Below are 72089 nucleotides of genomic sequence, written 5' to 3'. Positions count from 1 at the left end.
TATTTACAGTTTTGTCAGAAGAGTATGAACTTAAGTGCATTATTTTTTGTAAAGATTATTTTATTTAAAGAAATTACATTGTATTGTATTTGTTTCATGAAATCTTTTTCAGAACTTATCTATTTAAGAAATTTTTAAAGGGGCATGTAATAAAAGTAACAAAATATATTTAAATTTCATATAGGATAGTTCTTTTGTAGCATTAATAGTATTTATAATTTACTGAGAAAGCTATGTGCAAGATATTATGTAAAATAATATCATGAAAATCAGACCACAAGGTCCCTTCCCAAAGTGTATAGTGCACCAACTCAAACTTGTGAAAAGGTTTAAAATTCAAGATATAACAAACCTATTGGGGAAATTTTAGTGTAATTTTATTATATATAGCTATTTTTGGAAAATAACAAATTAAATTTCTGTTTCCAGTGATTCTGTGACTGAGACTAATAATAATTAACCTGAATCTGCTTTTAAATCCCATCCCAGCCTCACACCAATCCTATATAAAAAAAAGAAATACAGAGTAAACTCGAGGTAGTGGTACTTGTAACCCCTAGCACCAGGCAGGCAAAAGCAGAGAGGTTATGAGTTCCAAGCCATCTTAAACTATATAGTAAGACCATGTTCTAAAACTGCAAAAAGATTACAAGTAAGACTTTAACTGACTGAATAGCAGCTTTACTGAGAATAGGAAAATGTCATGGCTCTCAATTCTTCATCTGATATCTAATGCCACACTGCACCATAAGCCTGACATGACTGTGAGCCAGCAGGTGCACAGGAAGCCTAAGGAGTATGGGGGAAAGCTGGGATGTGCGCACAAGTCACAGACTCCAGTGACAGAGAGCAAAGGTTTTAGTCTGATATTTGATATTTTTTAACACTGGCAATCAGTTCAGTTGCTAGAGTGCTTGCCTGGCATGCATTAAATTCTTGGTTTGATCCTAACACCCTATAGATTGGACAGAATCAGGTATGTCTAAAATTATAGCATTTACAATTTGGCCACAGGAGGAATAAAAATTTCAGTCATCCTTGAATACACAGTAATGCTTAGGCTACATAAGGCTTATCAAACAAAATGAGGGAGGCGATGAAGACCAGGAAAAGAGATGGAAATGTTACTGTTGAAGTGGTAGAAATGAGCAGCAAAGTAAAAATGAAAAAGTGAGCGATCTTCCAGAAATGGAAAAGAAACAAGGTGTACTATTCTTTGCCCATCCCATGCAGCAGTAGTCCCAATAAAGACTGGCCTCATATGCCTTCTACTGCTGTACTAGGGACTTGACTCTTCCAATGAATAAAAAAATTAACCAACAGCACTTTACAAAGCTAACAAAATAAAAAAATGAAAATACATTAAGTGATATCTTATTTACAAAAAAAGAACAGATGAAGAATGTCTAAAACAGCATCACAAACATCATCATAATACTCATTTAAAATGTCTCTAAAAATTTTGATGATTAGATATACACATTCTAAGAAGGTAGCTAAGTCGATAGATGAATGTAGATATAAACCAGAATAAATTGTAAACAAAAGAATAAAAGTGGAGGGCTGGAGAGATGGCTCAGCAGTGAAGAGTACTGAGGAGTGCTCTTCTAGAGGTCCTGAGTTCAACTCCCAACAACCACATGGTGGCTCATAGCCATCTGTAATGGGATCTGATGCCCTCTTTTGGCATGTCTGAAGAAAGCAACAGTGTACTCATATACATAATATAAATAAATAAATCTCTAAAAAAAAAGAAAGAAAAAAGTGGAATAAAGGCATAATATAGTAAACATATACAAAACTGAAAAAAATAGATAGCCAAGTCCATCTCAAAAGAAAGTTAAAACATGTCCAAGGTATAATGAATTCCAGTGAAAAATCAAGGAAGAATATGGAATAATCAAGATAATAAAAGTGAGGTATAACATCACTGTTTTGTGTTAGTCTGCTTTGTGTTGCAGTAATGAAACACTATCCAACAACAACTAGGGAGGCAAGGGCTCATTTGGTTTGCATGTTCTGATCACAGCCCATCACTGAGGGAAGACTGATGTTAGCCAGGGCAGGAACTCATCGAACCTTGTTAAATAGTCAACAAATGGAGAAACATAACATGGCACAAATGCCAATGGACTTCTAACATGAACAACATGAAGAACTGAAGCTAACCATTTCCAAGTCCCAGCCATTTTCAAAGTGTAAGTGGCTTTAATTTGTGTATTTCAGGAGAAAAAAATCACGTTAGGTCAAATGGTAAATCTCAAGACCATGTTTTATATTAAGGACTCATCTGATACAGAGTGATTTTTAAAGGCTGGTCTCTGGACATTTTGGAGAAAAGATACTTAAATAGAGAAGAGATAAGAGAAATAGAAAAATAGATGATTATAGATATAGATAAAACATAGAGAGTAAATGGACAGTCAGACAGATAGGTGATAGATAGATATAAATAGATTCCACATCAATAGACAGACAGAAAGACAGATAGACAGATGATAGAGACAGACTGCAAATGGATTATATAGATGACACATAGATAGACCATGCCTCCTTTAAACTTTTACGTGATGATGTAATAGAATGAGTCAGTACTGTTACAAAGATGACTACATCTCATACCTGTCAGGACAGCTAAGATCATTAACACAAATGACAGCTCATGATGTCAAGGATGTATTGCAAGGGAAACACTCCTCCATTGCTGGTGGGAATGAAAATTTGTACAGTCATTATGGAAATGAGTATCATGGTTTCTCAGAAAATCTATGCCAAAATCTAGCTACACTACTTCTGGGCACATATGACAAAAGTCAGCACATCTTACCACAAGGATACTTGCTCAATTATGTTTATAGTGGCTTTATTCACAATAGTCACATTAGCCATAATATATGAAAAACCTAGATGTTCCTCAACAGAAGAATGGATAAAGAAAATGTGACACATTTCACAATGGAGTATTACTCAGCTGTTAGAAGAAGTGACATCATGACACTCACGGGCAAATGGTTTGTAACTGGAAAAAAAATCATCTTTTGTGAGGCAACCCAGAACCAGAAAGACAAACATGATATATACTCACTTATAAGTGGACATTAGCTGTTAAATAAAGGATTATCATAATATGAACCACAGACCCAGATAAATTAGATAAAAAGGAGGCGTCTAGTGGGGGGGGGGAGCTCATGGATTTCCCTGGGAAGAAGAAAGGGAATATATTATGTGGGTGGACTAGGGGTTGGTTAGGATGGGAACAGGAGGGATCAGGTATAGGAGGGAGAAATGGAGGGAGAGAGTACTGTGAAAGGAGACTGGAATAGGTAAGCTTTAGGAAGAGATGTGAAAGCCTTGTGTAGTAGAAACTTTCTGGAACCTGTGGGCATGACCCTAGTGAGGACTCCTAGTAATAGAGGACAGGAAGCACAAACCAGCTTTCTTCTGTAACCAAGCTAGGCTCTCAGTGGTGGGCCTGGAACACCAACCCAGCCATAAAACCTTTGACCTACAACCTGTCCTGCCTGCCACATACTCTGGCACAATGGTGGCTCAGAGCTTTGGGGAGTGGCCAACCAATGACTGCTCTAACTTGAGGTCCAAGCCACAAAGGGGGACCCATGCCTGACACTGCCTGGATGGCCAGGATTCAGAAGCTGGATGCCTCAGAGACCTAGGGTAGAACAAATCATGACTGACCAGGGGTCAGAAATAGTCAGTGAAAAAATTCCTAAGGATATTCTGCTATACTCATAGATCAGTGCCTGGTCCTGTTGTCATCAGAGAGGACTCATCTAGCAGATACAGAGACCCATACCCAAACATTAGGCAGAACCATGGGGAGGAGGGGGGTAGGGATGAAGGATTGAAGGAGTCAAAGGGAACAAGGGCAACGCAAGAAAACCCATAGAATCAATTTGGTTCACATGGCCTTAAATAGAGACTGAAGCAGCAACCACGGAGCCTCCAGGGGTCTACGGAAGGCCCTCTGCATACATGCTGTTGTTGTTTAGCTTGGGGGTTTGTTGGGCTCCTACCAGTGGAGGAGGGTGTATCTCTGATTCTTTTGTCTGCTCATGGAACCCTTTTCCTTCTACCAACTTGCCCTGTTTAACCTTAATATGAGAGTTTGTGCCTGGTCCTATTGGATCCTCTTGTGTTGTGTTCAGTTGATATCACTGGCAATCCTGCTTTTTCCTAAAGGGAAACAAAGGAGCAGTGGAAGCAAGCAATGGAAAATGGGAGGGAATGAGAGAAAGGGGGAGGGAGGCTATGGTTGGGATGTATCCTATGAGAGAAGAATTAAGAAAAAGGAAGGATAACCAGTATTACTATTACTCTTTCACATTATGCTGATTTCATTCTTAATGCCCTTTAATAAACAGGGTTGTGCACTTACAAATCTTTACAGAATTAACCATAAAACCAAATAAAACCAGAAAAATATTTTGTAATCCAACATAAATATCAATAATTTTAGTCACCTATTTGTTCAAAACAGTTTAGGTATCAATCCATGTTTCATGGTAGTGACTGGTAGATATATAAAAGGCTAGCAGAAGTAAAACATGACTATTTTACATAACAATAACTGTTTGTTATTAGTAAATAAATATTTAAAGATAACATATAAATAATAATTTATAATAATTATTATATAATTTAATTATTTAATATATGATTATTAGATATTAATTATTTATATAAACAAATAAATAATTAAATAATAATTTATAATACATAAATATAACAAATAAAATTTGTTACAGGAAAACCAGCCTAAAGAAGAAAAGTACGTAAGAAGCCCCCAAATAAATAGGATGTCCAATGTTAAGTGGGCTTAACTTCATAAGACAATACTGATATAAAGGCTTGCAGGCTCTTCCATAAACAAGCCTGAAAGACCCAAGTTAAAGTTTATACTGCAAAGTTCTGAAGGAACTAACTCAGTGTAAGATGATAAGGAAAGATAAAAAGTACTAAAGCTGGAAACAGACAACATTAGCCTCTATTTTAACTCAATGTCATATGGCTATTCTGAGTCTTTATAATGCTTCTTAGAATATTAGAATTAATACATTGTTTAATACTGCTTACTATGCCAATGTGACTGATATGCGAATACTCTTTGTCTTTCTACACAGTAGTAAAAATAATTTTAAAATGGTTACATGTAAATAGATGGGGACTTGGTGGGAGGAGAGGAGATTATCTGAGCGGCTGTGTGGGATGGGGACAAAGGTGGGTGGATGAGTGTGACCAGAATGCATTAGACACATGTGAAATTGACAATGAATAGATTCATTTGAAATGGCCAGGACACTAGAAATACTAAAACATATCTAAGATGTTTCTGACAAAAACACTCACAAAGAATTTAGGTAGAAACTTATGTAACTGCTTTAATGAAATGGTCAAAATAAATAAAAAATAGCATGGGCTAGTTTCATAAAAGTTCCATGGGCTAGATGTGGATTGTATCAAGGGAAACTTTTCTCCTGTTGACTTTAGAATCACATTAACAATTATTAGATCTCATCAGAGAAAGAGGACAATCATTGGATGGTCATTGAAAAGCAGACAGGTCACATGGTCTTCTACTCTCCATGGAATTACATGGAGATCTTTCAGGTATGGGCCTCAAAATAGGCAGATGCCCGACATGCCAAACTGCAGTTCTGATCTTACATCGTTCAGGGTGGTTCACAGAGGTACCACAAGCTACTGGGACAGTAAGCAGACATCTGCTCAGTAATAACACTGGGACAATATATACAAGGCTGTCCCTGGGGTGCTAGTGAGAAGATCAACGCTGGGAAGGGAGGCATTTGATATTAAATAAAAAAATAAAATCAAACATAGTTTATTAGTGATTAAGAGTTCACACAGGGAGTTCCAGAGGGCTGGCTAAGAATCAAACACATGTTTTTTAAATCTTATCAATTGGCTACAGTCTAAGCTGCTTGTCTCACACCTGTAAGAAAAAACCTGACAAAACCATTGTTATTTTGACTTAAATCATCCTGGGGGACATAGTCTATCTATCATAGCAAGGAAGATACTATCATAGCAGGGAAGGGCTGGCGTCAGGAGAAGGCAGGTTCCACTGTATCTAGAGTCAGGAAGCAAACTGTGATCAATGCCTATGCTCAGCTGATTCACACCTTTCAAGGGCTCACACCTTTCAGTGAGGAGTGTCTTCCCTCCACCTTTAACCTAATCTGAGAACCCATTATTGTCAGGCTTAGAGGCTCCTTCCCCTGGTGATTCTAAGTGTCACCATGTCACCAAGTTGATACTCAAGACTCACCTTTAAAGCTATCGATGCATAAAAATTATAGTGAATAATATTTTAATAAAACTCCAAATTCCATAATGTAAAGCCATTCAAAGAAAATGTTAAGAGATTAAAATCTTACAGTCTAAAATTTCTTGAATAAAATTAGTTGATTTCATTGACAAAATAAATATTTCAAAGCCCCCATTCCCCTCCTCTGTGAATAAAACAACACAAGGTAAGGTTATAATGTCATTGGGTCTTTGGAGAGCAATGTTCTATACATGATATCCTCAGTGTCTCAATACTCACAGGTGTCATCTTTAGTTCAACAACTAATGTAAATATAGAAATACATATACTTAAACAAAATGCCTCTCATGAAAGAAAGTCACTGGAAAGGGTCATCTTGTGCTTTCTCATTTCCACTTGAGAGTCATTGGGATGATGGTTATTATTATTTCTAGTGCTTTGCTTCTGAAAAGTACATAATGACCTATGCTGACTCAGCACACACAGAGCAGACATCTGCACAAAGACTGTCCTGCCCCTCCCCTCCTCTGCAGTAGACATGCCACTATTGAGGGCCCATTCTCAGGAATGGAGTGTAAGAAGTGTAACACTTGGTCAAAGATAGGCCAGTACCAACACTGAAAACTGTAGAGCCAGCAATAAAATCCAGTGAGGTTTTTTTCCCCTTAGATTTGAATAAGAAAATCAGTTACAATACAGATAACTAGTGTGGAATATATGATATGAAAGATTTCGGTTGGAGTTGCCTCACTTGGCTTTGGGTGAGAGTGAGTAAGCCCAGGGAATACTGGGAACCGATTCATTTGAAATGATGTGCATATATGGGTTTCTTAGATTAGAGATAATCGTTTTCAGGCATAGAAAGGAGAGTAGTGAGCACAACAGGACATTAACAGCCTTCCAGGGCCTCAGCACCATTCATAGAGTTTATTCGAGATAGCAGATGGAATGGACCAGGCACCAGATACCTTATTACTCCTTTGTTGACTTTTCCCACCCAGTCTCACAGCATCTTACTCGTTTGTTCATTTTTCCTTTTTCCTGTTTGACAAGAGCATCAGCTTCTATCAATAGTACTCTCATGAGATAAGAGCATCTTTTCTTCATTTAATATTTGAATAGTCTTGGCTTTTGGAGATTCAGCTGCATCATCTGAGGATGTTCTGGATACCGACTTGTGAGAGGATGTTTCTGCTGAAGCAGACACATGGAGGATGTCTTGATAAGAACAGACACGTTTTTCTGGAAGCTGCTTGGAAAAGGGGCATGTGATATGTTGACAAAGAGGATGCTTGGGAGAACACATGATGTTTGGAAAGGGTGTAAGTATAGCCCATCAGACATTAGGCAATGGTGTGTGGTATTGGTTCACCTTGCCACTCTTTTCTGATCGTCGTTTGTTTTGACTTCATAGAGAGAAATGCACAAAAGAACTTCTGGTGGTGTCCAGTGGCTTCTTGCTGCTTCTGCTGACTCTGGGTGAGTGGCAGAGCCTTGTGGTTTCTTCTGGATCGAACTATCGCTGCTGATTTATTAACATGTTTGTTGCTGCTGATTTATTAACATGTTTGTAAATGGATCTAAACAGGTCTACATCCTCCTTTGACTTATTAACCTTTCCTTTCCACTACCTGTGGTACGATAGAAGTGAGGCTGAAGTATTTAAGTACAAGTACTGAACTAGGTTTTTGAAAAATATATACCTACAAGTATTGGCCATTTTTTTCTTGTAAGCACAAAGCACAGTGAGTGGAATTCAGAACAACAGTTTGTATGTAAATAATAAAAGACTTTGTCACTGTGAAAATAGTAAAACTATTTCAGCCCTGGTACTTATCCTGAGGAAAGGTGAAGGCTGACAAGACATATTTAATACCTAATAGATACTTAATGACAGTTAAGTGACTGAGAAAGAAAGACAATGAAAAACATGGAAACATGCCCGTTAGCTGTTTGAACCTTTAAGTAACTCAAGGAGCCATTTCCCTCTTAGCACTTTCTGGAGACTGGAGATGAAGAATTCAGTTTACTACAATAATGTAATTCAAGATTAACTTGTACACAGACATCAACTGCCCTTTCTGAATGCCTTCTCTATGCCTTTAAAATACATATATACAGAGACACACATATTTAAAGAAAACAATACCATGCCACGTAATTTTATGAGGAACTTTCCATTCTCTGATTATTCAGTTAAATACTTATCTCTTTAATGACTATACCACGCTTCCTTTATTGGCAGACATGGCTTACTTGTTCTCTTGTGCTAGGCACTTACGTCACTCTTGGTCCTTTGGGTTTTGTGAAAGTTGCTTTGGCTAACATTCACAGATCCTCTTTGTATACTACTGGCATCATCTTGCAATGAATATATAAACTATGTACAGCATTTGAAGCTTTAAGTGTCAAGGTATACTATAAAGGAGCCTTTCAGAAAACATGCTCCATAATCACTCTCAGGGAGTGTGTGAACGACACTGTTTCTTCAGATCCTTAATTAAGGTCAGTGCTGCAATGATAGATTGAATCTAATGTCTGGCTAAGAGTATTACACTATGATGTTTAACTCATAAGTCAATGTCTAGAAATAATTTCCTACTACCAGATTCTAAAGATGTGTGTGTGATTTCTCCTCATAACTTATATGATTTCATTTTTTATAGAGACTGACAAGTTAATCAGAAATTAATTTAGTTATAAGTCATGTTATTTTGGCATATTTATATTTGTAAAGGATACTAAACTTTAAAAATAATTTAATAACCTATCTCTTCATGATTATTATATACTGTTTATTAAATAACTAATGTTTATATCTCTTACTACATAAAGGATCTTTTTTTACTGCTCTGTTTTTCCTAAGACTACATACTAAATTTTACTATAATGTTATACTATGTTAATAGCTTACCTATTATTCTTTATCCTCAAAATATATAAGAGCTCATATATTAAAATTGTCTGTACTCAAAAGAATATTTGTTAGTACAAGTGAATCATACATTCATAATGAATGATAATTTCATTTGTATTAAAGTTTCCTTATGTTCTTATGTAGTTTGTATTTTTTAATGAAAATTTAGCATATTGACTAAGTTATCTATGTGTACCATAATTTAAATTGACATTAGAAAAAATACATTTGAGATTATATATACTAACTTGTGAATTATTTTCATGTACATGCAAATCAAAGAAACAATTTATGTTCTAAAGGAGTATGTTATATAAATCTCATCCAACATTTTGGTATATTAAATATCTTAAATTGAACATGATGATTCATCCTGTAATCCATGTACTCTGGAGGTGAAGGCAGTAGGATCAGAAAGTTAAGGTCATCCTAGGCCTGTCTGGGCTACATGAGCCCATCTCAAACAAACCAATTCACTGTACACATATGTACATGCATACTGACTTACACAAATATATACACATGGACATACATTCACACATACATAAATACTGGTTTACATGTGTACATACACATATATGTATATATAACATGCATATCTATATATGTACATAAAATCTTATTGTACTGGTTCTCTCTTTCAGAAAATGTGAAGTAATGTAGAGGAACATAATTCATTATTTTAATGAAAAAAAGTGTGTCAATCATGATAAAATTTTCATTTCAGTAATAAAAAGGCAATTGCAATAGACAAAATCAGATATATAAAACTCTGTAACTTACAATAACAATAACAAATGATAGCAACAGCAATAGTAATTCTCCCTGGATCACAAATGATGGGGCTACCACGACAGCTAGCTATCCAGCCAACTGAGGATTCCATTTTGGTGTTCCAAGTGAATCACCATGGGACGGTAAGTGTTATAGCCTCCTTTATTTTAGTCTTTACAGCACAAATTATAGATACCAGTTTCTGTCACTTAACCATAAACCCACTTGGTGCAACTTCAGACGTAAAATGTGTGTCATGTTTTATAAATATGAGAAAAGGAAGTAAGGAAGGGAAGAAAGGAGGGAGGCAGGGAGGGAAGGAAGAAAGATGGAAGGAAGGGAGGAAGGAAGGAAGGGAGGAAGGGAGGAAGGGAGGGAGAAAGGAAGGGAGGAGGAAAGGAAGGAAGCTACTTTTGAGATTCTTGTTATTATCAAGCACATCCCACAGGAAAGGCAACAATGAACCTGCCCTCCCCCTTCAGCAAGGCAAGTGCAGACGCAAGTTGTTAGCTACAGAGAGACAGCTGTACACCGAAGAGGTTGACAAACTAGGATGAAATTAGATCTTTATATCCACTTCTTTTAGCTTTACCATGAAAGTTTAGCTCCACACAAACAATTTTATTTGATGAAGTTACAAACATAAGACATACTAAGATGGTTGCCCGTGACAACAAAACTTTACACATGCTATAGCCTTTATACTCACCATGTACTTGATTGGTCCAAATATTTATAGTTCATTGTTATGACTGCCAAAACTGGCAACCACGAGGATTGTTGTCTCAATTAGGACAGTAAACAGATTGTCTCTTTTTTTAATGAAAAAATCTAAAATGTAATACTTCACAGTTTCACATGTTTATTCATCCAAACGAGCTAAAAAATAATGGTGCGACATCTGTTCGAGAAACACTGGTACCTCAAATTTGGCTGCCTCCCCACCAATTTGGTTGTTGTTTTAAAAAATGGAAAATAGGAGGGGGCACTGTCATCAAAAATCTTCTGGCGTGCAAAGTAACTTATTTTTCTTGAACTAAGCATCCCATATCTGTTGCTAAGGATACAAAAATTGTGTAACAAGGCGTTACTATGCAGGATGGGGCTGCAGTTCAATTGTTTCAAGTGATGCTCTGATCTACTATGACTGGTCCACAGTGGTGCACTTCTGCATACAACTCTCCAGCTTTCCCTTGTACACACCTATGCAGTCACAGCTGAGGGAAACGCTGAGACTGTTTCTGTAGGTGCCGGATTCATCTGCTACAACCTCATGTTTATGGAAGGTTGTAATGATCTGATTGTACATACGGTGTCAGGGGGACCACATCTAGCTACCTACCATCTTGCCATCCAGGTTACACTGACTGGTACAGTGCTAAGAAGACAAGGCAGCTCTGCTAGGAGAGAAGTAGGAAGCTCCCCCCGCCCCCGCCCCCAGAGAAGCCCCAGGTAAGTGTAAAGAAGTGTAAGAAGTGTTGCTAGAGAGTGAATAAAAAAATCAGCTTCGGTAGTCTTTAGCTCTGAGGTTTGTTAGAGATGTAGTAGATTCAAATACAAACGTGTTTAATTTCTAAGCATTTATTTATGAAGCTTATCTAATGTACAATTCACTTTGATAAATTATTATTGACTATATACTTTTAGAGCTTAGAAAACCGAGTGCTTCAATATTCATGTAAACATTATAATAAAAGTTTAATTTCATTTTCATTTGAAGTGGATACCTATGGTAAGTTGAAGTGAAATGCTAAGAATGTTTTTAAGTAAATATTCATGGATCTCCTAAAGGAGACCACTGTTCCTATTCCATATCTACTTTGTACCAGTCCTTTAGATTTGCAAGAAATATTATACATACAGTTTATGCATTTATTATCTTCCAATACACCAGACACCCAAAAAACACTAAATTCTGGGTGGACTAATACTGCGTTTAGATTTATTTATTAAATTTAAACTTTTTAAGTGTTTAATGAAAAATCACTATGAGTAAACTAAAATGAATTAAACCAAATTCTTGCATGCACTTCATGAGCAGAGGACCACAAACTGGGATTACAGAAATAAAAAAAAAAAACCCATAAACTCAGGATCTATTTCACTGTCACTGATTAGGGTTAGAGGACGCCATTTATCTTTATGAAGAAATTGAAAGATATATGATATATATTTCAATATGATATATTTCAATGTACGATATATATTTCTTGATATATTTTGCACCTGCAAAACAACCACTTTATATTTGCACTATGATAGGCTTTTTTGTTTGTTTAGAAAAATATTTGACGATGTTATATTTTTACAATATTTCTTCTCAAATAAATTTAAATGATTTTATCTAAACTGGCATGTGAAACCATAACCTTTGCATGTCATTTACAACCCTCCACAGCTTTGTGCTCTTAGTTGGAAATTCATGCCACAACGCACGTTAACAGATTCCAACTTTTTTTTAAAGATCATTATAATGTTTTCCTATTTTTGTCTCGATCATTCTGGGCAGTGTGCATTCTTATGGGAGGGGTAGCCATGTCTAAACATTACACTTGACTCTAATCCCACATTTATGACAAATGCTACCCACTAATCAAAAATGTAGTCCCCTGACGTGGCATGGAGTTAACATCTTTCTGCCTTGAAATATTCAAACTAGACTTTCAGTCTGGTATTTCTGTTTAGGAGATTGGTTGCTTCCAGTTAATGCGAGTTCATGAAATTTGCATTTGTGAAAACAGTATTGTGTAGAAATATCATTGTCTCTCTTTACCTGCTATTTTCTGAAATCAAAGCTTTTAGCCTGTGATTTGTTCTCTGGGAAAAAAATGCCATAAATCAAGAAGCTACACAAACAGACCCAGAACACAGATAAATTCAGGTAGGATAATTCAGCTTATTATTACGGCAGATTTCAACTCATATTTATTATTATAGAAACAACGCTTTTTTCCCAGAGCACATCTCATGAGTGAAACAGGACAGGGGAGCTTCTGTCAGAACAGCAACTTGTCAAGCAATTCCAGGAGACACACATCTGTTTTGAACACTGAGAACTGCAGCACTATCTAATCTGGATAGGTACTGATAAGCAATTATTACATGTCCTCTCACTTCAGTTACCACAGAAAACCAGAAATAGGCTTCATTGGATGTGACTGTTTTTAACACCATATGGGAGGGAAATAACTAAATGAGAATTGCTCACGTAAATGTGATGAGACTGGAAGAAAGCAGCATTCTTGACATGTGGCACGTCACTCAGGAAAGTAAAAGGCCCATCAAATCCAAAATGCCAGCTTGGATATTCCCTTGCCTCCCACTTCGCGAACAGACATACCACATGGCATAAAATGCTGCAACCTTTCCTAAAAATGCCACTTGGATGGGTCCTCTGTGGAGACTACTCAAGAGCTCTTACTCCCTCCCTTGAGTCTGTGAGTTCAAAAGGAAGAATCCAGCAGATATCTCTGGCTCAATTTTGCCCTCAGATGTTTGGCATAAATAGTATGTGAGGATATTGGAACCTTTGGCTATTTCACACTGATGAAATAAATTATGCTACTTAAAAATGTCTACAGAACAAATGCTGCACTGACATACTGAGGGCTTTTTTTTTTTTTTTTTTTTTTTTTTTTTTTTTTTTGCAAAAAGTACCAAAAAATATCTGTTCTTTTAGAAACTAGGCTATAAAGCTCTCTTTACTCCTAGACAGAAGCATTTATTAGAGCTTCCGTCTCTTGGCAAGCGCTGAAACAACCATAGACTTGTTTTTATTTTTTCATAAAGTCTAAAAGCCTATACTTATTTCAAAATAGCCAGTTTCTATGCTTCCTGATATCAGAGAGGAGCTAATAAGTACACACACACACACACACACACACATTACACAGCAATAAATTATATATATATATATATATATATACACACATATATACTTTCTAAGCTTTGTGTGTTCATGTTCTTTACAATTTTGCTAAAACTCTTATTACCAATAAAAATGTTGAACAGTCATTACACTAAACCACAGAACACATAGAAAATATTTACAAAAACTACACATAAAAGTAACACGTGACGTGTATTTTTTCTATTATTTATTTTTCTCTACAGAGTCATAATTAATTCACAAGAGACAAAATGCAATTAAAAAAAACTTTGCAGTACTCAAATGTAAGAGACGAACCAGTAAAATTCTGTGTCCATACACTCCTGCTAATTCCGCAGTGTAGAAACCCTGCACAATTAAATGGCAGATTGTTACACAGCTCCCTAACAAGAAGGGCAAACTGATACTGTAGGCAGCCAGAACGGCGTAATTAATATAGAATTCCAACTTTATATTAATGGTGTAATAAGTTAATTAAAATCAAGATCAGCTGAACTTTCTATTTACACCAGTTCAGGCAGCCCAAGAGACAAGGAACTCCACGTTAGGGACATATGTGACTCTTTGAGCTTCTGTCATCCAGGTGCCATTTCTGACGCAGCACATGTGCACTAACAGTTGGCAAGGAAGAAAAAGATTACTGTGGATGTATGTGCAGATAGTCTCCCTAATGACATAAAATATGTCTGGAAAGAAAGCACACTTCCTTGTAAAATAGCAATTTCCTGTGGGTTTCTGGTCCTTCTTGGATTCTGACTATGATTTTGAGTATGCTTCTGCAAATGGCAATATATATTTTCTCTTACAATCTACATGGGACATAATAGGTTTAGTAATTTGTAACCGATGGAGTTATACATGTACATTGGAAAGAAATCTGAAAAATACCATCTTACTTAAAAGTACCATGAACAGGATATCTGCCAGAAGAGAGAGATTTATAAAGTATTAAGTAGCATACATGATCCTAGATTGCTGGGTGAGGTCTTTTTTTTTTTTTTTTTTTTTTTTGTTACCCTATGCCACTAAGCACAATGATATTTCTGCAAGCTGACAGTACCAGGAATCAAATTTTCCAACTGTTCTAGTTTTGGAAATTGTCAACGTGTTTGTCCCCAAAGATGCTATTATCAGACTTATTTCCTTTCTTTCTTTAATTGCTGCTCAGCTAATCTTCATCTGTGTCCAGATCAGAGTCAATATTCGTGGACAGCCGGAGATAGAAGAAAGCATAGAAAGCCAGTAGGAGGGTCAGGATAGCTGCGAGCACGAGGCCCACTTCCTGGAGAGGAGAAAACAGTAGACTTAAGCCAACGAAGAGACATTAGCTTCAGCTCATAAGATAGCAACATCACTCCATGGTGTAGGATAAATAATGTCTGCTCAATACTTACCAATTAGTAATCTCCTTTTCATAAACAACATGTACTGCAACAGCAAGCACATAAGTGAGTGTGGTATTTCTATTATGATTTTTCTAGGGGTAAAATTTAAATTTATTTTTCAATATATTTTCTAAATTTTAATCATCAAAAATGAAAATGCAGTCAGTAAAGTTTGTGGTTATATATTCCCAGGTGTTCTCTGACTGAGCACATGTAACTATTTTATAACTATTGTGTTACTCATTAGTGATTAATTTACCAGAAGATATTTTACAAATTATCACTATTTTGTATTGTGAAGAAACTCCCATGATAATTGATTTCAAGAAATAGATGCTACACAAACATAGCCATTCACACTTATTTTGAGATTATTATAGAATTATAAGCTATCTTTCTTCCCTCTCCCTTTCCCTCACCTTTCCTTATGTCCTTCCTTCTCACCCCCTCACTCAGGGGCTCCTCTTTCTTCTCTGCTTCCTCCCATCCCCACCCCTCTTTTGTTTTTGGTTTTGTAAGGTAAGCTGGCCTCTCCCTCTGGCCTCCAGCTCCTGTCCCTCCTTCCTCAGACTGCAGCTGGAGTTCTGGGACTGTAGGTTTGTGCCAACTCGCCTAGCTACACATTCCCCTTTTTAGAACCCTAAAATCTGTAAATTACAGTGGGGAACAAAAGTGAACTCTGAGCTCATAAGACAAAAACTTGTGTGATTCACTTTAGCTCGGAAGACAGGGATTATATACTACCTTTCGTAGTTTGATGTTAATTTTATTAATCACTGGTATTAAATAAATAATGGATAAAATTTAATATACAATAAAACCACATTTCCTTCAGAATAGTAGTGTGTGTGTGTGTGTTTTATAAAGTAATTTTCGCAATATTAATATGTCATTTTACTGCACAGGAAGAAAGGGTAGAGTCAGTCCATGACCCAGAAGGCTCTAGAATACCTACTGATTTCCACCTTTGCATCACATTCTTATCTTGCTTTGTTTCATGAGGAAGCAATTCATTTGCATTTGTATGAATATATTTTACATTTCATATGAATGTGAAATAAATAATTCAACATGTGCCACCTAATAAACTTTAAAAACATTAAAATGGATTTGACATATAGTCAACATGAAATTTCAGATGAACATTGAAAGTAAGAATAGACATTATGTACAGATTTTCAGTTTCTTGATTACATTCATTTAAATATCCAAACTATGAAAATAAATATTAATAAAAACCCTGTGTAAACAAATTTTGTGCAACTTGATTTTTAAAATATCATACATCATTGTAATGTCAAATGAAAGTGAAATTTTCTTTGTTACAGCTGGAACACTTTGACATCTCAAAAGGGCATGGAGGCATCAGACAGGTTTCATTTATTCTTTCCTATCCACAGCTGTGCTCCCAGGCCCATCTGGGTAAACGGCCACTAATTTTAAGACGATGTAATAAACAAGTGGTACAGCCACCAACCCCATCTGCTCTGCGAAGTGGACAACAGTACTGATCAACAGTAGCCTTTGCCGACTTAAGCTCAAGGGAAGAACGAAGTTGTTATTCTCCACTCAAGACCCTGGTAATCATCTTAATGACTGCTTTTCCATCCACTGTCCTTAAGACATCGTGCCTTAAGGCATCGAATGACTTCAGCCCTCATTAAATGAGTTCAGGATATTCCCGGGTATTAAGAAGACTCCTGGCCATAGGAAGCAGAGATTATGTATGGAAAGGCCACTGTGCTTTAACACTGTGGCTAGTTGGTGACATGCAGATGAGTTCAAGATCACTGTGGGCAATGTCAGTTTCCTTCAAAATGCATTTTCACTGAGGCAAACACCATGGAGGGGTGACTGCTTTGAAGTTTCATGCCATGATCAAATCTCAAAATTAAGCTTTCAGAATTCGGGAGGCTGTGGCCATAACCTTAGACACCTGTAGGCATGTGACTCCCTTTCCAAGTCTTGGCTGCAATTCAGATTTGAACCAGAAATAACAAAAAGAACAAACAACATTTCAAGCTGTTCATCCCAAAGGGATGCTGGCAGGATCTGCCTGACACTGAATATTTTATTTATGTGGAGAAGCTAGGTTTTCTATCCTTATTCCTTTGTGATGACTATGTTTTTCTAATAGACTTTTAAAATTAGCAACGGAAGATTTGTTTCCTTTTTCATGTTGGGAAACACAGGTATCCGTATTCTATAAGAATTTTAGTGATATGTCCTATATGTGTCTCTGCACCTATGTATTTTCTCATGCCTTTTCATTGGCTCCTTTTCTTCTCCTTATTAGTTTGGTCTTATTACAGTTTGTTTGGTTTATTATTATTATTATTATTATTAAAGTGCCTGTTTGACTACTATTAAGAGACAAAAGTGTGTGGGTTTGGATGGGATGGAGTTGAGGATTTCAGAAGATTTGAAGGAGGGGAAACCATAATCAGAATATACTGTATACAAATTTATTTTTAATAAAAGAAAAAAATATTTTTTTATGATTTATTAATTCATTTTAATTAATCTTCTATTTGAAAAACAACCACACATTAACATTGGTTGTGGAAATATCTTTCAGTGCCACTCACAGCTTTCGTATGACTTAAACTATGATACTGATTCATACCTATTCAGCATAAAAAATAAGAGTGGTTTCTACATTAGAAATGAATTCTACTTAATATGACATATTAGTGTATTAAGCTGAAACTATTTTCCCTCCAAAACATTTTCTACTCAGTTGTACATGTACAACAGGGCACCAGAAGCCTTACAAGGTAAATGCCCTACTTCCCAGCTCCTCCCATCTCAAGGCCCAGTGCACTGGGTTTAACATGGTGATTCAATGGAGGTGATTTCCTGTACACTCGTTTCAAGACAATCATGTCTTATTCCTCTCCTTCCAGAGATTCTACAATATTGTAATAGCTTATGGTGATTGCTGAGAAACACTGGATCAAGTAATACCTACATGACTTGGATAGTAAGCATATTAAAAGTGTGTGGTGATTTCAAGAGTTTAAGTCATGAATCTCCACAGTACTAACTCCACATCAAATCTAAGAGTACTTTGTATCATATCGTAATGGTGACACAATGCAAAGTCAGCTGGAGGAAGGAAGGCCCTGACAAATATTCATGGAAAGTCTTCTTATCTAAACTAGACACGGCTAAGTTTGGGTTTTCCCTACCACTTAATGATCACAGACATCTTTGACATGGTGTGCTCAAGGCTCTAGATTGCCCTCTCTGTACTTTGCAGCTCTGTGGACACCTCTGAGGTGAATGATAGTGTCCATCTCCAAGCACAGCTTCTCAGGCCTAGTCAGATCACTCCAGCAACAGTGAGGGTCACAAGGAATGAGAGCCAAGGCCCTTCCCTGGACACTTAGTTTTGTAGCCATTGGTGCTCTTTTTCTATTCCGTAAAACTGTTTATATGTTCTGTGGACATAACTCACTCATAACGTAGTAGCAAAGTAGTAATGTACCACGACACTGTGGTCATCAAGTACCAGCTAGGTAAGAGTCCAACACGTTTGATGTTCATTAGTCCTCGGCTGCTTCTCTGACATTACCAATGTGGATAAAATCACTCACTAGGGAAATTAAAAAGCATTAAAAGACAATTGCTGAAGGAAACTGTTATTTAAAATCCTATGCCAAAATGACAAGGCAATCAACGTTTGACAGGGAAAACTAATCACTAGGCTAGATCTAAAATGCAAGACACCTTCATGGTTCTGATTCTTAAAAGTTTCATATCATAGTAAAGGCCTCAGACACATATTTATTCAAAACAAATAATAGTTTTTGATTCTCAAGGCTTAGCAACCAGAATGACAGGTTAGGTTATTAAAATATATCTATATTAAATGTTTTCAGTACATACTTTATATTGTGAGACAAAGCTAGGAAAAAGTCATTCTTCATAGTTTTAAAGCAGATATTAGCTAATAGTAGTATGTACTGGACTTTAACTTATAATCAGAGCACAGTGATTTCTTCAAAGCAAATCAAAACAAAAGTGTAACAGCAAACTAAGTAAGGGGTGCATATAAAAATGTGGCATATAAATATATAAATGGTAGAATTATTTCACAAATTTTAATATGTAACTATGTTAGGAATATATTTTGTTACATTAGTATTTCCTTTAAAGTGCCTAGTATATTATGAAACAAAAAAAATATTAACTGTTTCCTTCAAGGACAATGTTGAAATTGTTCCTACTATAAGATTCAAATCACCATGAGACCAAACAGAAAATAAATGCTAAGCATTGATTTATAAAAATTCATACCAAAGTGTCTTTTACAAATGAATGCAATTTCATGTGTATTTGGAAAGAAATAAGAAGTAAGTTTTCCTTTTAAACAAAAATTTGTTTTATCATTAAAACCTCCAGCAAAACACCAACTGAAGAGACGGTGCTGGGCAAACAGCACATCACTCAGCAAAGCTGGACCAACATCAGGAATCGGAAGCAAAGGAAGGCAGTGCTTCATGATCATAATAGCAAGTTCTGGAAGATAACCAAATATATCATCTGGCGGCTGAACAGCTGTTGCAGCTTGCTGGTAATACCTCGGCATTTGTTATAAGCTATAACTTAGAAAAATTGATTTTTTATCTGCCAGATGAAACCCCAAATCTTCTTTTAACAGTTTAATATTTAAATAAAACATTTGTATTGGTCATTTTTATTTTACACACTTGATAGCACTGGTTCCAAATGTCTTCTCCTCCCACCTTACTCCATGCTAAATCCTTGATGAACAGTTGGTGTGAATAAGAGTAAAAATAACTGTGGCTTTGCTAGCACAGTGAACTAGTATCTATTGTCATCATTCTCAGTTGCATTTATCCAACATAAGCAGATAAACACTGGTTTGCCAAAAGGACATGTTTGAGAATGTCATTAGAATTTCATTATACAGAGTACTAGAGACAATAAAAAGACAGCGATAGTGCAACAATAATGTAAAAGACTATGTAGGGAAATTTACTCAAAGATCAAGATTCTGATGAAGCCCACAGACATGTCTGAAATGTCTGAATAATAGTTACAACAGCTAGAATAATAACTTTAGGAGTAATTTATTTTCTATGTACTGTTTATATCATATACTTTAATTATGTCTTTTGAGAGCCCTCAGGATTTCAAGATAGTAAAGACGTTTTGAAACAAGAAATTGTTTACAAAACTCTTTTATTTTTGATATTATGTATTGAGAGCTCTTCTAACTTAAGATGTCCAGAATTCAAGACTAATACAATTCGGTTGTGTAAAAATGTATAAAGTAAACTGGCATACACACATCAAAATCATAACTTCATCAAACAGAAGCATACCTTGATGCCTATCGCTGTTTTCTTTGCTTCTGCTTTTAATTTGGTTGCTCGTAAAATAGGCTTAGTTTTTTTATAATCCTGTTTACCTAGAAAGAAATAGTTTCAGACAGTGAGTTATGTTTATGTATAATATAAAATTCACAGTCACTTATGAAATGTCTAAGAATGTTCACATAGAGTAAAACATGGACAGAGAACTACATGAGATTAGCAGAAATGTCACTCCAAATTGATATGTCTTTTTACTCTTTTTGGAAGAAGATTCTGATAGATATCTTGATTTGATGTGCAAAGACTATCAAAGCAAAATTACAACTTTAATTTTTTTTAGAGACTTAGATACTTATAGTAAGTACACCTTTTTGAAATAAAGGCACTGATAAATAATACACATAATTATTATATTATTTTGTAAAGTTAACTTTGCTTTAGAAGTTATAAAATAACTCCTAATAAATTTATTATATTATAGATACATTAAATATTCAAATAATTAGTTTAAGAAATATTTGGTAGATTTTCTCTGAGACTAAAAGAAGAACCTATAAACAATTGACTTTCTGTCACCTAAATTCATTAGAACAAAATACATCCTTTATTTTCATTTCCTTCACCAGAGGACAAATAGACATGACTAAATATGGCAGAAAACAGTGATATTTAGATATTACACTCAATCTTCTCTGCCACACTTCATAGCCAAGATACAAGCAACACACTGAGTTAGTGGCATACAATTTCTGGTTTTGGTGACCCTACTAAAAAGCCACAAAAGGAACATTATTCAGCCTTACAGGAGAAGATAGATTTTACAACAAAAGTATTATTAAGAAAAACATGTATTTAAAAACACTCTTAAAGGAAATAAATGGGAGTCATGTTAAGTACAAAACCTGTAACCCATGATTCTGAGCAATGCTCACACGAGGGCACAGCTAACGTCCTTCCCCACTCTGCTCTCCCATTCGCACTCAGCCCCCTCCACTCAGTGGTCCGTTTTCAGAGCGCATGCGCACACCTCCGGTATCTAAATGATATGGTGGGTGACTCACTCCAAATATCCACATCTTCTTCACATGCAAATGAATCTGAAAGCAGTCGATCTAAACTAAAGTATATCATAAAAATTTAATGTGAAATAAATCTGCTTCTTAATGTGTCTACTAATGATTCAAAAGTACCTTTAAACTTTCATATAGATTTTTAGAAGTAGAAGCAGCAGAGGAGTGAGGTAAGTGGACAGTAATGAAGGAGAAGTTCTACAGTGGCGTTCATTATGCACATACAACTGCTTCTCCAGCTGCAGAGCCGTGTGTTAGGTCTTAAAGGAAAGGTGTGTGGCTCGCCTTGCTGCAGAGTACCAGCTCTGTACCTAACAGCAGAAACTTAATCAGTATTATTTGTTGATGGGGTTTAATGATTCGGAAATGAGTCAATTGTACAAAAAAATGTATATCAAATGTTCTAAATTTAAATCAAGTAATAAATAATTTGCAGAAAAACATGATTCTGACCTACTTTATATTAGTAACATTTAATTTTGCTGAAAAAAAAAAAGAAGAAAAACTTGACAAGTGTTCATTCTGATTTCACATCTCAACAGTCAAGTTATTCTTGCCGTTATTCCTGCTGCGATATAAACAGTTCAGAGCGATGAACATGGCGACAAATTCTCCACTCGGGGTTACCAAGCATATTGCTAAGGAAAGTCTAAAAATAAATGTGAAAATCTCAGAGGTGAGGAGAAACACACCACTCCTATTCACCTTCTACATGCTTTATAACAATCCCAAGGTAAACAGAGAAAAACAGGTATGAATGATGGTTTCAAACAACACGGCTCATCGGTAATACGCATTATTTTATATAATGTTCTGTCATCACACGCATTAGATCGGTATCAGAGACAATGTAACAGTGAGAATTTACCATTCGACTTCGGTGCCATGAAACCTTTGGTTAGGTTATTTTCTCCCACCTGTACTCTTTTACAAAACAAAGCTTCTAGATTATCATGGAGGTGGATGTGAACATCTAAACGTGTATTTATAGTAGATGTTATTAAAATTAATATACAGCTGGCACATTTTCAATCAGCACATCTGGCTTTAATTTACCATTCACCTTCCGGTTCCTGACACACAACTGCATACACTGCACAAAGCAGTTTGCAGTGACAACACTTGTAAGAAAGGTCTTCCAACTCAGGCTATATTTTTTCTATTATGGACAAGATACATTTAACACTTGAAATTTTTATTTTCTGACAGTGTCTTCAAACATAGACCATGTCATTCTTGAACTCATGGTAATGATCCTCCTCATTTCCATAGCTAATTTCTATAGCTATAGATGTGATCTTTACATGTGCATGAATTGATCCTTTGTCCATAATGGCTGAAAAGCTATAATACACAGAAGTTTCTTGTATTTAGAATACTATCTAAACTAGATAATCTAGGTTTTTATATGTAAAGTGTCAAGCTTGCATTTGATTCTGGACATTGCCAATAATGCAGGAGGAGTGGATAGAGTAACACTGTGATTACATATGTTCTTAGCATCCATGGCCCTGGCTTCAATTTCCATGTACCTATAACAGTAAATAAATGCAAATCAATGCCCTAAGTATTTCCAAGACAGTTATTTAAGTTATATACAAGGAACCATAAACTAATAATTCAAGACAATGAAGATAATCACACTGATATTTGTGTTAGTATAAGTATTCCCGTCTTTAGGTATAGGTTGCCAGCTCATATGTTAAATATACATATACACCATGTATACTTATATCATGAACTTATATTATGAGTTATCATATTTGTGGGAGAAGCCAGCCTGGCACTTTTCACATCTGTTTTGTTAAGATTTAGACACGAAGTACAGTGAAGGCTTAGCTCTTGTATCTCTTATCTTAGCTCTGGTCATGTCTTTTTAGGGTGATGGACACTTAGAAGGTTGGACATAGCTAGAGGTCATAGGTCACTGGAGGCAAGCTTTCCAAAGTTAGACCTAGTCCCTAGACTCTGTCTTTGAGTAAGCCTTTGCTATATGTCCCTGCTGCCAGGGACTTAGAATAAAAAGACCAGAGACTACAACACTGGAAAGCATGAAACAAAATAAATTCTTCCAAAGATACTTTGTTAATTATGTCACCATACTATATGCGTCCCAGTATACTCAATATACTCAATAATAGTTATATAATAATTTTCTTTGCAACTCAATTTCTTAGCAATGTGTTATACTTCATTTCTGCAATATAATTTGGTACTTTAAAACCTAGCTTTCTTCATTTATTCATGGTGTGTATTTACATGTGTGAAAGACAGTTCTCTGGGGTCAATTCTCTTATTCTACTGTGGACACCAGGGACCAAACTGAAGGTGCTGGGCTTGTTGGCAATATCTTTCTCACTTAGCCATCTTGTTTGCTCCTATGATACTCATTAAAAAAATAATGTGTCTGTGGGTGGGTGCGTATGTGTAGGTATATGTGTATGTGTGTGCTTGGACTAATCTAGGTTTTGTACATGGGAGAAAAGATGATCTTTATCTAAGCCTTACTTATTTTGTTAATATAATCTTCAGTTTGATTCTACAAACATCATAATTTCATTATTTATACTTAAAGATATGCCCAGTGATGGAAGAGTGGTATAAATGTTATGGAAGTCACCAATAACTTTGTGAATGAATCTAATACCAGCTTTTTTAGATAGAAGCCATACATGGCACTGTTAATGGAGCCAAGAAGCTGTGGATAATTAAGTTATAGGCACTCGGAATGAAGCCAATACCATTATTCTGTTAAATGGATGTACCCATAGATCAACACATCTATCACTACTCATCAGAGAGGCTTCCTTTTGCAGAAGATGACAATTAACATAAACACCCCAGCAGCTCAGTGTACAGAGATTGAGAAGTGGTGGATACAGAAAGAAACCTGGAGGTTGGATGGCAGGGCGATGAGGACGGAGAAAGCAGACCTCAGGAGTTAAGGAGGTTCGTGTAATCAAAACAGATCGCATGATATCATCAAAAATTAATAAACATTACTGAAAGTGTGTTTCATGTACTCAGTAACATTAAAATATGTTTGAAGACAAGCATCTCCCATAAAAGAAATATTTAAGTGAATATAACACGTATATACTGAAAACATATACATAAAATATTTTTAGTAAAAATCACACATTTTAATACTATACTAGTTTTCAATACTCATTCTCCATATCACATTGTCTTAGCAAAGGATGCAGTAACTTATATGATGCTCCAAATCAATATATTATCTAAACAATTACTTCATATTTAAAGTAGTATATGCTTTAATATTACAAGGCCTTAAGTAGGAATTTCCTTAGTTTAATTAAAAAAAAAACAGAGAACAGACAATTCCCTTTGGTTCTACCCTCTTCACATCTTTACCACTGGGCAGAAAGAAAACTGTTTTTGTTGAGAGAGTTGCTCCTGCTCATTATCATGTGACTCCCCAGCGGCCATTTTATAAATGGCTGGTCGTCTTTCCAGGAGCACACAGCTCTTCCCTCAGTGCCACACTGGCCATGTCCACTATCATCAGGCGGCAGCGCCGCTCCTCCTCAGCCTCCACTGCTTTCAGCATTAGTGCTCTGTCTTCTTTGAATGCTGCATAAGCTGCTTATAACTCCATTATGCTATCAAACAGGCACACGCAGAAAAGCTTCCTAAACTGTTATTCTCGCAATGAGAATGCAGCTGGTTCTGCTTCAAAGGCACAGCCTTTCACCTGCAAATGGACTTGCTTCTCCACTTATTCCTCAACTCATTGTCTTTTATTTGTGTCTGCAAATCTTTAATTGCCTTTAATTAGAAAAGAAGTAAATTCAGTGCTTTAATCTTTCAAATACATTCCATCATAATTCTGTCTGGGATGAATACCAAGCTCTATTCACTGTCTGATCTCTATAACAAAGATATATAATTTATTGTCCATTTATATAGACCACACCAATTAAGATACAATAGAAAAGGAGAGAGATAACAGTCAAGACATTTGAAAAGAAAAATTTGCAATCTAAATTTAATTACTCAAATAAATTATTGGGAGAGGAGTTATTTGCCGCATGGCAAAAGTGCTGACAAATAATATTTGCTAATCAACAGTAAAGACTTTTATCCTGCTTTCACCATTTTGGGATAATTTTCAACTTCTTCAAATACCTCCTCTCTTATTCAAAAGTCAAAAATATTTCATAATCTTTTCTTACACAATCACAAGTAAAGATAAGGCCAAGACAATTTATCATATAATTTACAAACTTCCATATGATTTTTACTGTATTGCATGTACCATATAACTGTAGAAATTTCACTACAAAAGTAAAAAACAACAGTCTTTCTCAGAGTATCTACAGAAAACTCTAGTGGCTACATCAGTAAACACTTTGCATTTTGATGTCTTAAAGATAAACCAACTTACAAATACTCATAAAAAAGTATACTTAGAATAATAACCAAGTTGGTGAAATTATTACATAATAAGAAACAATTAGAAACACTGATCTATGAGAATATACATATTTAGCTGTTGCTGGTTACATAAAATGATACCATATGCTTTCTAAAACATAAAGATAAAATAATAGTAAAATTTGAAAAAGTTTTTTTTTTCAAAATTATACAGGAATCTGGATTATAGCAAGCAACCGAGAAAACTAATCCCTAAACATGTAGACTCAGGCCAAGGCGTTTAGATCAATGTTGTTATAGAAATAATTACAACAATTTCCAGTGGTGGGCAGAACATACTGACAGCTATCATAGATTTCTAAGGCCACATCATCTGCTAATACCATGCAAATAAGCAAGCACTAAGATTTATGCTACTAGATGAAGATAAAACAAAAATGGCTAAGCATAAGAAAACAAAACATTTCAGAAGAGTTTCAAGGCTATATCAAGTACATCTTTTAGCAAAGTTCTAAGTTAAGAATATTGAAGCAGACGGGGACACCACGCTAGGCATGCGGAGTGGAAACTGAAAGCACAGGAGACCTCGGCCCTTCACGCCTCGCTGCAGGTGCCAGGCAGAAGACACTATCTTCTCCACCAACTTTTGTTCTAATAACAGTGCTCAGTCCTAAAAACATACATACAAGTAACAGGACACAGACTGAGCAGGTTACATTTAGAAATGTATATGCACATACTAGGCATGAGTGTGTGCAATAGCAATTATTGTAAAAGAGATTATAAACTTGAAAAACAGCAATGAAGAGTATAAGGGGAGAGTTTTCAGGAAGGAAAGAAGGAAGAAACATTGCAACTACAATCTGAAAATAAGAAATTGAAGATATTTAAGCAAGTCTTTATTAAGCTCTTTCTGTAAACATCAGTAGAGATATAAATAAGGAATAAGAAGATCTGCTTGGTGGCTCACGCCTTTAATCCCAGCACTTGAGAGGCAGATGCAGGTGGATTTCTGAGTTCGAGGCCAGCCTTGTCTACAGAGTAAGTTTCAGAACAGCCAGGGCTACACAGAGAAACCCTGTCTTGAAAAAAAATAAAATTAATAGATACAAAAACTACTTATATATGAGAAATAAGAACACTCAATATGATTTTAAAAGTTAATAAATATTATATTTCAGTAAATCTAATGTTACAGAAAAACAGAGAATAAAGAAAATCTCAAGAAAGAAAAAGAAAAAAAGAGAATAAAAAGTTCAATTAAGTACTTATGAAAGAAAAGATGTAGTCTAAATATTATAGAGCTGTGGAATAGAGTGCAAACTAATAGAGAACATTAACTTTCAATAAATATAAATTTAAGTTGGAAAATAAGAACTTCCATTTAGTTATAAATTAAATTTATCTAAAATTAAACATTTTAAGGACATAAATAAAAACATAAAATCAAATTTTAATGTCCAGGTTAAAAAAAATAATGGGAAGCATAATTAAGAATTATATAAAAGCTAGAATGGAGTTATCAATACTACTTTAAAACAAAAAGGCTCAGAAAATAAACACAAAATATTTTAAATACTTTTTAAGTCATTAAGAGAGAAATGGGGAAACAAAATAAAAATAAACATTAGTTTTGACATATTAAGCAGCAAAACGGATAAACATGTATTGTAAAAATACATCATTAATTTAGGACAATTATCTTTCTTGAACAATGGAATATATATATATATATATACATATATATAACATAACAAGAGATATTAAAATTACAGTTAGATGAGCAGTGTTGTATCTAAATGTAAGGTAGTAGTTTTCTTTCAACAGCAGAGAGGGCATTAGCAAGATTGACTGCCAGAACAAAGCATCTAGCAAAACCTGATAACACAGGAAACCCTCCAGCTTTGAATGCAATTTAAGTTGTTACCAGCTTTCGCTAGACTATTATGTTTCATGTAAGTTTCTAAGCAATTAGAACCAACATCAATAGTAGATACAGAAAAGATAAAGACTTTATAGCATTAAAGAATCATCAAATTGCAAAGAAACAGCAAGGGAGGAAAAAAACTTAAAAATTTGAAACCAACAAAATGGCAAAAGTAATTCATGTTCTAGTGACAATTATTTTAAATGTAAATGGATTAAATGTACCAATAAAGAAACAAATAGCTGAGCAGAATTTTAAAAGGCACAATTAAATTCATTCAAGATGAGAATCTCTTTAGATTTAATGGTACATAGGCTGTGTCATTACAGAAACAGAAAGGATATTGAAGAGGGAGGGGAGGGAATGGGAAGGGGAAAGAGGTAGAGACAGAGACAGAGAGACAGAGACACACCCAGGAAGAGGCAGAGAGAGAACACTAGAGCCAGACAGAAAGCACAGAAATAACTAAGCCTCCATCTGACAAACTATAAAACCTACGACAAATAAAAAAGCAACAATGTTATTATACATGAGTCAATTCAAGAAAGGGATATAGGAATTATAAGTGTTCCCCTGTCTTCAGAAGATGGGTCCAGGACCTTCAGTAGATGCTTCTATCCAGGAAAACTCAGATGCTGTCCACAAATGCTATTAGCATGCAGCTAACTCATGTGGACCTCAAAACACCTCTACATTTCTTATAGTCCCTACGACCTGTATAAGGCTGTATAATTTACAAATTGGGTGACAATAGACAAACCTTATTTACGTTAAGGTCAGAGACAATTTTTCCATTCTGAGCTTAGTTGATACCATCAACTCTGAAACATGTGGATTAAGAAGATCTACTTTGCACTAAACTTTAAAGAGTGTACATAAAATCATACATATATATGCATGCATATCTGTGTGTGAGCTAGATGACAGAGACAGACAGACAGACAGATAGATAGATAGATAGATAGATAGATAGATAGATAGGCGTTAGATTGGTACATAGATATAGTTATGGATACATGAATTTATGGATGAATGATAGACAAACCATAAAACTCAAAATATCACTATGAATAGAAATAATTTATTGACAATATGTAGCTCTTTTATGGATAGATCATCAAGATGGAAATAGTAAACTTAGATAATACATCTCATAGATGAATATAGAGTATCCAATTCTGTAGTAACAGATTACACAGTTTTAAGGCTATGCTTACATTTTCCAGGATGTATCACATACTAGGGAATCACAAATTTTATCAAACACAAGAAAGAAAATTAAACTCAGTGAACATATCTTCTCTGTATACAATACAATTACACAATACAAGTCAATTGGAAAAAAATCACAAATATAATGTGAAAGCAAATAACCAACTTAAATAATCACCAATTTTGTGACATGAAAATGAACAAATTGTGTGCAACAAAAGTAGGTGCCACCGTTTGAGTGTCTTTTTCAAAATTCACGCTGAAATGTAATTCATAAGCCAAATGTTGCTAATACTTGGAGGTCATTAGGGTCACGCAGGTCATAAGGGCGGGACATAGCAGGACTGGCAGCTGTAAGAGCAGACACGGGCTGGTTGACTTAGGGTTTCTCTTGGTTCCCACGTGATAACTGGTGGCATGGTAAGAAGCATCGAGGAGGCATATGTGATATGTCAGCCAGTGGATAGCCTCTTGAGCCTTCTTCTTCACATACTACTGGCTTTAGTTTAGTTATGTTAAAGTTGCAAATGGGCTGATACAGTATGGAGTGATGTTTGAACTAATAACTTCCTGCATTAAAGAGAATAATTTCAACTAAACAACCCAAAGTATCTCAAAAAATACATAAGCATAAATTAAGTACAAAGTTAGCAGAATGAGGAAAATAATAAATATGATATATGATATATAATAATATATAGACCAAAATGCAATAGGAAAAACATTAATAAAAGAGAGTAGGGATTTTGTAGACTTAGGAAAGTGAACAAATACCAGAACAAGGGGGGGGGGGGTAATAAACTAAAACATAGAAGACTGTAACAGGCTATCATGAATAATTATATGTCAACAAACTGAATAACTAGAAGAAATGGAAGTATTTATATAAACATGAGTATATTCCTAGAAACATTTTTTTTAGCTCATGGAACCAAGAAGGAATCAAATATAAATAGAAAACCTAAAGAGACAAATAACAAATAAAGATACTGAATCAGTAATCAGAAATTTCCTGACTAAAAACATCCTAGTACCAGATGCCTATACAGATGAATTCTACCAGACATTTAGAAAAGGATGTTCTTCATAAACTCTTTCAAAATATATTAGAAAAAACACATAATTTCCAAGAGAGTTTAACTTATATTCTGAAGCTAAACAGAGATATTACAAAGCAAAAATTAATGTCATAATCATAAGAAAACAATTGTTCATATCATCTGCAAATTATTAGAAGGGGAAATCTGACACTACACTCAAGATATCATTCACACTGTCCAAATTCCAACTGTTGAGGTTAATTTAAACTACCAACTCACCTAGATTTGGAAGTACTATGAAATTATACCTCTGTGTTGTTCTGTTAAGATGTTTCCAACAATGTTTAGCTAAAGAGAGGATGCCTATATTGAACTGTGTGGCCACATACCATTAGCTGGGCTTTTTGCCTGAATAAGAGAAGGTCATTTCTCTTTGCTTCTGCCTGTACGAACAATGTGATCAGTTGCTTCGTAGCCCTTTCAATATGCATTCTCTCACATGCTACACTGCATCCTATGAACCATGATTTAAAATGGACCTCTCCTTCCTTAATTTGCCTTTGTCAGATATTTTGTCCCAGCACTGATGAGAGGAACTAATAGAAAATTGGTACCAGGAGAAGGGTTATGGCTGTGATGAACCTAATCCTTTGTTTTGGTGCCTTTGGAATTAATTTGTGGAAAGACTGTAAAAGCATTTAGACCTGCAGGAAAAAAGTGCCCTATAATGTTATAGGTATAGCTTGACTGACAATTCTTGGGGACTTGGAGACTAGAATGCTAGTGGAAAGTGGAAATCCAGACCATCAAGTTTCATGGGATATCTTAAATATCTGAAATGGAATAGAGGCCATTCAAGTTGCCTTCTGACAAAGAATCTCACTTAATTCTGCCGACAGCCTGATAACTTGAGTCAACTGAGTTAAGAAGTAATATGTATACAACAACAATGAATGAAAGAAGGAGGCCTTGAGCTTTCACTAGAGCAATGAAAGAAACAGGGAATTGGGGAGGGGTAAAAGGAAAGAAGAAATGAAGTAATTACAGTACAATCTCAAAAGAAAAAGGATTAAAAAAAAGAGATGGACCTCTTTGGTTCTAACAAAGCTGAAGGATAGAAATGGGGATATGCAAATCAAAAAGTGCAAAGCTGTGGCATCTAGACATATAATATGGCTACATTTAATAATATTGCATCATGTTAAACAGAAAAGTGATGAGTAGATTTAGGTAGGTTTATCCCATACAAAAGAAGCCATTAAGTAGAATAATTGATATTTTAATTGGATTTGCTATCGCCATATAATATTGATTTGTATATGTATATACATAAATATACAAAGATTTTATATGGTTAATGCAAAATACAAAATGCATTGGCTTATGCATCCTCATTTTTGTTTTTTAATTTATTTGTTTTTTGCAATTATTTAAATTTATGTAGTACACGTTTTGGGAATGTTATAAGATAAATGTATATTATTTTTAACAGTTATTTTATTTTATCTGAATCCATTGAAACTTTTTATTTTGCAATTACTTAAGGAGGTTCTATTAATTCATTATATTTTGTTTAAATACGAATGGGTAGGGGTAGAGAGAAAAGGGAGAGAGTGGTATGCTAAATGGGGAAGTGGTTGTTTAGCTTCTGATGTCTACTTTATTACTTTTATTTTTTAAAAAATAATGTGTCCCTATGCTACACATCCTGTAAATTCTCAGGTTTTTCCTTGCGCACTGCGTTGTGCATGAGTATTCTGCACATAGAACAAATCATGCATTCAGGTGCAAGCTGCTTCCTGTTCTCTCCCTAGATGTGTTATCTTCTCTCTAGATGGTCATCTTCCCCAAGGGCTCTTCCTACTCCCTAAAGGTATGCTTGGAACCTGAGCTGACAAAGCCTTGCATCTTGTCTCTTGTAAGTCTTTACTTATGACTCCTGGGAAGTTCCTTTACTTTCTAAACTCAGTTCTACATGTGGAATGATATTTATATTTTAATCAGTATATTTTAATGAAGTATTCTGAAAATACAATCAGTACCATGGTAAGACAACAGAAATAAATATTTGAGTGAATAGAAAGGAATAACTTAATAATATAAATAAATAATAATTAATAATATAAAGTACTGTAAAACAGCATCTATTTATAAAAATAACAATATTCATTTTGCTTTTGTTCAATTGATAAACTCCCCACAGCACTTGAAAGAGAAAACACATGAATTATGTCCTTTGCTAGGAAGCAGTTTTAAATTTTCTTTCCTCCTAGAGACCTGTAAGGTATTACTTTATTCTTGTTTATCTGTGAGTCATATACATTATGGAAAATGGAGTCTTTAATGGACATATTGTCCATTTTTTAGTTTCTATTTGCAGAAGTACATTGCTTACCTATTTGCTTTCTGTACTGATCAACAGGAAGTTTTGTACTGGAAGAGTCTTTTCTACCCATCTTTGACCTCCGAAATACGTGCTAAAAAGAAAGAAAACCATTATAATGAAACACATTTTAAAAAACTATCTAAAAAATTTCCCAAACACTAAAAATCCTTTTTAAAGCAATGAGTAAAAATGCAGCCAACGTAACTTCAATTACATATCTGCAAAAGAAAACAACACTCTTCAAGTAAATCATCAGCTACACAAATACTGATGATAAAATCTTATTTATTCTAGGTCACACTAATTTCATCAAGAACTGAGCTCAATTAAACCAGAATATTAGAGCAGTATCTGTAAATGGCAAATTTCTTTGCAGTTACACTGTGTTACACTGAATAGAGGAGCTAAAGTATGTGAGTTGAATAGTTTGAATTTTAAAATGCCTCGCAAGTGTTCCAGGGTGGATGTGCTTAGACTCTGCTGCACCCCTTGTAATGCAGCAGCAGAGAGCACTGCATGTTATTACTCTTATGTTTGCAATATGTGCTGCTCTAGCTAATCCTCAAATCACTGTTCACATTCTGTTTTTATTAAATTTAACTGTTGCACCACAAACTATCTTCTTCTTACCAAATCTACACTCACTTCTTATTTTCACTTATTTAGACTATACTGCCTAGCTTGAATTAAAATAGTAATTAAGTTCTTATTATAGGAATTGTAACGTATCATTTTCAAGAATAAATATGAAAAACTCATAGGCATGACCATGTTTGCTCTCCCCCATCTAAAGCAATGGACTTTAAATGAGCCTCAGACAAATTTAGAAGGCCCCATTTCTAGGAGTGGAAAAAGTATTTTTAATAGTTTGTCATCCTTGAAAAAAGAATTAAATTCTCTTGTGAGTTGGTAGGACTCTATAGTCCATATTTACTATAATCACAAATGTTCACAAATACAATGCAAACACCTATGCTCAGAAGTTGTTGCTCCTTCTGGTGTAGTTCTGTGTGAAAAACATGATCAAGCAAAAGACACTTCAGGATTAAAGCCACAAAGAGTTCTTTTTCTTTGATTATTATTGTTAATAAAATATATGTGCATATATATAATAATACAGTCTGCCTTGTCTGTTTAGTATGACCTGAGTGCTCCTGATTCCAGGACTGACTACTTTGTACTGGGTACCAATTAGTAGCTGCATTCATTCCTGGGAGAGGCTACCTCTCCCTCCCTGAGCAGTCACTAGCTGCCTGCGTCTAGGGAAGGGAGGAAAGGAAGCAGAGAAGCTACATCATTATATTTTAATTAAAATTAATAAGTAGAAATACATAAAGGCACATGAGGTCTAAGAACTTGGGGTTTAACTTCTAAAAAACAGACTGGAAGAAAAAAAACTGAAGAATTTTTGAAGATCAGTTTGAAAGCCAGTTAATATTTCTCTTCTGAGAGAGCAAGGAGGGAGAAATAGGGAAGAGAAAGGAATAGAGAGAGAGTAGAGGAGAATATGAGAGAAAGAGAGACCAGAGAAAGAGGACGGAGAGGAGGGGAGAGAGGGAGGGAGGGACACAGAGAGACAGAGGAGAGAGAGAGAGAGAGAGAGCAAAGGATGGGAATTACTTTGCCCTGAATCTATTATTTCAGGTTATCTCTGAGTAGAAATTAGAGAATAAAAGCCGCTGCCCAGAAGTTCCAAAGAGTAGACAAAAAGCCAATGCAATTATATTTAGAAAAGTGACAAAATTACAGGCTCATGGATCTCCCTGTATGTGGTTATGGAGATTAGCACAAATCGAGGAAACTATTTCCTAAGGAAGACACAGCTTTAAACACAGGTCTGGGTGAATGGAAACAGGCCGTGGGCCTCATTTTCTGAAGGAGCTGATACAGAGTCATGGGGGCAAGCGCACAGTGTGATGTCACCTTCACACTGAAGGAGGAGACATCCAGAGGAGTCATCACATACAGGCGCACACAGGAGTTCCTCTAAAATGACATGATTTAGTTAGAAAGAAAATCTCCCCACAGGTGACACTAGGAAGGGCAGGGTTAGGGTGTGACTTTCATAGTCTGAAAGCATTAAGAGCTCACAAGAGAATTTGAGATAAGACAATCTGTTCTAGTCTCTCAGATTTGAACTGGATTAATAAAAGGGGAATTCTTTGAGGCCCTAAATAAACAAAATTTTCCTAATGGGTTTTATCAGGGTTCTCAGATACCAAGTACTTCGAAGTCTGTTCAAGTTAAACTATATTCTTTATGCATTCTCACAGAAATAGCCAATAATAATATCACTCAAGACAGCAAAAGGACATTATTTCCACCCATGTATAAGAAAATTAGAAGCTAATTTAAAAAATTTTTTTTCTTAAATAATAATCTTCAGGTTGATTGTACAACAATACCTAGGAATATAAAATATCTACTGATAAGAGAAAGTCAAATAAATTAAGTCTTTATCTCTAATAAAGCACAGAGTTATTACATCTAAGATGACACACACTTCAAGTTTTCTAAATGAGACAAAGATATTTTAAAGCCTATATAGTCTTACTTGTTATAAATCAAAACATTAAAAATAGTTCTGTCAAGACAAGCCATAAATAATGTCAATAGATATAATGTATTCATATAGCAGTTCTATTTTGCATATTGTTTGCATTTATTAATAGTAAAGCAGAGTCATTATTTTAATCTTAATTGTATGGAGCTTGAAGACATATCCATTTCAAGAGAGAAGTTAGTTTGCATGAATAAAACACAAGATAATATTATTTCTTCAATATAGTTTTGTTCCTTCATGGAATATGCTTAAGATAAACACACAAAGCACAGGAAATTGTACCAAATAGCTGTTCATACACAACCCTTCATCCTGGTCTATTGCATTCTGTTAATTTAACAAAATAAACACTTAAGAGGTCAATACTGTATTGATTAATTACATGTAGTAATAAAAAACAGTATCTTAAACTTTATTAATTTCCAAATGCACTTTTCACAATATTATGACAAAAAGGTTAACCAATCTAAATTGCTGAGTTTGTAGGCTGTAAAATTTATTATACATATAAACATACTATAAATAATATATTATATATAGAATTATTATATATAAAATTATAAATATTTAGGAATCTTAAAGGTCTATACAAAAGACAAAAACTAGTTTATAATTATTGTTTCTGTTTATTTTAGTGATTGATAATACTTGATCAGAATTACAAAAATTCAACTTTCTTATTTTGTTTGAAATAATTATATTCTATTTGTTAAAGCCAAAACACAAAATTTAACCAAATGATGAGTAAAAAAAAAAATCAAAAGCCTAAAACCCATTATGAACATGACTAAATTTTGTTAGGCAAAACAAGCATAAGATGGTTTAATGTATTTTGCTTTACTAATAAATTCACTGACTCTATTTAAAATGACCTTAAGACAGGTCTGCTCATCTGCATAGCACAACTGTCAGTGTTTCAGACATCTAGAATCTATAAAATGTTCTCACTGTGTTTTGCTCTTCAAAGCTTTGCAGTAATCAACATTCGTTTCTATTGCTTTGATGGCATGATAGCAAACTCCCAAGAAACCCAGGGATACACTGGTATATACTGCCACGATTTCTAATAAGACAGCTATTTGCATATGAGATTGGCCACGATTTAAAACATGTTGTGATAGATGTGGAAAGGGAATAACAGAGTTATATTAGCGTGTACAATACCAAGATTGTATTCACAGTTTAATTCCTTAGAGGCTGTGTCTCATCGCCTTCTCTTATAAAGAACACTGCATTCCCTGAGGAGGTAACTTGCTCTGAGCCCCAGCTCAACTAAAATATGGATTAATAAGCTGCTATTTATTATTTATGAATTTTGCTGTAGGAATGATTTTAGATTAAATCATCAGAGAACTTTTTATCCTTCTTGAAACTTGATAACATATTTAAAGAAGAATGAATACCAATGTTATTCAAAACATAGACCACATATTAAAATAATTCATAATTAAATTTGCTAGTTAATTAAAACTTTACACTCTGGAAGTTTTAAGACTGAAGATGTCATTACTGTTTGTATATGGTTTCTTAACTTGAACTAAACAGAAATTTGTTTTACATGTAGATTTAATATGGTTTGGGTCATTTAGTTGGGCTCGAGATAAGGGTCAATGATTAAGTGATCATACACTGTGGCAGAGGACCCCAGTTTCTTTCCAGAACCCACGTTGTACAGGTCACAGCTGTCTGTACCTCCAGCTGCAGGACACCTGATGCCTCTGACTTCCATGGGCACGTACATGCACAGTCACATACACAAGTCTGGTTTCACCTCCACTCACACAAAAGAAATCTTTAAAAGTAAAAGGACTAATATGCTCGATCACGTTGAAACCACATTGGTTTTGTGTGTGTGTGTGTGTGTGTGTGTGTGTGTGTGTGTGTGTGTGTGTGTGTATGTGTTACCATGCTTGGCCCATTGAAAGTGGCATTATTAGGAGGTATGGCCTTATTGGAGGACATGTAGCCTTCTTAAAGGAACTATGTCTCAGTGAAGGCAGGTTCTTTAGAGATCCTATGTTCAAACTCCACCCACTCTAGAGTGAGACACTCCTCCTGGCTGTCTGCAGAAGACAATCTTCTGGCTGCCTTTGGATCTAGATGTAGAACTCTCTCTTCCTCCAGCACCATGTTTGCTTACACGCTGCCATACTTCCCGCCATGATGATAATGGACTGATTCTGATGATGATACACTGATTCTGAAAGTGTAAGCCAGTCCCAATTAAATGTTTTCCTTTTTAAGAGTTAACCTTGGTCATGTTGTCTCTTAACAGCAATGAAACCCTAACTAAGAATATATTCTTAGTTAGGGTGTATATATATATATATATACGTATATATATATACGTATATATATATATATATATACACACACACACACACACACATATATATACACACATATATATACACATACATTCTCTAGAAGTCTGGATCATTAATGGTACCATTTAGGGAAGGTCTGAAAAAAATTTAGTCATGTTCACAGTGTTCAAAACTTTTTATAAAGCCCAAAAAAGACAAAGCGCAGAAGTAGGAAAATCAAAGATGTATATTCTCTATTTCCAGGAAAGAATTAAATCCAGATTGTGACATTCAAATCCATATTGAAACATAGGTTATTAAAAGATTTAACTCTTGACCACAGAAAAAAATTATATCTTAACATCATTTCTAATAGAAAGAAACTAAGCTATAAAAATTCTCCATTAGACATCAAGTTATATTTAAGTGGTCCAAGTGAGGATGCATCAATCCCACTTAGGTGGGATTGGAAAGCAATCATAGGGAACAGAGGAAGGGAGGAACCTGGGTGGGAGAGGAGACATGGAAGAGAAACAGAGAACATGATCAGGTATTGGGGAGGGAAACAGGAGTGAAGTCCTGAGGGCCAGCAGAAAGAATGGAAATTGACATGGAATGCAATCACTGATAAGTAGATATTAATTAGCCCATAAGCTCTGAATTCTCAAGACACAATTAGCATATCAAATGATACCCAAGAAGAGGGAAAGAGAGGGCCCTGGTTCTGAAAAGACATGATCCAGCATTGTAGGGGAGTATCAGGATAGGGAAATGGGAAGGGGGTGACTGGGAAATGGGCAGAGGGAAGAGGGCTTATGAGACCGATGGGGAGGGGGAAACCAGGAAAGGGGAAAGCATTCGGAATGTAAACAAAGTTTATAGAAAATAAAAAAGAATGGAAATTGGCATCCTCGGGAGGAAGGAGTGAGGGGACCCACTAGAATAAACCATGGACCTGGGAGGTGAGAGATACTCATGACTCAGAGGGAGGGACCTTAGATGAAAATGCCCAACAGTGGGGAGAGGGCACTTGTAGTGCCCATCTCCAGTAGAAATATGGGCATCAAGTGTAGGGATGGGGTTGCCATCATAAAGTCAAAAACTCTGACCCAGAATTGTCCGTGTCTGAAAGAACTGCAGGGACAAAAAAATGGAGAAGAGCCTGAGCGAAAGGAGGACCAGTGACAGGCCTAAATTGGGATCCAGCTCAAAGGGAGGCTCCAAGGCCTGACACTATTACTGATGTTAGTGTGCTAACAGACAGGAAATGGCCCTCCAAGAGGCCAAAGAAGCAGCTGAAAAAGTCAGATGCAACCAAGGGACAGAAGCTGGGAACCCCTGTGGTTGAATGTGGTTGTGGAAAAGCTGGAAGAAGCTGAGAAAGAGGGTGACCCCATAGGAAGATGAGCAGTCTCAACTAATTTGGACCCTCAAGATTTCTCAGACACTGAGCCACCAACCAGATATCATACACTAGCTTATATGAGGCCCCAACACAAACACAACAGAGGACTGCAAGGTCTGAACTCAACCAGAGAAAATGCACTTAACCCTGAAGAGACTTGAGGCCCCAGGGAGGAAGGAGGTCTGATAGGGTAGGGTTGCATGGAACATCCTCTTGGAGATGGGGATGAGGAACTGTTGGAGGGTAGACCAGGAGGGAAATGAGGACTGGACTCTAAAAATAGATTTAATAATAATAATAATAATAATAATAATAATAATAATAAAGTTTAAAATGTCACAATGTACACTGATGGTATCATGGTCATGGCTGATATTAACTCTTGATCATATGACACATTCACTCTTTCCAAAATATTAAAAAACTGATTATGCAGTTACTACAACTGAGTCTTCTGCGTGATGACAAGGCTTTCAGGGGTCATTTTTTTCTATTTTGGTTCTACTGTGTTATCAAACTCGATTTTGTTTAAACAAACAAAACGACTGAAAACCTACCAAACCTTTCTGTGAAATTTCCATCCTTCTATTTCTACCTACAAATGCTAAGACTACAGAAATGAAAGGCCAGGCCTGGCTCACATTCGCTGTGAGTTCCATGACGGTAACAAGCTTATTCACAGTATCATGAATTCTGCAACTTGTTTTAAATATATTCTCAGTATGTCCTTAGCTGTATGACTCACTTTAAAATGATACATACTGGGGTCATCTCCTCTGAAAAGAGTCAGACCTTGTTTAAATGACCCCATTCTTAATCCAGGTTTCTAGAGACAATAGACCACACTTAGAGAAATGACAAGAACATGTAAAAAGTGAGCTTTGGTAAGTAATAGCATGGAAGGTTTGGTAGCGCATTTCCTGCTATGAAATATAAGGCAATGTTATAGCTACCTGTGAAAAGGAAGGTACGAAGTCTGAAGATTGGAGAGTCAGAAACTGAAATTGATGCTTGGATGAACTGTAGAGTTTTGAGAAGACAGATGTATAGATAAGTGCATATAAAGACATGGATTTGGTGAGCATGAAGTCACGGTGCTTGTAGAGCAGACAGTTCTAAATTCTAATTTCTAATACAACCTTGGAAGCCAGGCATGGACACATAACCCAAAGCATGAGAGTTAGAAACAGGCAGATCCTAGGAGATTGCCAGTCAGCCATGCAAACTTAATTTGCAAGATACAGATTTAGGAAAAACCCTGCCTTAAAAATAAGGCGAAGAATGGTAGAAAATGACATTTGATGGTCTCCTCTCATCAGATGTCCTGCTGAAAGAGGGGTGTGCTCATACACCCTCCTCAAACATACACACAACATGCCTTCTGGGTTTTTTTATTAGATATTTTCTTTATTTACATTTCAAATGTTATCCCCTTTCCTGGTTTCCCTTCTGAAAACACCTATCCCATCCTCCCTCCCCCTGCTCACCAACCTACTCACTCCTGCTTCCCTGTCCTGGAATTACCCTACACTGGGGTATCGAGGTTTCTCAGGGCCAAGGGCCTCTCCTCCCTTTGATGTCCAACAAGGCCATCCTCTGCTGCATTTGCATCTGGAGCCATGGGTCCCTCCATGTGTACTCTTTGGTTGGTGGTTTAGTCCCTGGGAGCTCGGGGGTACTGGTTGGTTCATATTGTTGTTCTTCCTATGGGATTGTAAGCTCCTTCAGTTCCTTGGGTCCTTTCTCTAGCTTCTACATTAGGGATCAAGTTCTCAGTCTAATGGTTGGCTGAGAGCATCCCCCTCTGTATTTGTCAGGTACTGGCAAAGCCTCCCAGAAGACAACTATACCAGGTTCCTGTCAGCAAGCACTTGTTGGCATCCACAATAGTGTCTGGGTTTGGTGAATGTATATGGGATGCACCCCCAGGTGGGGCAGTCTCTGGATGGCCTTTCCTTCAGTCTCTGCTCCACACTTTGTCTCTGTATCTCCTCCCATGGGTATTTTCTCCTGCCTTCTAAGAAGAACCAAAGTTTCCATACTTTGGTCTTCCTTCTTGAGCTTCAATTTTGTAATACCCAAGATACAATACACAGACCACACCACATGCTTTCAAAGGTGTATATATACCTAATGAAAGGAATTCTGGAATTTAAAAAAGTAAAAAAAAAATTAATCAAACAAATTAAATTATACTCTCTTTTAAACAAAGTTACATTTCATATAAGTTTTTTTTTTTTTTAAACAAGTTTCTGAAGGGGACTACAGAAATGGCTCAGTGGTTAAGAACATTGTCTGCTATTTCAATGACTAGGATTACAGTCTTAGCACTTCACAGAAGCTCACAGTGACCTCTAACTCTAGTTCCTGGGTCACACCCTTTCCTGGCCTGCCTTCTCAAGCATCAGCATTAAGCATCCACAGGCATACATGCAGTCAAACACACATTTGAAAAATTAATTCAAATATATTTCTTTGGTGCTAAAGGTCCTAATAATATAAAATCAAAAATAAAAATGTATCCCTTGGTTTTGCTGTAGTGCTGAAGGAAGAACGCACATAGTTTAAAATGTAAAATAAACAAACATACAGTTATTTTATAAAATCAATAATGTAAATAATTTGGACCACTGTATATAAATGCTTAATGAATCAAATAGAATGAGAACCGTGACTATATATTGCAATGGTGAAGGATATTGTTGTGGTTTGACTGAGACCCCCTTAGGTCCATTTATTTGCATACTTAGTTTCTAGTTGGTAGAACTGGTTGGGAAGGATTAGGAAGTGTGGCCTTGTTGAAGGAGGTGTGTTACTGGGTATAAGCTTTGAGAATTCAGAAGGCTGCTCCATTCCCACTTAGCTCTCTGCCTCATGCTTGTAGATCAGGAAGTACACTCTTAATTGTCGCTGCATAGCCATGTCTGCCTACTTGTTGAATGCTACCCACAGTAATGGTCTCTGACTCTAATCCTTTAAATCTGTGAGCTCTCAAATTAAATGCTTTCTTCTATAAGGTCCCCTGATCATAATGTCTATGCACATGAATAGAAAAGTAACTAAAGTAGATACTAACATTAAGTAAGGCAGGGTAATATCCACCCTGATTAATAAATTACACAGTCCAGATTGTTTTCTCTAACAAGAGAAAGAGCAATTGAAACCAGAGCTATAGATACACCTTGAATTCCCCATATACACCCTCCTTTTAAGTTTCTTTAAAAGATGTATATGAAACTGAAGCTTATCTGAATCATTATGTAAATAATGATATCCTCACTTTATTCAGCTGGTACCACATGCTGGATCCAAAGGAAACTGGAAAGCAATAAGCCACAGACATGGCTGTTGCTACTTTGTTTCCAACCCAATTCCCTGGTAAAAGAAATCTCAACTCAATCAGTTAACAAAACAAGCTAAAAGCCTAGATTGATCTCCCTCTACACTACTCTATTTCCATCTATATTATCCCATATAACTTGCAGTTTCTCCGGTTTCTCGAGGCCACGGACTTCTCTCTCTGCCCGCTCTCTTGTCACTCCTCCCCCTCATCTTCTCTCCTCCCCTCAGCTCCTCCCACTTCCTCCTGCCCAATCATTGGCTCAAGCCTTTATTTGAAAAGTTAAGGTGGGGAGAAGGTTTACAAGGCAACTCCTCATCTGCAACCCCTCTGAGGAGTGGAATTAGCATCAAAATACAAGCTCTGGTATGTATCCACAACACATGTTGTATCCATAACACATGGCTATCTCAGATATTTTCTCTTTTTCCATAATCCTTGAGGAAGCAGAAGTGATGGTAGGTGGTAGTTGTAATTTGACAAAGTTTAGAATCTTCTGAGAGATGTTCTCTGGGCATACTTGTAGGGAGTTGTCTTGATGAAGACAGTTGACAGAGAGGGCCCACTATCTGTGGGTAAGATTATTTCCTGCAGAGATCTTGATGGTTTCATGCATAAAGAGTCAGCAGAGTACAGATAAGTAAGTGTTCAGTCCAGATTGTGGGTGTGATGCGGCCAGTTGTCTGTAGTACCTGTTCCTTTACTTTGCCCACTGTGAAGAATCACAATCTACAACTAGCAGCCAAAGTGGGCTGGCTCAGTTGAATTGGTTTTCTTGGATGCTCACAGCCAACCTTTGGACTGAGCACAGAGCTCCCAATGGAGTTAGAGCAAGGACTGAAGGAGCTGAAGGGTATTCAACCCCATAGGAAGAACAAGAATATGAACCAACCAGAAACCCAGATCCCCCAGGGACTAAACCACCAACCAAAGAGTACATATGGAGGGACCCATGGTTCCAGCCACATATGTAGCAGAGGATGGCCTTGTCCAGTATCCATGGAAGGAGAAGCCCTTGGTCCTATGAAGGTTTGATGCCCAGTGTAGGAGAATGCAAGGTGGGGAGGCAGGAGTGGGTGGGTGTGTGGGTGGGTGGGGGAGCACCCTCAGAGAAGCAGAGAGAAGTGGAATGGAATAGGGGGTTCTTGGAGGGGAAACCAGGAAATGTGATAACATTTGTGATAACATTGTAAATAAATAAAATATCCAAAAAAGAAGAAAAGAAAAGGAAAGAAAAGGAAAGCAAAAAGAAAAAGTAAAACCCCCCAAAAACAGACATAGCCATTTATCATAATTTATGTAAAGTCTACATTTTGGGTCTAACATAATATTAGAGAACCGTGATGATTAAATTTTTTAATGGGTGCAGGAAAAATGGCTCAGTACTTTAGAGTATATACTGTCCTTGCTGAGAACTAGAGTTCGGTTTCCAGTACCCATGCTAGGCATCTCACAACAGCTTATACACATATTCCAAAGTAATCTGACTCCTTCTTCTAGACAGGCACTGCACTCATATGCTCACAAAGACACCCCTCTCCCCTGACAATTAAAAATAAAAATAAATTCTTTAAAGAAGTTTTTGATATATTTATCTAAGACAAAAACTAATGAAATGCACTTAACAATACATTTAGGTTATAAATGTATTGTCACATTTAGGTTACATTCGAAACAATAAATAGGTTTTGAATGTAAATGAAATGTTCTGATAGACTCTAAATCTATTAGAATCATGACTTTTAACCAACTTTTACTAATTAAAGCAATGTTAAATCTTCATTTTCCTTATTTATGCATGTACATTTAAGCAAATATGAACAAATTCCATTTTTGATACTGGCAGAGTTTGAAACTCTATTTGAAGAATTTCTCAGTCTTAACATGTGTCTCCCAGACTCTAGGAGAGCTGGGATATACCATATTTCCTATGTTGGTCCTTGTCTAACTTTTAAAATTATCTATAATTTTATCTTGCAAATTCTGTTCTATGCAAAGTTTAGGAAGTAAAAGGCTCAGTTATTAAGGGTCTGATTTAGAAAGACAGGAAAAATGAGCACTTGACTACTCTAAAAGCTATAAGTATATACATATATAAGTATATGCTTATCTGTTAGTTCCATAAAAACAGTCCTATAAACAGAAACCTATAGAAAGACCAACAACACAATTTACTTTATAAACAATCCACTTTCAAGATTAAAAAGGGGGGGCTCCATTACATCAAGACAAGCAAAAAACCCAGACCATTTCAGGACATCTAGGGACATCCTTGCATCATTACTGTGAACTAAGAATTTTCATCCTTTTATTCATAATAATTTATAATAACCTTTGAAACTGTGTAAACTTCATCTTGCTTCTCAAAAAAATTGAAGCTACTAGTCCAGAATCTACTTGTACTGAATTAAAATGACAGCTGCCAAATGATGCTGTTTTAATTTCCTCCGCCTACATTTATTAGTTGGAAATGAACACATAATGTTCTCTTTTTAATTTATACATGTTTATCAGTATACAGTTACAAAAGACTGTTTTATTCACCCAGTAAGAATTCATTTTTATTATCTTGATGGTCATGTTGCCCAGTGTCAGATTCTTCCTTCAAGGTGGTTTGTATCCAAATGTCAAATTATCATCCTTTTTAAAGCACTTCCTTATTTGTTAGCCTAGAAGCTGCCACTTTCTAAGGGGCCCAGTTCCCTTTAATCAAGATTTTTTGTTAAGCTGACATAAGATACATGCTTATGTCCAGTGAAGGCGTCAAATGCCAGGCTTAAATGGACAGTTCAGATGGTACTCACCTTGCTCACTGGATAAAGTGCTTCAAAACAGACACTTACGAAATGAAGGGTGTACTTTGGCTCATGGGTTGAAAGAACACAGGGCATCATGGCTAAAGCATGGGGATGGGAACACGAGGAGTCGGGTCACGTGGCATCGTCAGGAAAACCATGTGGCCAGAACCAGAGGGATATAACCCATGAGGCCCATCCCCAGAGACCCACTTTGTACTAAATCCCCCTTTAGGTGCTCTAGCTGTGCCACTGTTAAGAGCTCCACGGTACTAGAAGGTACTCTGTATGGTACCAAAGAGGAGAGATAAACACAGCCCTAGCTACAAGCCCTTTGATCTACAATGAACAATTGTCTACAAGATGTTCTAGAGCAGTGGTGGCACAAAGCGTAAGGAGTAACCAACCCGTATCATACTTGGTTAGAGTTCCATCTCCATGAAATTGAAGTCATTCCCGGCATTGCTCAGGTGGCCACGAACTCAACACTAGATCGGCAACAGACTTAGACAAAAACCAAATACTAAAGGTACAAGACAACAACATGACTCCTAATGACACTCTGCTACACTCACAGATCAGTGAGTTGCTCAGTTGTCATCAGAAAAGCTTCCCACTACAGTAGATAGGAACACATCCAGATACCCACATTGGACACTGTGAAAATGACTGGAATAATCAGCCCTAAATGGGATGTCTCCATCAAATCCCTCCCCTCAAGGCTCAGGGAACCCTGTAGAAGAGGAGGTAGAAAGATTTTAAGAGTCTGAAGGGATGGATGAAGGATGCCAAGGAAATAAGGCCTCCTAACACAGAAGGACCAATGTCCATGTGAACTCACAGAGCCTGTGGGCTTGCAGGGGTCTGGGCCTGGTGGGCTTTCAGTGCAAAGAGCGGAAGTGGACACAAACCCCACCCCAGCCCAGAAACGATTTCCAAGTATTACCACTGGCTAATGAAAAACTAGTTTCAGTTTCCCCTAACAGTATCTCACTTGGTATACAAACAGCCCTTAAGGCCAGGCCTCATGCCCAGCAGTAGATGGTCAACAGAAAACAAACTTAATGGTAATAATGCAAGGATTGTGCTGCTGCTGCTGCTGCTGCTGCTGCTGCTGCTGCTGCTGCTGCTGCTGCTGCTGCGGTGGCGGCTGCTGCTGGGGCTGAGGATGAGGATGAGGATGTGGGGATGATGATCTTGTCACATAATGCTTTGTTCTTGTAATTCTGCATTACTTATTTAAGAACAGCTTTATTAGTAAGTAGGTGTCAAAAGTATAAAGCAACTAGTATGCATTCAATTGGTCAGAAGTTACATTAAAACTATTCATTATATGAATGTCCCATGTGATATCATCATTACTAATTCACTAATGAAAGAATTTCTCTAAGTGGTAGTTTTCAAACAGATTGCAATATTAAATTTTATATTTATAAACCATGAGGCAAATTACACTTAAAAGCCACCAAATTATACTAGAAAAATGCAATAATGAATATTGAGTTCATAATACTGGGAAAATAATATGGAAAAAATTAACGAGAAGAAGCTCGTTACTATAGTTATATATAGTTATAGTTAATATAACTATACTAGAAAATAAGAAAAAAGAATACTAAAACTCATAATTAAATTATTGTGGAAGCATATTACAGAGAAGAAGGACTGATCAGATAAAACATATGAGCAAGAACATTGGAAAGTCTGCTTTGCCATTGAATCTCACATCTATCTCTTATTCTAACCTTTATATTTTATCAAAGGTACAGTACCCTTTCATTTAAGGAGATATCAGAGAATTGATTCACAGTGTCACTGGACATTTTTGAAGTATTCATTTTTTAAAATAGAAAAAAGATAGTTCTCAGAAAGCAAAATACAGTAAATATATATTTTAAATATATTATCCAAATGAAAATGGCTTCAAATTTTTTTCAGCCATTTTTGAGAACAATACATGCTAACCTACAAAATATCTAAAAGTTATGGCTAAAACAACCAGGATTTTATATGAATGTTCATTATGTGCAAATATGCCATATACACTATAAACACTACACATGTAACACACACACACACACACATAGTTAGGGGCTAGTCATTTTAAAAGGAATGAAGCTAAAATTTTAAGAAAAAAGTATTTAGACAAAACAAAGAGTTAAAAAATGAACTATAAAAAATGCAGAAATATGATCTATCAAATTACAGGCAATAAAACACTAAGTTAAAAAGCAGTTAAAATGTTAGGAAACAAGATTTCAATGAGATGATTAAAACAGACAAAAAGAAAATTCTTTGAAAACATAGGAAACTATAGACTGCATTTATTCTTATAATGGGTTCATTATGATTTTTTTTCAAAATTGAGTCAGCCCCAATAAGTGAGTTTGGAAAGGTTGTTTTTGTCTGTGTGTTTCAAAACCTCCCATTTCATATCTAATAGATTTTTATAGTGATTCTCTTTACTTGAATGTGTAGTAGATCCTACCAGTACAACCAGTTAGTCTTGCCTATTTTGTTTTCTCTGTGCAAGTATATGATGGCATAAAGGCTCAGAACTAGGGTCTGGGTTCTGTCCCTAGCGGAGTGAAGACAGACAAACAAAGCAGAGAACAAAATATGGTGAGTAAAGCTGACATAAACTTCACAATTAATGCAACACTTGTTGAATTAAGAGTTCTTGGTATGGTCAGGGTTGTCCATGAGACTCTCAAAACAATGTGGACAATTGTTGTTGTCCTTGGTTAACCCCAAGATTTGAAGCAAGCCTTGAGTGCTAAAGATTCCACACTTTAGACACAGAACTTAGAAGAATCGTGCTGCAACTTACCTGGAAGGTTAAATCCTGGGAACTATGTCTAACAATGTCTAACAATATCTAACAATGCCCAAATGCCAATATGGATGTAGAAAATCTTATAAGGTCTCACCCATAGGTGAATAGCTAGCTATATGCAATGAATGACCGCTAAGATAATCCAGGGATGAGTCCCCTGATAGATAGATAGATAATGCAATAGCAAGTGGTTAACCTTAAACACATGTGCATATGAACAACACTAAATGGACTCAATAGATGCCATATTAAATATCTATGTGTGTGTATATATGTCACATATCATATAATATGCACTGTATATATACAGTATAAAATATATTTGCTATTTATTATAAATATATTATGATATATAACATAACAATAATAATTAAGTCATGGATTTGAGTGGTAGTTGGGGTACAGGAAAGAAGTCAAGGGGAGGGGAAAGGAATAAAAATAACATAAATATAATATTCATATAGAACATTTTCTAAAATTAAAAATTTAAGTTAAACAATTCTCTTCTTAAAAACTATCTGAGTTGTCTACATTATGTGTAGTTTAATTGCCTCCTCATCCTCACTTTGTACATGGGTAAACCCTGTAGCTATGAAGAGATTCTGTGGTTATGCTATGTGTAAATAGCAGAAGGGATATCAAGCTACAATGAAGTCCCCACATCAGATGATGTTAAAAGACGGAAATTATCCTGGTGGGACTGATCTCGTCCCATCAACATATTAAATCTTGGTCTAACAGTCAGTTATAAAAACTTAAAATTCCAAGTAAATATGAGAAATTTTCCATAGCCAGCCATGCCAGTGATGGTCCAATCAACCAAGAAGGCAAATGTCTGACACCTGCGCGGGCTCTATGGGATATTTGCAAAAGAGATTATCAGTAGTTTGCTATTTGCCTCAGTAAACTAATAGAATAACAATCGCTAATGTTCAAAAATCAGAAGCTTCAAGCATAGGAATTCAAAGTGTTTTCTGAATTCAATAAAAAAAGAAAAAGTAATTTGCACATTTAAAAACAAAAGTGATGCTTATAAAATAATTTTAATAATAAAGCAAAATTACATTATAATATTAGTCAGCAGGAAATATAAACTAGGTCTCATGGAATAAAGGCTCCCTCCCTATGAAACCAATTCTATTAATATAACTTATAAGTATATTTTATTTCAATCTTTTATATGCTGTTACTTCCATAGTGATGTCATGAGACATAGTATCTGTCTAGACTTGCCATTTAATAAAAGGCTGTGCTTTACACAATGCAGTATTACTCAGCTGTTTAAAAAATGATATACTGAAATCTACAGGCAAGTAGATAGAACTGGAAAAATTCATCCTGTGTGGGATATCCAAAAAAACAAATATAGTGTATATTCACTTATAAGTAGACATTAGTCAATAAGCAAATAATAACCAAACTCTAATCCATAGACCCAGACAAGTTAGGTAAAGAGGAGGGTATAGGGGAGGAGATCATGGATCTCCCTTAGAAGGGGAAATAGAGTAGATTTTAGAGGTGGAATGTGGTGGGTGGGGACTGGAAGAGGTGGGGAGGTCAGGGTGTGGGGTAGGATGAGGAGAAAAATGGCTGGAATTGGGAGATATTGGTGATGGTGTGGAAACTTAGTGCTTTATGTATTCTTCCTGGAATATATGAAGGGAATTGGGGGATATTGGTGATGGTGTGGAAGCTTAGTGCTTTATGTATTCTTCCTGGAATATATGAAGGTGATTCTAATAAAGATTCCTAGTAACTGAAGATAGGGAGTTTCAGTGGCTATCTCTTGTGGTTTGGTAAGGATTCCAGTGGTGGCACTTGGTTTCACTCAACTGAGCTGTGGGCCAAGAAGATCCCATTTAAATCCCCAAGCAGGGATTGCTAAAATAAATAATTTCTTTCCAAAAACTAATAGCAGTGACGCCATCCCGAAGGATAACACCCACATAGCTCATTGAACATGAAGAGGTTGAGCTGCTGCCCGCATGGAGCCCTTGCCCCTATATGCTAGCATATTTGTTATGGGAAGGTATGCTGCAGGATACCAAAGAAGAAACGTGGACAACAGCCAGCCTCAGAACCTTTGACCTAAAATCTGTCCTGCCTCCAAAATATACATAATATAAATTGAAGATCTCTGTCAAAGCCTTCCTCCCAGAGCTCAGGAACTCCCATAGAAGAAGTGGAAAGAATTTAAGACCTAGAGAGGACAAAGGATACCAGAGAAGAAGGCCCTCTAAATCAACTAATCAAGGCTTATGAACTCACAGAGATTTATACAACAACCTCTAAAAATCAACTTTTCCAGGCTCACATGAACTCACAGAGACTAAAGCAGTAAGCGCAGAGACTTGATGGGTCTACATCAGATCTCGAGAGATACATTATAGCGCTAGGTTAGTATTTTTATGGGACTGTGAAGACAAGAGAATCTCTGAATCTTGTGGCTGCTCTTGGGACTGACTATCTCCTGTTGGGTTGTCATGAGCAACTTCACTAAGGCACTTTTTGCTTTATCTTGGTTGTTATCTCTTGCAAGTGTTTTGTTTTCTAACCAGAGACATAAAGGCAGTGGATCTGGAGGGAGGGGAAGTAAAGAAGAACTGGGAAGAGTTGAGGGAGAAGAAACTACAATCAGGATATATTGTATAAAAACATAATCTATATTGAATAAAAAACCAGAAAATTTAAAAATATGATTCATTTTTTTCACCGATGTAAAGAACATTCCATGTTTTTTAATAGGAAATTGAGAAATATACTTTGAACCCTATAAAATAAGTACAAAATAAACATAAACAACTGCATGCCACATGGTCCTTGTAAACTCACTCATACAAATATTAGTCAAAACATGTAGCCACAAGAGCAAAGCCAGGAAGAAAAGATTCAGAATGCTTGATGTACAAATCCACCTACCTATCACAGTATGACGAGTTTCACCACATGGTCATTAAACAATAATGGAAGAATAGATGCTTTAACTAGGTATTATCAGTGTTTTCAATTTTTAAAATTTCATTTAAAATTTTTTAATCTCACAAAATAAATACTATGCAGGTAAATAATCACATCTGTTCAATACAGAATCGCAGGAAAGTAAGAGTGGTACACAGCAAACAACACACTCACTGGGACTTGTGTTCTCTTTTCTACTTGAAACCATGAACCTTTTTTTTCTATATTCTTTGTTTGCATTCCAAATGATTTCCCCTTTCCCAGTTCCCCCTCCCCATAAGTCCCATAAGCCCTCTTCCCTCTGCCCATTCCCCAATCAACCTCCTCCCACTTCTCTGTCCTGGTAATCCCCTACAATGCTGCATCAAGCCTTTCCAGGATCAGGGTCCTCTCCTTCCTTCTTCTTGGGAATCATTTGATATGTGAATTGTGTCTTGGGTATTCAGAGCTTCTGGGCTAATATCCAATTATCAGTGATTGCATTCCATGTGTGTTCTTTTGTGATTGGGTTACCTCACTTAGAATGATATTTTCGAGTTCCAATCATTTGCTTAAGACTTCCGTGAATTCATTGTTTTTAATTGCTGAGTAGTATTTCATTGTGTAAATATACCACATTTTCTGTATCCATTCCTCCATTGAAGGACATCTTGGTTCCTTCCAGCTTCTGGCTATTACAAATAAGGCTGCTATGAACATAGCAGAGCATATGTTCCACTTATTGCATGCCGGGGAATCCTCTGGGTATATGTCCAGGAGTGGTACAACAGGGTCCTCCAGAAGTGTCATGCCCAGTTTTCTGAGGAACCGCCAGACTGATGTCCAGAGTGGTTGTACCAGCTTACAATCCCACCAGCAATGGAGGGGTGTTCCTCTTTCTCCACATCCTCGCCAACACCTGCTGTCTCCTGAGTTTTTAATCTTAGTCATTCTGACTGGTGTAAGGTGAAATCTCAGGGTTGAAACCATGAACCTCACATTGAGGGATGAGAGCATCATCTTAAAAATAGAACTGCCTGAACTGATAAAGGAAGATGCTCAAGTTTCTGACTATAGAGAGGAAGTGACCCTTCACTTCCTGAGCTGAGGGCTGATGTTTGCAGGGTTTCTCCATCAAACAGTAGAAAATGTCTCTGGAGATAATGAAACTGTGGCTCCTAGATATTATCGGTTTTGCAGATTTTAGTAATATCCTGACTTGCATGATTTCCAAATGAATATTGAAACTGACTGGTGCTAGAGAAGGGATAGAAAATTTTAAGTAAAATCTCTGGTTTCAAAATTAAAAGAGGAAAAATGAATTTTAGTCATTATTACAACATGTATAATCTATCATATTCTGAAAAATAATCCCCACATAAGTAGTAGAGTGTACTTTCATTTGAGAAGCATACAGCTACATCATCAATAATCAACATATATATCAACATATATCAACTTTAACATGATATTCACATCATATTATTTACAAAACCATTCTTCATGTAATAGTATATATGTATTGATATACACACTGACATTCCTATGTTCACAGATAATATGCATACATAGGCATGGAAGGTCAGTCTTTAATGACATGTGCCCATTGAGACAGTTCCATAAATTGTTTAGAGCAGAAAATGCAGTTAATTCTCAACCAAATTTTAAGAAATGGTATCTAGGATTTGTTCAAATACAAAACAGTATCATTTATAATTAAAAATATAAGCAAACAGCAGAGATAAAGTGAAATATATTTATCTTAAGTAACTCTAAAGAGAAGCAAAGTTAATATCCCAGTGAAAAGAATGGTGTGTTAATAATGTAATCTAACTCTGAAAAAGTCTACAGCATTTCCTAGAATGCTTTGATGATATATGTACAAAATGATGAGGAAATTATTTCTCAAGTGTGATGTATTGAGGAAGTAGACCAGAGAAACAAAAAGAGTAATATCACAGCACACAAACAGAGAATTCACATTTAGACAGAAATCTCACAGTTTACATCACATTCATGTTTAAAATTAAACTGCACTTTTTCACATTCTGAAAATTTCCCCCCTAAATGTGGAAAGAACAGCAAGCCAGGACTTTAATATAATATTTTTTCCAACCTGGAACAGCTGCAAAAAAAAATCTTGCTGGAGATAAGCTTAGTTATAAATATCAACATTCTCTTTAAATAAGGGAGTCCAGTTTTCATACCATCTGCCTCTTTCTAAACAAGGAAAACCATAAAAATCATAAACCAGGACATTCCTTTCAAATAAAGCATATAAAAATAAATGTAGTAAAAAGCCTGTGGATTATTGCCAACCATAGTCTTTATACTTCCTTTTGTAGCTCAAATCACAAAACAAACAAGCAAACAAACAAACAAAAAAGATTTCATGAAAATGAATAATTCTTATTCCATAAAAAATGACATAAATCAGTCAAGGGAAAAGTTATCTTCTAAGTTTTTCATGTACTGGTCACTATTATAATCTCTGGTTAGATCATTTATTTCTAATATATCAGATTTATTTTTATTTTGATTCACTTTTGCTACTACTACTTTTTCCAAAGTCATCAGAGTTTATTTCAAAAACTTGCATGCTATCTAGTATAGCACAAAAATGAAGTCTCCAACTGACTGGGACTTTCTTTTAACACAGAATCTGTCCTAGGCAGGAAACCTCCCTTTACTTCTTGTAGCACAGTAATTTTTTCTTTTTTTTATTAAAGATAGACTTTTTATATCATATATCTTAATTACTATTTTTCCTCCCTCTATGCCTCCTAGTTCCTCCCCATGCCTTATCCCATCTGGATCTAACCTCTTCCTGTCTCTCATTAGAGAACAAACAGGCTTCTAAGGGATAAAAATAAAATATAATAAGAGAAAGCAAAAACAGGCTCATCAAAATAGAATAACAAAAAAAAAAAAAAAAAAAAAAAAAAAAAAAAAAAAACAGAAGGAAATGAGCCCAAGGAAAGGCACAAGAAAGAGAGAAGTGGAGACCCATTTGTCTCAAGAATAGCATAAGAACACAAAACCAGAAGCCATAACAAATACACAAAGGACCTGGAGGGGAAGAGAGAGAGAGAAATAAACTTACAAACAAACAAATAATTATGAGATTTAAAAGGAAATGCCCTTACATGGCATTCTAAGACAATGATCCTCCAAAGGTGCTGCTGAGTTCCTTTTCTGTGGCCCATCTTGTGCTGGCATGTGGCCTGTCCTTAAGAATAGAACTAGCTAAAACAGGGACCTGTCATAAAACCAAAAACTACTATCCTACTAAAGTAACACAGCAAGAAATGACTCCTAATGACATTGTGCTGTCTCCATCAACCCGTGTCTTGCCCAGCCACCATCAGAGAAGCTTCCTCTTGCAGCAGATGGGAACACACGCAGACCCACAGCTGGACAATATGTAGAAAATGAGAGACTGTGGAGACCCAGCCCTAAAGGGGGGGTCTCCATCAAATCCCTCTTCTCAAGGCTTAGGAAGCCATGTACAAGAGGGTCCTGGAAGCTACCGCAGAGGACTGAAGCACAGCAGGGTGGATGATGCACATAGTACTACAGAAACTGAGCTAATATGTGCAGGGCATACACGGGTCTGCAAACATGAGTACTCATGACTATAACCATCCCATGTTTGACAAAGGGATAAAAGACATATACTGGAGAAATGACAGCATCTTCAACAATTGGTACTGGGAAAACTGGTATTCACATGCACAAGAATACACACACACACATACACACACATTTTATATATATATATATATATATATATATATATATATATATATATATATATATATATATATAGAGAGAGAGAGAGAGAGAGAGAGAGAGAGAGAGAGAGAGCTTTGTCTATAAACAAAACTAAGAAAACTGGACATACCCAAATGCAGAGGACATTATCTTTAATCCTGCATGAAAATCAACTCCCAGTCAACCAAAAACCTCAGTACAGGACCTTAAGCCCTGAAACTGCTGGAGGAAAAACCTCCAAGATATAAAGGCAGGACAAACTTTCTTTAAAAAGACTTCAAATACACAGAAAAGTAACCCTAAGGCATATGTGAAATTTAAAAGCTGGATAGCAAAGAAACTATCAGCAGAGTGAACAGACTGCCTAAGGAATGAAAGAAAATCTCTACCAAGGGTTAAAGATATAACATATAAGGAACTGCAAAAATTACAAAAAATTAAAAAAAAAGTCTGCTGGCCAACAATTGAGGTAAAGAAGAGAGTGGAAATGCTCAAAAGTAGAAGCACAGACAGTGCATATTTCAGAGTGTTCCTTATGTTACATCACTCCAACTATAGGATATTCAGGGGAGAAGGCAAAATTGTGGACACAATAAAAAGTAAAGTCATGTCCAGGTGTTGTGAGCCCCAGGAGAGGGAGAGGGAGACGCAGGAGACACCCAGAGCAGTGAATACATCCTGGTGGACACAAGTCTGTATGCATAGCTTCAAACCCATTTATAGCACCATCGGTGAAGCCCAGTGGGGCCTCCTTAGACCAGCACATGCACCACCATGAGGGAGATGTGTGTGTTGGAACAGGAGATACATGGGAAATCTCTATATCTTTCTCTTTATGTTGCTGTTATCCTAAAAGTGATCAAAAAGGTTTATAATAAAGGACTTTTGTAAAATGCTTCTAGAAGGTACTATATTATTACTTAAGAAAGTTTTCTTCTTTTCTTATCATGCTCTCTAATATTTTGCCCATACGTGAGATTATATCTCATGAGTGACTTTCATAGAAACCACATGGAATCATTTTAAGGGATCTATTTTCAAGTTTTTTTAATTGGTAGCAATGTGAAGGTAATGAGCTTCTAGGCAGTTTTGCAGTAAACTGCGTACTTGAGTTTACTAATACCTAATGCTGTGCTACAGTTCTGTTCCTCTAATCTGCTGTCTCCCATTTCATTCCATCGTCACACCCACTCCCAGCCTCTTAAAATCTCTATCTCCCTTCATTCTAGTACAAATGCTAGCTAGTGGGGACTGAGCGGAAACAGAGCCATCATTCACTCTTAACTCTTCTTGCACTGACCAAATATCTGCCAAGGAAACCATTTAAGGTAGAAAGAGTTTATCTTGGTTCACTATTAGAGATCCAATCCACCGCAGCCCTGAGTATGGCGGGAGATGCACGTCACAGTCTGACAACAGGAGCATGAAGCTGCTTGCTCGCACCTCCATGGATCAGGAACAAAAGACAGGACAGGAAGCGGGGCTGACCTACTATCCTATGGCCCATGGAGTTACTTCTCCCACTAAACCTCAAGGATCGGAGGTTCTCCAGCCTCCTTGCAAAGTGCCAAGTGCTCAAATATAAGAGCCTGCGTGGGACATTTCAGAATACAACCGCAATTGCCTATTGTAACCTTGCTAGTGATGACCAAAATGAGCAAGATAAGTATAAAATATATGACTTATTAAATATGGATGAATACTACAAAGCAACACTTTGTGTTCACGGCAGACCATCTAACTGAAAAGTAGCCTTATAGTGCAGATAGACAGTGACATTTTAATACAGTTCAAAAGCAATAAGACAGAGTAGAACAGCAAGCACAGGCTTGCTGATATGGGGAAACCTGCTCAAAGAAGTGCGTTCTAAGCTTGGAACAAGCAAATGGGTGCAAGATCAGTGATAAATTCAGAAACAGAACAAGGGGTCAGGTTCTGTAGGGAAATGCAGGCTGATCTCAGTGCCTTGGCTGTCACTTGAATGGCTGGAGAGCCTTTGGGGGATTGTGAATCAGGACTGAGAAAGGAAAGATGTTGTCAGCCAAGTATGAGACTTATGCTTTATTTCCTTCCTAGTACTCTTTTGAAGCCACGTGTCAATAAATTAAAAAAAACAGTAAATATAACACTGAATAGCTATGTTTGTGTTCACTAACTAATATATTGCAACACTGACTATAACCAATAGGTAATTACCAAATATTATAATGTACTAAGACCATAATAATGTACTAAGTATCAAGAGATTAGATGTTAAATGTGGTAACAAGTCAGTACACAGCAGTACAGTGTTATTTAACAAATAAGCCAGATAAAATCCACAGCTTATGAATCTTTCCTGATCTGCTTTGTCTAATTTATACAAAATAAAAACATGTAAAACATTTTCTTATTGTAATAGTGCCCTCTGTAACAAAAAGCCATGCTCAGAGCCCAAGTTCATTGCCAGAAGCAAACAATTCAAACCAAGAAAAACAAGGTAAAAGGAAACAAACCACAAATCAAAACACCTTTTTCCAAGCATTCAATCAAGAAAACACACCTTACGCTGTGTCCTTGAGGCTGCCAAGTCGAAACTCTGGAAGGCGGCCAAAAAAAGAGAGATTTCCCGCAGCAAGGTCTCAGAAGCTCTGCAGAATTCCTGGCAAATCCAACTCCAGTTGCCAAAAATTACACTCTTGGTTGATTTTTCTTACTGTAATTTAAAATGAGAATATATGGACAAATTAAAATGGGTGGTTTTCAGCTACCCAGTTGACTAAAACCAGGACACATTGAAGGGGCTCAAAACAGATCAGTTGGCAAAGAGTTTCTTGTGCGAATATAAGGACCAGAGTTCAGGCTTCCAGAACTCATGGAAAGGCAGGCAAGAAGCAGGGGACTGACCGCCTTGGGAATCTCGGAGTGTGAGAGGCAGAGATGGGATGTGTCTGATGTAGGCTGGCTAGCTTAACTAGTGAAATCTGTAAATTCTGGGCTCTAATACCTGACCCTATCTCAATATATAATGTGAATATAACTGAGGAAGACTCCTGATGTCAGCCCTGGGCCTCCTGATATACCCACCACAGATAACATACAACCACAAATGAGAGCACACACACACATACACACACACACACACACAAACACACACACACACACACACATACACACACCCATGAGCAAAAAGTAATATAAAAATCTAAATGAAACAAAAGAAAAGACAAGAGCATTTTAAGCTTTATGTGGTTTCTTTTTATCTCATTCTATGATTCTTGGTTTTCTAACTATTCATTAATTAGCATATTGCAACACCGACTAAAACCAATAAGCAATTACCAAATATAATGTACTAAACTATAGTAATGTACAAAGTATCAATAGACAACATGATAAATGTGGTAGCAAGTGGTAACACAGTAGTACAAAACTATTTAACAAATAATTTAATATTTGTTTACTTATTTATTTAACAAAAGCTATATTCAACCCAAAGCAGATTTAGCTGCCCAAGTATATTTAGAAGATAATGCATCTTTGTGCAGCATGATTCCATAAGAATGGCTGGCAGATGGTCCCTTATAGGAAAGCATTACAAAAATTTACTTGACTTAATATATGTGCAAAGGTCATCTGGAAAGTAGTGGGAGATGTTCTAGTTTATTCCAGAGCAGTGGTTCTCAACCTTCTTAAAACAACCCTTCAATACAGTCCCCCAGGCTGTGGTGACTCACCAACCATAAAATATTTTGCTGCTACTTCATAACTGTAATTTTGCTAATTCTGTGAATTGCAATATAAATATCTGATATCAGAATATTTGATACACCCCCAAAGGGGTCATGACCCAGAGGTTAAGAACCACTGTTAATAGAGTCATGCATGAGTATAAGAGACAAATTTCAAATTACATTTTGCTATTTAAATTTATATCTCATTAAATTACAAAGAAATTGTACATGATAATAAACTTTCAAGTGCATATTACCTCCTAAACAGTTTGTTAACAGTAATAATGGAAAATAACTGTATAAATGTAATTTGTACACATGCATTCACATAAGAATAAGAACATAAGAGTAAGATATATTACATACATATTATGCAACAAATTCTGAAGTTTTTGCTAGTTTACACTGAAATTATTCTCGTATAGATGAGAATCAAATTTATATGACTCCAAACTGATTTCTAATAATACTAACTAAAAATTAAAATCTATATATTTGAGGATATTTTAAATTCCAATATGATAAATATAAATATCTTACAATTTTAGGAAACACTTTTTAAAAATGGTATGTGTATGTACTAACACAGGGGGTTGGGGAGGCATGAGGGACATACACCCACTTACACACACACACCACACACACACACACACACACACACACATGTGAGGTTGTCTGTGGACGCAAGGGGACTGCAGATGCCCTGGAACTGGAGCAGCAGCAAGCAGCCATGAGGTTGCAAAGAGCTAGCTCATCTTCAGTACTCTGCAGAAGCAGCAAGCGCGCTTAACTGCTGGACCATCTAGTAGGCCATTTACAAGTGCAGATAAAAACTGAAGTCAAGAGTCATAATATGAAAAATGACTGTTAAATAAATAGTGCAGTTATAGAATAAAGCTTAATGCTTATCTCATACCAGCGCCTAAAGATAACAGCAAAAACAAAATAATCCCAGTCCTAAATGCAAGGGCTGGTTATTATAATACTCTTCAAAAATGTGTGACTTAAATGTCAGGACTTTGAGCTACATAACATTTTCTCAGACATTGAAGCCAGGGTATTCTATACTCCAAAGAATAAAAACAGTCCAAAGATGGCCCATGCAATTGGATAAAACATTTACAAATCAGTTATGGATAAAAGTTTTGTACTGAGATTATATGAAAGACTCTTGCTATTCAACAACTTAAAAAATCATTAATCCAATTTTCCAGTGATCAGAGAATTTGAAATGGCATCTTTTCAAAGGCTTTTCAAATTTCCCACAAGCACGTACATTATTTGTTGTGGAAATTCAGAATGGCATTTTCACCTCTGCATGGTTGACTAACTGAAAGGAAAACCCTGACAGTAGAGGAAGATACCAATGGAGATATTCAAATCCTCATGCATTGGTTAACAAAGTGAAGGAGTGAGCTCACACTTCAGAGAGTCAGTGACTGCTCCCCAAAACCTACACATAGAACCATAAATGACCAACACACTTGAGTGTATGCTCAGGAGAGGTGAGAGGCTTTCTATACAAAATGTGCATTGCGCATGTGCGTCTTCAGAATGGAATTATTATAACAGCATCTAAGGGAAACCAACCCACAATGAACAGACTGAAAAATCAAGGCCACATGCCTGGTTATTGGTCAGAAAAACTAATCAAATGCTGATGCACATTACTACATGTACAGTCTTAGAAGTAAAGCTAAGTGAAAAAGAGCAGGCGGAATTACTCATTGATTTTATCAGTGCTATTGTTCTCTTCACAGGCATAATTCAGAGTGGGAAAAAATCAATAGCGATAGTAAAACAATCATGCTATCGAGGTGGAAGAGATAAATTGTGATTTTTAATGGAGAAAAGAGTTCTTGCTGAAATACAAAAATATTTCAAAATTAGATAGTGTTGATGGTTGCACAGGTCTGTAAACATTCTAAACCTACTCAATCAGACCTTTTTTTTTTTTAACATTAAATCTTACGCTTGTGAACTACGTATCTCAATATGGAGTTTAAAATTAAAGTATCATAATAATCTACTCTGTGGTCCTTATCTAAAGTCTCAGGGGCACATGATCCTTGGGAGGATTTAGATTATATAAAGGTAACATGTCCATCCCTTGTTGTGTATTTGAGATTCTTGAAGTAAATGGAAGATACACAGTGGGGAAAGGTCACCCCTACTGGACATCTCAATTGCAGCTTACTTAAAGCTCTAGAAACAGTCATTTAACAGGACCACTGAATTTTCAAAATGCAAATAGTGGGTCCTGGCCCCTTATAAATGATGATGAAATTAGTGATAATGTCGAGCAGTTGGCATTTGTTCAGTGGTTACTGTGATTACGTAACCAGCTGTATGGTTGAAACCTGTCTTCACAGCCCTCTGGAATAAATACAATTAGCTGTAACTGAAGAAACGGTTCCCTTGGGATTCGGTCAGTGACCTACTTGAACATGCTGCTTTGAGAGGAAAAAGGACAGAATTCTGCATTGAAATCTATCTGTAGAGTTCCCTCTTTACAGGAAACTACATGTTCTGAGCTGTGGACTGACATTTAATACGTGAAAAGGAGGAAAGGACCCTTTGTAAGATAAGATATGAATACCAAAGCATATATAAATAATATATTATCCAAAAAATGATTTCATTAGCAACTGAACCAATATTAAAATAAAAGCACAGATAGTTAAGTTCTCTGCGGGCACTGAAATATTAATTTTATTAAAAATGAGAAGCGTTAGTTCAGAGATTACATTGTCTATGTCTAAACTATAGAATATAAATAGATCCAAGTGGCCACTAACTAAATCACAGTCTCCAGCTTTTACAAACTTTCTGTGGACATGTTTAAAGGCATCACAGAAGGTAAACATATATGATTACGGATCATGTTTTGCCCAAATTGATATGCCTATGAAGACCAGAAAATTTGTAACCTATAAGTAACCTAATCTTCTAAATTTTTAGTGATTTTGACTTATTTAGCACTTACATTTACATGTGACATAATTTATATACTCCGTGTGTCCCTAGGGTGGCAAAGGAACTGTTTATATACAATACTGTAAAGGAGAGCCTTAAAAACAACAAGTAAAGTCACACGGTTACTTTCATTTATGTGATAATAGAATTAAAAAATTGGGGGGAATACTGTGAAAGGTTTGAGAACTAATATTTTAAAGGGCTAGTCTGATCCTTTATTGTACTATTTTAAACCCTGCAGTGCATCCTCAGTTAAGTGATTCAGATGTTTAGTGCACAGCATACATCAGTCTTTTCACTTGGCCATGAGGCCTCTATGGTCTCAGTTTCAGCCATATTACAAGTAGACTATCCCCGCTGCTGAACACCTCCTATTTTCAAAGTAAACATTACCGCTGTTACAAATTTCAGTTGCTTCACAGCTCTGTTCCCCTTACTGAAATGCAAGTTTCCTCCTAGACTTACCAACCTTGGTTGTGTGGAAATTCTTAAGAATTCATTTAATTTTACACTTACTCTGTTTAATTTACCTGTTCCACCCAGACAAACCTTTGATAATATGCTTTTCACTTACTAAACATGGCATGTTTACCTTTATAGTCACTTAGTTTTAAAATACATTGGTCAAATAGTTATAATATCAGGATAGTAACTTATTTTTTGCCTTTCAAAAGCAAAGTCTAAAATCTTTATGGAAATGTTGACCCATCACTATAGATGATAAAATAAAATCGCAATTTTGAAATGTAAAGAAAAGTATACTCTTCTGGTGTCAGCAACACAGTCCTTTGAAGATCAAGAAGATGCCAGAGCAAATAAAACATTGATAGACATTGGAGCAAATCTGGATGCCCCGGATGGAAAAGCAATATTATTCTTATTCATTAACTTTTTTCATCCAGGCCAAGAGAGGACAACATTTTACAAGCTTTAAAAAGAGGCCCAGAAATGCAAAGGGTATCTTTCTATGTAAAATATGACCACTCCAAAAAAAATTTTTTTTAAATTATAATCATATTTCACATTAAAATAAAGAAGGAATCTTCAGGAAGGGAAAGTTTATGGTTTCTCATCTGTTTCATGAATTATCTAATTCCACAAAACCAACAAAGCAATTGTTTGGGAACTTCAAGTATATTTCCCTGTGTTTTGTATTTCTAGGGTTTGAGCAACAGAACTCTGCTACTATATGTATATAAGAGTCTAGATACTTTTTTTTTGTTTGGGAGGGAAAAAATCAACTTGGTAAGGTATGAGGTATAAGACCTGAGCCACAAACATGAACGTGTCTGTGTATGCTGCTCCAAAGGCTTTGATTTGATCTAGTTTAAAATTGACAGCACGTGTAATAAAGAACAAATTAATTCAGTAGTATAATATGTATTTGAATAAGAATAAAACATTGTGAAATTCTGGCTTAATTATATCAGAGGTGGTATTATATTGCCTGGCCCAAAGATATACAAATTCTGATCCCCAAAACCTTGTATAAGTTACTGAAGGATCCTCGCTATCATTAGGAGGGAGATACACTACATGTAAACAAAGATTATATCTAATAAAAAATAATTTTAAAAAAGGAGATGCACTACAAAAGGCCAATCAGATACGTGTAATGTTGCTGATCTAGTAGAAGAAAGAAGAGGCCCATAAACATAGGAATGTGGGTAGCCATAAGACCTGTGAAAGGAACAGAAACCAAGATTGTATACTGGAGCTTACACAAAGAAAACTGCCCTGATAACACTGTAATTTCCAGTGTTGTACATGCAAACTCCAAATACAAATATGAGATGTTAAAACTACATTTTGTAAAAATACTTAATGTTATTATATATATATATATATATATATATATATATATATATATATATATATATATATACATATTAATTTCCATGACATACTTTATTTTTGCTACTATCTCTGTACTATCACTTTATCACTGTCTGTCCTTTTTGGGTGGTGTTCAAAATGCAGAGGCCGGCCATGCATTAAGAATGCATTAGCATCAAAAGTTTCCCTGAGTTGGTCTTCTTTGACTTAAGGCATGCCTCTGGCTTCTTTGCTATTTTCCTTGATTTGATGGGGGTATTTTCTTCCACTTGGTTTCACTGTCAAATTCTTTATTGTCCAGAATATTTTAGTACATTAAAAGCTCTATAGGACATTTCTGCATAATCCAGCCTTTCCCACGTTTGAAGGAAACAGATTTGAGGAGTGGAATGAAGCTAGAGAATAGTAAACCTAGAAGCAGAGAAAAGATGGATTCAGAATTAAATAATCTGCTCTGGCCCTGCTCAGAGACTGAAAGCGATCACTGTAAAGAATGCATTACAATGCCAACGTCTGCTAAAGAAAAAAAAAAAAAAAAAAAAAAGCAGACAGCCACAAATCTCCAGTACTTCATACACAGTGAACTTGAAGAAGACAAATGTTTTAAAACCCAATAAACAATACATCTGCTACCAGAGTCAAATCTAAAGCTTCCCGTCTAGTGTGTGTCCCAGTTAAATCAGGATATAAGCTATAATCTCTAATTAGGATCTTGTCATGAGTAATCATATAAATTATTATTAAAAATCCAATAGAAGTATTTTTATGTAAAACAGACTGTTCTCTAGATTGAATCATCTATCTTTGTCATAGTTAAAATTTTGGGCTTCACATTTAACTGGACTGCTACTTTTGCAACTGGGTAGCTGTGGAAATTATAAAAGAAGCAGGTTTCTTTATTCTCATTTGCAGTTTTCATGACTGAAAAGACATGGTATTAACAAGAACCTTCATTTTATGATATTCTCTTACCTGTGACTCAACACAATGTTTTGTTAAATCACTGCATAAAGAATGTTTACCTTTTTAATTAGTATTCAAATTTATGAGATAAAATTGCCTTTTCACTAAAATACATGTACAAATTATTGTCTCAAAAACACATAGCATTTCTACCATATAAAAATATGAGCTATATTTACAAGGTTTGTAAAAGAACTAGTTCTAGGACTAAATGGTTATTTGTTTAACGGATTTCTTGAGGAAATCAAATATGAATAAATATGTATTACTCTCTTCTATTAGCATCATTTTGGGTATGCTGAGGACGTACATACTATATTCTAAAAAGTATGTTTCAGTCCTTCATAGATCCACAAACCATTGATATTAAAACATGGATATATGCATAAAGTCTGGGGAAATATGGCCTCGCTTCATGCCTTGGCATGAACAGTCACAGAGGTATGCTGTCTAGTACAGGCACGTAGCATTTCAGTAAAAAAAAGACTATTCTCCCTCCAGCTGACAGATCTCCCTGTTACCCAAATCCATACTCTCAAAAGCATCTCCTTTGGAGTCATTGTAATGATGTAAAAATGCTGTTACATACTTCAGAAGGCCAAGGAATGTCAGTCATTATAAGAAGCCTAAGAAGCCGGAGGAGAGCTAGCATAACAGTCTTGGCCGTCAGTCCCATCACTTGCAGCTTGTAAATAAGAGAATATGATAGTTATATCGATTATCAACTTGACTGGACCCACAATCATCTAGGAGACAATCCTTTGTGCATGTCTGTGTGAGATTATCATCACTATGTTGAAGTGCAAAAACCCAGTCTAAAAGTAGGCAATCCTATTCCCTGGGTTGGGTCTTGGGTTGCATAAAAAGGAGAAACTCAGGTGATCCCAAGCATTTACTTCTTCCTGACTTTTGATGCGATATTCCCAGCAGACCGACGTTCCTGTCTCCATGCCTTCCCTGCCATCTTGGACTAGTTCGACTACACTAATCCACAATAAACCTTCCATCCTTAAGTTGCTATAGTCAGGTATTTTGTCAGCACCAAGGAAATTAACTAATATGAAGGTGTCTGGATTCCACCAGTCTTTATCACTCCAGTGAAGAAGCTAACAAGGATGATGCAAAACGGTAAGTCTAAGTATGCCTATCTATTCTGAAATCTGAGTATTTTTCCACAGGGTGATTAAGGTCTAGTTTCTGGGAAAGGGAATAGAGGGTTAGCATGGATAGGAAGACCAACAGCCATTTTAGTATCTGATCGAAAGCACTAACCCCCTAGTCAGGTTGTTAATAGAAAAACAGATGTTTGGACACTGTTTTCAGACTCAAGACAAGAAACAAAGATCTATTATTGAATCTTAAAATGTTTATGTCCTTGAGATGCTAATTCTAGTCTATCTTTACCCAGTTTCTCTGATAGAAATGGAGAGGTCAGTAAAGAAGGGCAGAGTTCTCATACCAGGCCCTTTGTACATCAAAGCATACTACAAAGCTTACATTAGATACTTCCTATGCTAAGGTTTTGCCTATCTAGCAGTGGCATGTCTGTAACTGGTACCAATGTCTGTGGGTTATCTAAGCAAAATAAACAACAAGCTCTATTTAAAATCTTCTATTTAAAAATGAAATTGGGAAAAGAACTACACACGGAGAAAACCTCTTGTGCAGTGTGTGAAAGAATTGCCTGTCAATAAAAATCTAATGGTCAGTAAACTGAGGGAGGATTAGAAGGTGGGACTTCCAGATGGGACTTCCACTGAGAGGGGGTCAGGCAGGGAATCTGCCACCGGACCACCTCTGAGGAAGTCAGACAACACTGAGGAGAGGTAACCGCCCTGTGACAGACATAGAGTAGTATCAACAGGATGACTGAGTAAAGAGCTAGATGGCTACTTTAAACAACTCTTAAAAGCTTAAGGCCTAGGCATTTATTATTAAGTAGTAAGCCTCCAAGTCATCATTCGGGAACTGGGGCATGGGTGGAAAAGCAAAATGTTTACAACTACCAGAAGCTGAAAGCAACCGGGATATTTTTTAGCCTATGTACATTAAAACATATTACAGGTCAGCTTTCCCATGAGCTGTAAGAAAGAATCAGGTCATGATGTTACAGTTGTATGAACTTAGCATAATAAGCCTCTCTTTGTTAATCCCTCCAAAATGAGGACTGATGCAGAAGAAATTTTACACGTTTATCATTTATCTCAAAGTACAATTTAACAGTGCCCTATAGCATTGTGTTCTCTTCACCTAATATGCTTTCATAGACATGATCAATGGCTTACATAGAAACAAAGTAACGAGTTATTCAACATTGGATGTTTCTGTTGACTACTAATAAAAACAAGATGGATTGCAATGACCTTATTTGGATAGCTAAATGGGGTAAAGGGCTATTTGAAAGAAAGAGTTAAAAAAATAAAACCAAAAACAAAACAAATACTCTGCTCCAATTTTTCCTTTGTGAGACATGGGAGAAAGTAATTATCATGTCCTAAATTAAGGAAAATGGTGGTCCAATAGAGCTTCCACTTACTATGCAAATGCTGCCCAGTCTATAGGACCACTCAAAGCTTTCTTTGGCATCTCAAAATGGTGACATCAAAAACTTTGGAAATTATTAGATTTAACACGAACATTCCCTAATCTCTTCAAGAGCCCCTACAAACCCACACCCCCTCATCTCTGTATTCTTGGGGAACCACACCCCCTCATCTCTGTATTCTTGGGGAACTAATACTATTAAGGGCAGAAAAGCTGTGCAAGGCCCTTCATGCGCTACCTAAGCAGTAACAACACTGATTCAATAGAGAGATGGATGGGCCTAATCCTTACCACTCTACTAACCCAAAGAAATAAGAAAAAAATATCAACAACATTTAAAAATATTCCAAGATGCCAGCAGTGGTTGCACATGCCTTTAATCCCAGCACCTGGGAGGCAGAGGCAGGCGGATTTCTGAGTTTGAGGCCAGCCTAGTCTACAGGACAGCCAGAGCTACACAGAGAAACCTTGTCTTGAAAAACCAAAAAAATAAAAAATAAAAAAATAAAATAAAAATCTAAGATAAACAAATGGATATTATAACCAATAACATTTTAAATTACTGCAGGTCATTATTTTAATTATACTTTTAAATCAATCCCACTAGGATAGACATTAGATTGGGAAATTTACAGATGAGATGGTTGGGGGTTCTCAACTAAGGAAAATTAAGGGGCTTCCTTCCTGAGGGTCATTGTTAACAGCAGAACAAGAGAAGCTCCCTTCCTGAGGATGGAAAGGAGGAAACACTGGAAACCTGGCAGGAAAAATTAAAGCCAATGCCCTTCTCCTTTGAGTTTTCTTACAGAATGTCTGCTCTTCTGAATTATGTACGGCCAAAAGATACCAGGGAAGAAGATATTTGCAGTAGTTATCTGTGCTATCTTGTCATTAAATATGGACTCAATAGTAAGTGCTTAGAAGTTTAACATGCTTCACAGTAGACTGCAAGGAAGATGAAAGTCCTTCCTGTAATGAGTTGCAACTTGCAGAGGAAGTTCATTAGGTCATCATATCACAAATTATCACAGAGCCTCTTTTCCTAGCCGTCCACAAACACAGCAACATCCTTTGGGGTCAGAGATTCACTAAACATCAGAAAAAGTAACCCCACTTCACTACAACCACTAACCAATAAAGCAACTCTACAAATATTTTGGCTTACAAAGACTGTTCCCATAAAGGGGAAACAGGAAAGAGTAAATCGGAGTTAAAACACAGGAGGAGAAGGCGGCCTGAGCAGGATTGGTAGAAACTAGAGTCACCTGTAACTACAAGGAGGCCCCTAGAATTAGTGGACAGCACAGTAAGCTAATCCCCAGCACTGGATAAACCTGGGGAAGTGGGTGGGACTGAGAGTTTCAGGACCTGGAGCTCTAGGACACGCTGGCAGGGCACACCCCGCGTTGCTCAGCAACCCAGGCGGCCACGCCCACCCCAGTCTGGCCTTTCTATCTGGGCCGGAGAAGCCAGAACCATGGAAAAGAAGGTCGCCCTGCTGGGCTCGGAGCCCAGATACCCTGGAGGAGCCTCCGGATGCTCAGGCCCAGAGCCTGGGGCTGTTCCCCAGGCCAGATCTACAGTCTCCACGGGGCTGGGAGACGCTGGGAAGGCGCGATTCCAGCCCTGGGCCCGCGTCCAGAGAACTGTGACCCCGAACCCCCAAGCCCTCGCCGGAAACACACCTCAGCATTGCCCAGCGAGGGCGGCCCAACTGCGGGTCCGGCCGGGTGGGCAGCTGTCCACGCTGCTGTCACTCAGAGGCAGGGGCGGGACGAGGAGCCGCACACCCCAACTCCAGGAGGGCCAGACGAGGAGGGGCGGGGCCAGCCCTCAGCCTGCACTCTGATTGGCTAGGCCTTCCCATCGAGCCTTCAGGACTGCGCGCGCCCTTAGGTCCATCTTTTCCTTACTTTAGAGCTTCAGTACTTCAGAGGATGCAGACATTAACAGAACCAAAAGTTATTTTAATGAGTGACCAGCTTCCACACGCAAAGACCTAAATCTAGTCATATCCTTAGGAAAACATTCCAACAGTGAAACACATTCAGAGAAGAGATTCAAGGGGCAGGACTTGGGGTGGGATACAAAGAAAATGAATAGGATACTCTTATTTTAAGTTTTAACTTTTAACAAGAGAGTCAATTTAGGGAAAGTAATTGCAGAAACGTGACCAAAGACTGTGATTGTGGGTCTCTTCCAGGAACTTAGTTTTCGCACCTGTAAAACAAGAACAAACAATATTGCAGTATTTAACATTTAGAATGTTTTTGATAATCGACTGCTTTCTAAATTATGCTTTTTACATAATTTTGGTTCCAGAAATTTATTATCTGGGAAATATTATTTAGTGCACAGACTAGAAGCAGTTGAGTATATTTAATAACTGAACAAACCACTGATTCGCTTTATACTGAAATAAACTAAATTTAAAACCTAGACAGTAGGAGTCAGAGGATGGAGGATACGGGAGAACATGGCCCACCAAATCAATTAAGCAAGTCTCTCAGAGGCTCACAGTTAGTCTGTGCGGCTAACACAGGGCCTGCTGCCTGGGTCTGTGGCAGGTCCTCTGCACATGTTATGACTGTTACTGTGTTCTCCTGAGACTCCATACAGTGGGAGCCAGCATGCCTGTCCCACCTTTGCCTGCTTTTGAAACTGTGGTCCTTCTATCGGGTTTCTTGGTCCAACTTCAATATAAGAGATTTCACCTTGTGTTTGTGTATAATTTTTTTTCCAGTCTGGCTGTTGTCTCTCGGAGGCCTGCTTTTTTCTGAAGAGGAAATGGAAGAGTGGATCTAAGGGAGAGAGGGGAGCCTGTGGTTGGGATGTACTGCATGACAGAAGAATGTATTTTCAGTAAAAAAGAAAAAGAAAATACTGAAATAATAATAATTATAATAATAACAATAATATCCCTTCAAGTGTTATAAAAGTTTGTAAAAGGCAAAAATATCATACAAAAAGAATGTAGGCACATGTAGACTTCTCTGAAGTCTCCCATGTTATCTTATTGAGAAATTCAACCCAAAATGTGATTTTATTTTCTGTACTGCTAAATCATTTTCTGGTATTCAGGAACTTTAAACCTAAACAAAGATAGAATACAATGACATTAAATTAATGTTCTTAACGAGGCTTGTACATGTATGTTGATTGTAGGAGGGAGGAAAGAGTGAAGCCCCAACATACACACTTCCTTGTTCAGATAAAATGGCCACCATGCTGTGACAAAATTACTGGAATAAAAGGAATATTCCAGTGGCAAACGATTTTATTTTCTAAACTTGCTGAACTTCCAAATTCTTCTTAGAGCTTAAACTATAAATAACTCCACCCAAAACTCTCTTGATTGTGTGTGACCCATGCTCCCAGTTAAGCTTCTTTAATCTTTTAAAAATGTTTTATTCTGAAAGAGTTGTGATTGTGTAGTAATAAGTATATTGTATAAATAAATACCGTTAGCTTTAAAATAAATGCGGAGAATGGATGTGAGCTGTTTTTCAGATGCATATTCACGTAGAGAAAATGCCCTTGTTTGAATTTCTCACACGCATAAAGTATACATTTAAGTAAATGTATTGTAGGCATGTGAATGTGTTATCTTTGAAATAAACACAGCTGTATGCTCCACATATGTATAGCTGCAGATGTTCGAGGCATTTATTCTGATTGCTGGAACTCTGCACCTTTCTATTTTGTCACACATCCAGGAGAAAACACTGTGCTCCATAAGCAAAGAACAGCAAATAATAAGTCTCTGCCACTGAATTCCTCACTGTGAACATCCTTACGAGATAAGCTTGGTTAAGTTACGTTACTGCATAAGTGTTTACTGCTATATGAAGTGCCGCTGGCTACTTTAGAGTATATAATAACTATCACAAAGTAGACTTACAAAGTAGCCGTTAAAATAATTTTTACACTAAAAATGTTGTCTCCAACTAACTTAATACTTCTTACATTTTGAGTAGGAGATTTTGTGCCTGTCTGTGTAGACTTCAGTTCCTTATTTTTATTTTGCATAATATATTTCTGCTCCAACCCTTGTAATTCCTGCATAGGCATAAGGTATACTTGGTCATATATGACCAACTGCCAAATAAATAACACTTTAGAGACAGGCAATACAGACATTGAAAGGCACTGCTCATCTTCTCAGCTTGAAGGAAGCCAAAGCAGAAGAATTCCTGCAATTTCTAGGTGACTGTCTTAGTTACTGTTCTATCACTTTGAAAAGACACCATGGCTAAGGCAGCTCTTATAGAGGAAGGTATTTCATTGGGACTGGCCTACAGTGCAGAGGTTTAGTCCATTCTCATCGTGGTTATTTATAAGGTTATTATTATCAGGAGGCTGGAGAAGTACCTGAGAGCTTTTCATTCTCATTCTTAGGCAGCAGAACACAGACACACACACACACACACACACACTGAGAGAGAGAGAGAAAGAGAGAGAGAGAGAGAGAGAGAGAGCCAGAGCCAGAGCCAGAAAGAGACAGACAAGAGAGACAGACACATGTACGCAGACACAAACACACACCTAGATACAGAGAGACCGGAAGCCTAGGCTTTCCCTGACCATGGCATGACAAAGCCCACCCCCAGTGGCAAAGCTCGTCCGACAAATCCTTTCCTGACTGCTCAGCTGGGACCAAGCATGTAAATAATACACGAGGCTTAAAGGCCAACCTCATCCAACCCCTGCAGTCAGCATCCCCTAGGGCAGCAGAGAATGCATAACACTACTGTCTCAGAAACCCAAACCTGGGAGCATCCAGATGCGCAGTATGAAGGGTTCTTTATTTCTGACACTATCTGCTGTGTTGAGATGGGTTCTCATACTATAGTTGACCTGGAACTCATTGTCACGGAGATCTTCCTACCTCAGCCTCAACCAGTATAAAAATTACAGGCACGAACCATCACACTGCCTTCTTTTTCACACTGTTGAATTATTTAAATTTCCAATTTTACTTTAACCAACCTGTGTCGACATATCTAAAAGTGTTTATAGATAACATATTTTTTTTGCTTTCGATCTAATGTCACATCACTTGCCATGTGATTGGGCTGCTCCCATAAGTGCACTTCATTATATAGTTGGGTTTTCTGAGTGCTTTCTTGCTATTTTTTTTCTCTCAGATCTTTTTACTTTTGTTCTCCTTTGTGTTCTATTAGGAAATAGTCTCATAACTCAAATCCTTTTCTTTTACTGGTTTAACATGAATAAAATTTAATGGTTGGCCCATGGTTATAGTCTTTACATTTAACCTGGCAACACCTGTCTGAGTAATATATATAATTTCATACGTAATGAATTAAACTTCACACAGTTCATGACATATCTTTAGCCTGTGATATTTCATGCATTTTGCTTTTAGATATGACATACACTGAATAAGGCATGTATTTATTTTGGGGGGGTGTCTTCCCTTAAAGCCATGGA

General features: G+C 36.4%; 1 protein-coding gene across 1 annotated transcript; it reads right to left on the bottom strand.

Moving 5' to 3' along the window:
• Positions 1–14080: 14080 nt before the first annotated feature.
• On the bottom strand, positions 14081–68445 carry Triqk (triple QxxK/R motif containing). The gene is made up of 5 exons (XM_052175431.1): positions 68324–68445; positions 57149–57301; positions 32660–32741; positions 20627–20712; positions 14081–15169 (listed from the first exon to the last, which is right to left on the bottom strand). The coding sequence occupies exons 3-5, from the start codon at positions 32718–32720 to the stop codon at positions 15056–15058; spliced, it is 261 nt and encodes an 86-aa protein (XP_052031391.1). The 5' UTR covers positions 32721–32741; positions 57149–57301; positions 68324–68445; the 3' UTR covers positions 14081–15055.
• Between the last annotated feature and the right edge of the window lie 3644 nt (positions 68446–72089).

Source organism: Apodemus sylvaticus, chromosome 3 (assembly GCF_947179515.1).
Source record: "Apodemus sylvaticus chromosome 3, mApoSyl1.1, whole genome shotgun sequence".
Classification (NCBI taxonomy): Eukaryota; Metazoa; Chordata; class Mammalia; order Rodentia; family Muridae; genus Apodemus; species Apodemus sylvaticus.
This window is presented reverse-complemented; position numbering and strand designations above follow the sequence as displayed.

What these genes read in the sequence shown, in the direction of transcription:
- Triqk (XM_052175431.1), bottom strand. Translation starts at nt 32,720, where the DNA reads ATGGGTAGAAAAGACTCTTCCAGTACAAAACTTCCTGTTGATCAGTAC. An exon ending in TCAGTACAGAAAGCAAATAG is followed by an intron (nt 20,713 to 32,659) that starts GTAAGCAATGTA and finishes ATTTCTTTCTAG; the next exon opens with GTAAACAGGATTATAAAAAA. An exon ending in AAACAGCGATAGGCATCAAG is followed by an intron (nt 15,170 to 20,626) that starts GTATGCTTCTGT and finishes TCTCCTCTCCAG; the next exon opens with GAAGTGGGCCTCGTGCTCGC.